At 50.6% G+C, this 70,546-nt stretch overlaps 1 protein-coding gene across 2 annotated transcripts; it reads left to right on the top strand.

The window, feature by feature from the left end:
• The first annotated feature begins 34,233 nt into the window (after window positions 1-34,233).
• Window positions 34,234-64,576, top strand: LOC104678546 (transmembrane protein 189). Of its 2 annotated transcripts, XM_010383871.2 has the most exons (6): window positions 34,234-34,461; window positions 44,548-44,667; window positions 57,551-57,642; window positions 58,807-58,951; window positions 60,270-60,482; window positions 63,163-64,576. In XM_010383871.2, exons 1-6 carry the CDS (start codon window positions 34,341-34,343, stop codon window positions 63,282-63,284), a joined length of 813 nt encoding a protein of 270 aa, XP_010382173.2. In that variant the 5' UTR covers window positions 34,234-34,340; the 3' UTR covers window positions 63,285-64,576. The 2 variants fall into 2 exon arrangements, with proteins under 2 accessions (XP_010382173.2, XP_030771730.1); XM_030915870.1 differs by lacking the exon at window positions 44,548-44,667.
• Window positions 64,577-70,546: the final 5,970 nt, after the last annotated feature.

Raw genomic sequence — 70,546 nt, 5'->3', positions numbered from 1 at the left:
GCCCTTCGGGACCCATTCCTAGGCCATTGGGGCAGCTCCCTGGGCCCACCTCTCTGCCACTCCTAGCCCAGACTGCCCCGGCAGGAGCTCCCAGCCTGCCCAGGGCTGACCCCTGGCCCACTGACCCCAGCCCTGGCCTCAGTGGGCAGGCGGACATTGCTCAACCTTTGGTGTTATCTGCTGAGCTGGGGTGACCTCCGCCCCCAAGGGCTGGAGAAATGACATCTCTGGGCACCCTTGGTGGGTAGGAGGCAGGGAGGGAGGGGATAAAACACTGGCCCAGCCTGCTGGCTTTCTGGGCCTTCCCAGCAGCCTCTGGGCTAGGGAGGGATCAAGGCCCAGAGGGGTGCGGCAGCCAGGCCTTCCTCACTGCAAAATGGGACACTCAGGGCTGAGCTAGAGGCCACAGCTTCTGAGAGGCCTTCCCTGTCCTACCTGCTAGTGAATTTCCTTCCCTATTGCCAGCCACCATTATCCTAGCTGTCTACCTCAGTCTCCCTCTAGGCTGCCACTTAGGGAGGGCTGGCCCACGAGGGACTCCTGAGCACAGCACGCTCAACATTTACCAGTGAATGAATGCATTTGCTGTTCCCTCTGCAACAAGAACACTGTCCCCCCACCTCTGCCCAAGGCAGCTCCTCAGGTCTCAGCCCAAAAGCTGTCTCCTCCGGGAAACCCTCCCTGACCTCCGCATGGGAAGTCTAGGCCCTCAGTCACCCCTCTCACACCCCTGCTTCATTTCCGTCACCGTTCTCATTGTAATCAGAATTACCTTGCCTGCCTGTCTTGCTGTCTGTCCCCACGGCCTTCACTACTGTGTCCCTGGTGCCTAGAACAGAGCCTGGTACACAGAAGGCGCTCAATGAATGGTGAGTGAATAAATGGAGGAGGCTGAGAAGAAGAAGAGGTTCCTCATTAGCTGGACTGGTGACCTTAGGCAAAATGGCTCCCCTCTCTGAGCCATGGCACTCGCGCATGGCCCCCTTCTGGATTCTGAAGAGATGCAGGGAGATTTGGGGGACTGAAGCTAATTGGCGGGTTTGCTGTTTGTCCTCAGGCCAACTTTCCACCTCCCTGAACCACATTCCAAGCTCTTTGCAGGTAATAACTCATTTAATCCTACTGATAATTTGTAGGAGGCAGGTCTTTTTTTCTTCTTTTTTCATATTTTTCAATGTTTTGTGGAGATGGATATCTCACTGTGTTGCTCAGGCTTTTCTCGAATGCCTGGCCTCAAGTGGCCCTCTTGCCTCAGCCTCCCAAAGTGCTGAGGTGACAGGCGTGAGCCACTGCACCTGGCCAAAGTCTTATAATTATCTCCACTTTACAGATGAGGAAACTGAGGCCCAAAAGAGCTAAATGCGTCTGCTCCAGGTCACATGAAAGGATGAGAAGGAATAACATCTTTCCAGCCAGACTTACCCCCTTGGGTTTGTCATAACAGGCCTGGCAATGTGAATCCCATCTTCTGGATAGAAGAACTGAGGCCGAGAGGAGGGTAGACCTGGGGTCACACAGTGCGCTAAGGTGTTACTCAGACCTTGCAGGCCAGCCCCCAAAGACTCAGCCCCAGCAGGGGTCTAGGCCCTCTGGCCTCTGGGGTGGAACATGCTTGCCACCCTTCCCTGCCCTCCACCCCCTGCCGGGGATGACCCATCCCTTCTCAGAGCAGGTCCCACCCCAGTGCCAAGCCAGGTGTCCTGCAGGGAAGCTGCAAGCTAGGGTGACGTAAGCCCTTGTTTTTACAAGGCTCTTGCTCAACAGGCCCCGCCTGCTGCTCCCCCACCCCCACCCCAGTACTGTTCAGCCTTTCCCCAAGGAGCGAGGATGGTGGGGGCTTGAACCACCATGGCCCAGAGGCCCAGAGCACGTGAGTGACTGTGTGGGCCCAGGAAACCAGGATCCCCCTGGCGCCACCTCTCCCAGTCACCTGCCCTCAGAACCTAGAGCCGGAAAGGGTCTCAAACTGGCAGCCAGTGGCCAAATCGAGACCACAGATGTGTTCAGTTTGACCCCATAGCGTTTTGCTTGATGTATGTATGTTTAAGTGAATTTATTGCCAACATTTAAAAATCAGGAGATTTCACATCAGAATTCAAATTTCCAGCTCCTCTTTTAAAACCTGAAGCTGTGGGCTGGGCCCACGTGGCCACATGGTGGTGGGCAGAAGGCAGGCGGGGGCGGGGAGGGAACAGGCACTTTCCTACCTGGGACACACGTCCTCCTCTGCCCCCAAACTGCTTTCACGATTCCTCCTCCCCATCTCTGCAGCTTTTCCCTATCCCATTTTCAAGAGGAGAAAACTGAGGCGACTCGCCAAGGGGAGACCCACGTGGCTGCTTTGACAGAGAGTGTTCTGCAAAGGGGCTTCGAAATCAGCTAGCAGGTGGGAAGATATGGCAAAAAGGTGAACCAACAGAACATGAATGGGGGATGTCTCTAGTGGGTATGGGGCAGGGGGATGGCAGGGGTTGGCCTTTCGTCCTGCCCTGTGCTTTCCATGCTGTGGCTCTCCGGCCATGTCCGATGTCCCCTCTGGGCCTCATTCCCTGATATATAAAATGGGGTGACAATCTTCTATCTGGGGTTCTGGGCCTGCTGTTCCCCCTCACTGCTGGCCTTCCCTGACACATCAGGGTGAATCAGATGTCCCTTTCACCCCACAAAGCAGGCAAATGGGGCAACTGAAGCCCAAAGAGAGTTAGTACTTCCTACTTCCCCTTCCAAATCCCCCTTGTACCCTCGTGAATGGGTACAAGAGCCAGACTTAAAAGTCAGATTCCCTGATTCCAATGTTTGAGATTTTCCCCATCATGCCTCCTCTCTGAGGCCTCGATTCCCCCATCTGCCAGATGGGGCTGGCAAAGATAGATCCCCGAGGGCTGCCAGGCTCCGAGGTTCTGGGATCCAGGATTTTGGAGACGGGAGGTGCTCAGGCCTGGTAATGAAACTTGCCTGAGTATATACTGCCCCCAGGTGGTAGGTTCTGGGACTGCAGGAGCCATTCACATGCGTGAAGACCCGCTGGGCGCCCTTGCTCTGGGATCAGGGGAGGTCAGTGCCATGGATGTGACAGATGCACACAGGGCATCAGCAGGCTGCCGAGAGGAACCAGAGTGTCCCACGAACAGAAAATAGTGCTCAACCTTCATGTAGTCTTTCATCAGATGTTCCTTGGCACATCATGTAATTCTGGCCCTAAAGACACATTCATGGACAAGACAAGCAATTTCTGTTCTCATGGAGCTGAAATTGTCCTGGGGGAAGACAAGCACTAAACAAGATCAATGATTAAAGTATAGATTGTGTTCAATTCTGGTCAGCACTACGGAGGAAAATACAGCAGGGGAGCAGAGCAGGAGTTCTCGAAGATTTGATTGATTGTTTTCCGGGTTTTTTTGTTTGTTTGTTTGTTGAGACAGGGCCTCACTGCTGGAGTGTGGTGGCACAATCTCTGCCCACTGTAACCTCTGCTTCCTGGGCTCAAGTGATCCTCCCCCCTCAACCTCCCAAGTAGCTGGGACCACAGGGACATGCCACCATGGCCAGCAGATTTTTTTTAATGTTTTGTAGAGATCAGGTCTCATTATATTGCCCAAGCTAGGGGAGTTCATTTTAACTTTATGTTAGAGTAGTCAGGGAAGGCCTCACTGAGGTGACATTTAAGCAAAAACCTGAATGTGGTGAAGCAGGTATCTGCGGGGACCTCAGACCACACAGAGGGAACAGCAAGTGCAAAGGCCCTGAAGTAGGAGCACATAGTTGCGGTGATGACAGAGAGTAGCAGGAATTTGTGTCATAGAAATAGTGGGGGTCAGCCAGGCATGGCGGCTCATGCCTATAATCCTAGCACTTTGGGAGGCCGAGGTGGGTGGATTACTTGAGGTCAGGAGTTTGAGACCAGTCTGGCCAACATGGTGAAACCCCATCTCTACTAAAAATTTAAAAAAAAAAATAAATGGCAAGGCATGGTGGCGCACATCTGTAATCCCAGCTACTCAGGAGACTGAGGCATGAGAATCACTTGAACCCGGGAGGCGGGGGTTGCAGTGAGCCGAAATTGTGCCTCTGCACTCCAACCTGGGTGACAGAGCAAGAGCAAGACTCTGCCTTCAAAAAAAAAAAATGTAACATGGAATGGGAGAAAATATTTGCCAATCATATATCTGATAAGGGGTTCATATCCATAATACATAAAGAACTTTTACAACTCAACAGCAATAAAAACAACTCAATTAAAAATGAGCAAAGGACTTGAATAAACATTTCTCCAAAGAAAACTGTGAATGGCTAATAATCACATGATAAGATACTCAACATCACTAACCATTAAAGAAATACAAACCAAAATTGCAATGAGGCCAGGTGCGGTAGCTCACGCCAACACTTTGGTGGATCACCTGAGGTCAGGAGTTCGAGACCAGCCTGGCCAACATGGTGAAAATACAAAATTTACTACTACTAAAAATACAAAAATTAGCTGGGCATGGTGGTATGTGCCAGTAGTCCCAGCTACTTGGGAGGCTGAGGCAGAAGAATCGCTTGAACCTGGTAGGCGGAGGTTGCAGCGAGCCAAGATTGCGCTGCTGCACTCCAGCCTGGGCGACAGAGTGAGACTCCGTCTCAAAAAAAAAACAAAACCAACCAACCAAACAAAAAAAACCCGCAATGAGAAGAGAGGATTTTGAATGTTCCCGACACAAAGAAATGATAAATGCTTGAGGTCATGGATATCCTAATTACCCAGATTTGATCATTACATGTTGTATACATGTATTGAGATATCGTTCTGTATCCCATAAACATGTACAATTATTATGTGTCAACTAAAAAGGAATAAAACACAGTGAGCTACCACCTTACGCCCCTTAGGATGGCTGCTGCGTTGGGGAGGATGTGTAGAAATTGGAACGCTTGTGTAGCTACTGTGGTAAATAGTATGGTTGTTCCTCAAAAAATTAAAAACAGAATTACCAAATGACCCAGCAATGTTATTTCTGGGTATGTACCCAAACAAATTGAAAGCAAGATCTTGAAGAGACATTTGTACACCACGTTGATAGCAGCCTTCTTCGCAATAGCCAAAAGGTGGAAGCAATTAGCCGGGTGTGGTGGTGGGCACCTGTAATCCCAGCTACTCAGGAGGCTGAGACAGGAGAATCGCTTGAACCCTGGAGGCGGAGGTTGCAGTGAGCCAAGATCACACCACTGCACTCCAGCCTGGGTGAGTCCGGAGCAAGACTCCATCTAAAAAAAAAAAGAAGTGGAAGCAACTCGTGTCCATCGATGGATGAATGGACAAAATGCAGTGTGTCTATACAATAGAATGTTATTTAGCCTTAAGAAGGAAGATTCTGACACGGGCTACAACACGGATGAACCTTAAGGATATTGTGCTAAGTGAAATAAGCCAGTCACAAAAGGACAAATACTGCATGATACCACTTGCATGAAGTACCTTGAGTAGTCAGATTCATAAAGACAGAAAATAGAACAGTGGTTGCCAGAAGCTGAGGTGGGAGGAAGTTCTTGTTTAATGGATATAGAATTACTGTTTTGGAAGATGGAAAGGGCTCTGGAGATGGGTGGTGGTGATGATTACCCAACAGCGTGAATGTCCTTAATGGCACTGAACTGTGCACTTAAAATGGTTAATACGGTAAGTTTTATGTTCTGCATATTTTACCGCAATTTGAAAAAAAAAAGGCCAACGTGGGCCAGGCACAGTGGTTCACACCTGTAATCCCAGCACTTTGGGAGGCCGAGGCAGGACGTTCCCTTGAGCCCAGGAGTTCGAGACCAGCCTGGGCAATACAGTAAGATCTCATTTCTAACAAACAAACAAAAGACGGATCTTCACCTGTGGAAAGGTGCCCACTGGCATTGTGACTTGAGAGGCAACAGGCAGGGCAGGGGCCTGGTAAAGCCATGTTTGTCTGGAAAACGTTTGCCATTCGCTAAAATATTTTTAAAATGTGAATGACACAGTGCTGATGAAGGTGTGGACAAACAGGCACTCTTAGAGTTTCAGTAGCTGTGCAAAGTGCTATAACCTTCAGTTCCAATCTGGCCATGCCCATCAAAATGGGAAATGTCACTGGCCCCAGAAATGCAAGGCATTTATGCCACCAAGACACTCACACTTGCTTAAAGACAAATGGACAATGGCAAATGCTTTACAATAGCAAAGCTTGTGAGATAACGTCAGTGGCTGTCATTACCAAAGAACACTAAGAAGAATGAGGCAGCTCCATGGGAGAGGATTTAGACCAGCACTGTCTAACAGAACCTTCTAGAATGATGGACATGTTCTCTATCTGGGTTGATATGGCAGCTATCAGCCATGTGTGTTTGTTGAATTCCTGAAATGTGGCTAGTGTACTTGAGGAACTGAATTTTTAATTTTATTGAATTGTATTTAAGTTAAGGCTAGGTGCAGTGGCTCACACCCTTAATCCCAGCACTTTGGGAGGCCGAGGCGGGTGGATCATGAGGTCAGGAGTTCAAGACCAGCCTGGCCAAGATGGTCAAACCCCGTCTCTACTAAAAACCCACAAAAAATTAGCCAGGCACAGTGGCAGGTGCCCGTAATCCCAGCTACTCAGGAGGCTGAGGCAGGAGAATCACTTGAACCCAGGTGGCAGAGGTTGCAGTGAGCCGAGATCGTGCCACTGCACTGCAGCCTGGGCAACAAGAGTGAGACTCCGTCTCAAAAAAAAATAAGCCAGGCATGGTGGTGTGTGCCTGTAGTCCCAGATACTTGGGAGGCTGAGGCAGGAGGATTGCTCTATTTTAAAAAATACATAAAAATTTTTTAAAATAAATTTAAATCACCTCCTGGACTAGTGACTACTATATTGAACAGTACACACCTAGAACAATCTCCAAGATCTATCATTAATTGGGAAAAAAAGCCAAGAGCAGGCCAGATGTGTGGTGTGTGAACCCCACATAAATGAGGGAGGAGTGGGAATGTACGTATTCTTTTTGGTTTGTTTGTCTGTTTAGAAACGGTCTCACTGTATCACCCAGACGGGAGTGCAGTGGCTGTTCACAGTGAGATCATAGCACACCCCATCCTCAAACTCCTGAGCTCTGGCGATCCTCCCACCTCAGCCTCCTGAGTAGCTGGGACTGCAGGCGTGTGCCACCGTGCCCAGCTTCATGTATTTGAAGATGCAGAGGTTCGTGCTGGAAGGGTCATAAGAAACCAGCAACAGTAGTAGCCAAGGGACGGGGGTTCTGGCTGCCACCATGTAATGACACACCTCAAAACTTAGTGAATAATGCTGCAATAAACGTGTGAACGCAGATATTTCTTCACCATACTAGATTCATTTCCATGGGATATATACCCAGTGGTGGCTACTGGATTATACAGTAATTTTTTTTTTTTTTTTTTTTTTTTTTTGAGACAGAGTCTCACTTTGTTGCCCAGGCTGAAGTGCAATGGCTTGATCTCAGATTTCAGCTCACTGCAAATTCCACTTCCCAGGTCCAAGCAGCTCTTGTGCCTCAGTCTCCCAAATAGCTGGATTACAGATGTTTGCCACCACGCCCTAAAAATACAAAATAAAAAAAATTTTTGTATTTTTAGTAGAGACAGGGTTTTGCCATGTAGGCCAGGCTAGTCTCAATCTCCTGACCTCAAGTGATCCACCCACCTCGGCCTCCCAAAGTGTTGGGATTACAGGCGTGAGCTGCCGCGCCCCGCCAGTAATTCTGTTTTTTTAAGGGCTTGAAATAACCACCAATGTATTTGCTCACAATCCTGTGGGTGAGGAATTAGGACAGAGCATGAGGGGACAGCTTGTCTCTGCTCCAAGGGTCCACGGTGGCTTCTGTGCTGCATGTGTGGCACCTCAGCTCGGCTGGCCCGAGTGGCGGATGGCTGGCTGGATCATGTGCCTGCTGCCTTAGTTCCTCAGTGCTCCCTCTGGCAGTTTCTTACTTCCCATGTGGCCTCTGCACATGCTGCAAGTTGTCCTTTCAAGCAGCCTCTCCTCCTGGCCTCTCTTGCCGGTGGCCTTTCCATGTGGTCTCCTCAGCACAGTCCTTTTTTTTTTTTTTTTTTTTTAAACCTTGCACTTTTTTGGCCGGGCGCGGTGGCTCAAGTCTGTAATCCCAGCACTTTGGGAGGCCGAGACGGGCGGATCACGAGGTCAGGAGATCGAGACCATCCTGGCTAACACGGTGAAACCCCGTCTCTACTAAAAAAAAACTACAAAAAACTAGCCGGGCGAGGTGGCGGGCGCCTGTAGTCCCAGCTACTCAGGAGGCTGAGGCAGGAGAAAGGCGTGAACCCGGGAGGCGGATCTTGCAGTGAGCTGAGATCCGGCCACTGCACTCTAGCCTGGGTGACAGAGCGAGACTCTGTCTCAAAAAAAAAAAAAAAAAAAAAAACCTTGCACTTTTTGCAACCAGCACAGACTTCTTATATAGCTGCTGGCCTCCCCAAGAACACAAAAGTGGAAGCTGCTGCTTAAGACTTAAGCCAGCCGGGCGTGGTGGCTCACGCCTGTAATCCCAGCACTTTGGGAGGCCGAGGCGGGTGGATCATTTGAGGTCAGGAGTTCATGACCATACTGGCCAACATGGTGAAACCCCATCTCTACTAAAAATACAAAAATTAGCCAGGCATGGTGGTGCGACCCTGTAATCCCAACTACTCGGAGGTCTGAGGCAGGAGAATCACTTGAGCCCGGGAAGCGGAGGCTGCAGTGAGTCGAGATCACGCCACTGAACTGCAGCCTGGGCAACAGAACAAGACCCTGTCTCAAAAAAGAAAAAAAAAAACAGTTCACCATGGGGCCGAGCGTGGTGGCTCACGCCTATAATCCCAGCACTTTGAGAGGCCAAAGCAGGAGGATCAGTTGAGGCCAGGAGTTTAAGACAAGCCAGTCAATATAGCGAGAGCCCCATCTGTTAAAAAAAGTCCAAAACTAGCCAGGCATGGTGGTATGCATCTGCAGTCCCAGATATTCAGGAGATTGAGGCAAGAGGATCTCTTGGGCCCAAGAGGTCAAGGCTGCGGTGAGCCATGATTGTGTCACTGCACTCCAGCCTGGGTGACAGAGCAAGACCCTGTCTCTAAAAAGAAAAAAAAAATTGTTCACCATGGACACGTATTACCTTATGATTGGTTGGGTGCAGAATGTTGCCGGGTCCTGTTTCCACACCTTGGCTGTGCTGTTCCCTTGCCTTTAACACCCTTCCTTTCCATCCCCAGCTGTAGAGATGCCCAAGGAAATGTTCCCTGAATGCCCACGTCCATTACTGTCCCCTCCTCCAGGCTTTAGCTGGACTTCAGGCCTCTGGGCCTCACTCCATCCACCCTACTGGAGTTAGTGTTGTGCAATCTCCCTCTCCTGGGAACCCCTCCTGGAAGACCCTCTAGGGTCTGCCCAGTCTAGGTCATCTCTGCCCCCACACACATACAGTGGAATCATGCAAGCACTGAGTAGGTGCTCAGTGACTTGAGGGCCCACCCCAGGAAAATACACATTTGCCCACCCCAGCCCCACCCCCACGCCCACGCCCCACCACAGGCATCACGGGTTGCGCTGCCTAGAATGGCCACAAGGTGGCGCGGAAGGCCTGCCTCCGATCTCTGCAACCTCTGTCTGAACTGGGAAACAGCTTCAGGTCGGGGCGCCTGAGGGCCAGAGACCCCCGGGAAGAGGGGGCCTCAAGCCCAGCTTTAAAGAGAAAGCTTACAGGCCGGGAGCGGTGGCTCACGCCTGTAATCCCAGCAGTTTGGGAGGCCGAGGCGGGCGGATCACCTGAGGTCGGGAGTTCAAGACCAGCCTGACCAATATGGCGAAACCCCGTCTCTACTAAAAATACAAAACTTAGCCGGGCGTGGTGGCACTTGCCTGTAATCCGAGCTACTCGGGAGGCTGAGGCAGGAGAATCGCTTGAATCCGGGAGGTGGAGGTTGTGGTGAGCCAAGATCACGCCATTGCACTCCAGCCTGGGCAACAAGAGCGAAACTCCGTCTCAAAAAAGGAGAAAGCTTACTGCCTACTCCCTCCTCCTCAACTTCAAAATTTACTTCCTCTTCAAGTAAATGGACTTTAATTATAGGCGTGCCAGCACTGATAGCTGCAACAGTAAATCTCCGATCTTGGGTGAGTGAAAGATGCCAGACACCAAGAACCTCCTGCGTGATCCCATCTGTATAGAGCTCTAGAACAGGCAGAACGCACCCATGAGGAAAATACCAGAACGGTGGTTGCCAGTTGCGAGAGAGCACAACTGGGGAGGGGACAAGGGTGCTCGTTGGGGTGATGGTACGTGTTTCGTGTGAGTTTCCCAGGGCCACCGTGATAAGATACCACAAACTCAAAACAACAGAAATGTATTCTCCCTTGAAACCAGGGCCCTGCTCCCTCTGGAGGTTCTGGGGAACAATCCCTCCTTGCTTCGTCCATGATGCTTGCCTGCCATTCACCATGCTCCTTGGCTCTAGCTGCATTACCCCAATCGCTGCCTTCATCTTCCAACAGCCTTCTTCCAGTGCCTTCTTCCCTCTGTGTGTGTTCACCTCCAAATCTCCCTCTCCTTTCTCTTATGTAAACACCAGTCATTGGATTTAGAGCCCACCCTACTCCAGAATGAGCTCATCTTAAGTAGGGTTACATCTGCAAGCCCCTATTTCCAAATAAGGTCACATTCACAGGTCCCAGGGGTTGGGACTTGAACATATCTTCTTGGGGGATACAATTCAAACCACTGCATGTTTAATATCTTGGAGGGAGTCTGGGCAGTGCAGCTAGATGCATTTGTCAAAAGTAATCAAAAGTGGCTGGGCACGGTGGCTCACACTTGTAATCCCAGTACTTTGGGAGGCTGAGGCCGGTGGATCACTTGAGGTCAGGAGTTCAAGACCAGCCTGACCAACATGGTGAAACCCCATCTCTACTAAAAATACAAAAATTAGCCAGGCGCGGTGGTGGGCACCTGTAATCCCAACTGCTCAGGAGGCTGAGGCAGAAGAATCACTTGAACCCGGGAGGCAGAGGTTTCAGTGAGCAGAGATCACACCACTGTACTCTAGTCTTGGTGGCAGAGCAAAACTCCATCTCAAAAAAAAAGTAATCAAAAGTACACCTAAGAGTTGTGCAATTCACCAAATGTAAGCTTCACAGACAGAGAAACAAGTATTGGACTCTAGTTAATGACATGTACACTGACATCTTGAGGGGTATCTGCAGCTTACCCAGTTAAATGTTAAAAATAGGCCGGGCGCGGTGGCTCAAGCCTGTAATCCCAGCACTTTGGGAGGCCGAGACGGGCGGATCACGAGGTCAGGAGATCGAGACCATCCTGGCTAACACGGTGAAACCCCGTCTCTACTAAAAAATACAAAAAACTAGCCGGGCGAGGTGGCGGGCGCCTGTAGTCCCAGCTACTTGGGAGGCTGAGGCAGGAGAATGGCGTAAACCCGGGAGGCGGAGCTTGCAGTGAGCTGAGATCCGGCCACTGCACTCCAACCTGGGTGACAGAGCAAGACTCTGTCTCAAAAAAAAATAAAAAATAAAAAATAAAAATAAAAATAAAAATAAAATAAAATGGGCGGGTCATGGTGATTCTCACCTGTAATCCCAGCACTTTGGGAGGCCAAAGCGGGTGGATCACTTGAGGTCAGGAGTTCAAGACCAGCCTGGCCAACATGGTGAAACTCTGTCTCTACTAAAAATTAGCTGAACGTGGTAGCGCATGCCTGTAATCCCAGTTACTTGGAGGCCGAGGTGGGAGAATCGCTTGAACCCAGGAGATGGATGTTGCAGTGAGCCAAGATCGTGCCACTGCACTCCAGCCTGGGTGACAGAGTTGAAACTCCATCTCAAAAAAAGTAGATAAAAAAATAATAAATATAAAAAATAAAACAGATTAGTGAATAAACAGAGGGAGAGCCCCACCAGTGCCACTTTTTTTGAGAATCTATCCTGAAGAGCTCAGCATGAATATAACTCAAGCCTGCTCGTCGCCACACTTTCATTTAGGCTTTTCTTAGATAAGATCTCTGTAGCCTAGGCTCAAGTACATTGGCACCATCACAGCTCACTGCAGCCTCAACCCCCCAAACTCAGATGCCCTTCCCCCCTCTGCCTCCCAAGTAGCTGGGACCACAGGCACGTGCCACCATGCCAAGCTAATTTTATTTATTTATTTATTTGGAGACAGGGTCTGTCACTGTCACCCAGGCTAGAGTGCAGTGGCACAATCACAGCCCACTGCAACCTCAACCTCCCCAGGCTCAAGCAATCCTCACATCTCAGCCTCCCAAGTAGCTGGGACCACAGGCACGTGCCACCATGCCAGGCTAATTTTATTTATTTATTTACTTACTTATTTGGAGACAAGGTGTGTCACTGTCACCCAGGCTAGAGTGCAGTGGCACAATCACAGCTCACTGCAACCTCAACCTCCCTAGGCTCAAGCAATCCTCACATCTCAGCCTCCCAAGTAGCTGGGACTACAGGCACCTGTAGTGCCACCACACCCAGCTAATTTTTTTGCATTTTGTAGAGACAGGATTTTGCCATGTTGCCCAGGCTGGTCTCAAACTCCTGGGCTCGAGTGATCCACCTACCTCGGCTTCCCAAAGTGCTGGGATTACACGCCTGAGCAATCGTGCCCAGCCTAGTCATTTAAACATTTTAATGATGAAAACTATGGAAACCAACTCAGTGCTCAGCATTACCACCCCCGCTGGAGCACCTGGGGACTCAGCCTGAGGCTGTGGGAGGCATCGGGTGCGGGAAGCCTCTGAAATGAAGGGAAAGGTTGAACATGGTCGCGTTTGCTTTATTACAGGAAGAATTATTCCAGCTTTCATCCAGTTCTCAGGGCCAGGCTGGTGACAGCCACAGAGGTAAAGGCCCCTGGTCAGCTGGGTGCTGCGTGCCCACCAGGTGCTGACATGCATACTCAGACCCCTCAAGAGGAAAGGGTGGCCTCCTTAACCAGGAAGCCGGCGCTGGTCCCAGCCCTGCTGCCCAGAACGTGAGCAGCTGGGCCTCTGTTTCCTGGGCACTTATGCTGTGCCAGGCACTGCCCGAGGGGGTCGTTTTTCTTCATATATTTATTCCCTTCTCTTCTGGTACCTGCCATCCACCTCTTCTCACCCCCACTCAAAGGCAGCCATTCTGTCACTTTGTGTCTTTTTGCTGGAATATGTCCCTGCAAAACACACGTGGCTACTTTGTGCATGAACACTTGTGTTAAGGGTTTTGTGGCTGTGGCTCATCCACGGTCCTTTCTGTGAGCAGTCCCCAGTCTCAGCCGCCCAGTCCCTGGGGTAGACACCCAAGTGACCCCCAACTTGCCCCACCACAGATAAGGTGAGCTGCTGCCTCCTTGCACCCTCCAGGGCTGGCGTGAGGATGTCTCTGGGACTTTGGCTTGGGAATGGGTTGTAGGGGATGGGGGGACTAATCTGACAAAGTACCAGGTGCTCTACAGAAAGGCTGTCCCCTCTCCACTCACACCAGCTGTGCCCAGGTGTTTTATATCCCGTATCTTCCAGCACCACTTGATACTATTCACCTTTTTCTTTTTTTTTTTTTTTTTTTTTTTTTTTTGGAGACAGAGTCTTGCTCTGTCACCCAGGCTGGAGGGCAGTGGTGCAATCTCAGCTCACTGCAACCTCCACATCCTAGATTCAAGCGATTCTCCTGCCTCAGCCTCCCAAGTAGCTGGGACTACAAGTGCCCACCACTATGCCTGGCTAATTAGTAGAGATGAGGTTTCACCATGTTGACCAGGCTGGTCTCAAACTCCTGACCTCAGGTGATCTACCTGCCTTGGCCTCCCAAAGTGCTGGGATTTCAGGTGTGCACCACCACACCTGGCACTATTTACCTTTTACGTTATTATTTCTTTTTAATTTTGAAATACTTTTAGACTTAAAGTCACAAATACTTCAAATATTTCCCAAATGTTTTCATTTTACTACATTTGATGTATCATATCCTCCTCTCTCTCTCTCTCCCCCCCGCCCCACACACACACACGTGCACACATGTGGTTTTTTGTTTGCTTTTTGAGACAGGGTCTCTCTGTCACCTTTTTAATTAGCCAGGCGTGGTGTTGCACACCTGTAGCCCCAGCTACTCAGGAGGCTGAGGTGGGAGGATCGCTTGAATCCAGGAGGTTGAGGCTGCAGTGAGCAGGTATCATGCCACTGTACTCCCTCCTGGGTGACAGAGCGAGACTGCCATCTCCAAAGAAAAAAACAAAACAAAAAGATGTCTGCAGTTGGGCATGGTGGCTCATGCCTGTAATCCCAGCACTTTGGGAGGCCAAGGCGGGTGGATCATGAGGCCAGGAGTTCGAGACCAGCCTGGCCAACATAGTGAAACCCTGACTCTACTAAAAATAAAAAAATTAACTGGGTGTGGTGGTGGGCGCCTGTAATCCCAGCTACTCGGGAGGCTGAGACAGGGGAATCACTTGAACCCAGGAGGCAGAGGTTGCAGTGAGCCGAGATCATGCCACTGCACTCCAGCCTGGGCAACACAGCAAGACTCTGTGTCAATAAATACATAAATAAATAAATAATGTGAACTGTAAATGTGAGTTATTTAATTTAAAATTTTCTAGACCAGCCTGTGCAACATAGTGAGACCCCACCTCTATGAAAAAATTTAAAAATTAACTGGACATAGTGGTGCCTGCCTGTAGTCTCAGATAGTTGGGAGGCTGAGGCAGGAGGATTGTTTGAGCCCAGGAGTTCAAGGCTCCAGTGAGCCATGACTGCACTCCAGCCTAGGCAACAGAGCAAGACCTTGTCTCTAAAAATAAATATATATATATTTTTTTTTGAGACAAAGTTTTGCACTTGATGTCCAGGCTGTACTGCAATGGCACTATCTCGGCTCACCGCAACCTCGGTCTCCTGGACTCAAGCGATTCTCCTGTCTCAGCCTCCCAAGTAGCTGGGATTACAGGCATGCGCCACCACACCTGGCTAATTATGTATTTTTAGTAGAGATGGGGTTTCTCCATGTTGGCCAGGCTGGTCTCAAACTCCCGACCTCAGGTGATCCATCCGCCTCAGCCTCCCAAAGTGCTGGGATTACAGGTGTGAGCCACTGTGCCTGGCTTCTTTTTTTTTTTTTTTTTTTTTTTAATTAAATTTTTGAGACAGAGTCTCACTCTGTCACCCAGGCTGGAGTGCAGTGGTGCTATCTCAGCTCACTGCAACCTCCACCTCCTAGGTTCAAGCTATTCTCCTGACTCAGTCTCCTGAGTAGCTGGAATTACAGGCGCCCACTATCACGCCTGGCTAATTTTTTTTTGTATTTTTAATAGAGACAGTGTTTCACCATGTTGGCCAGGCTGGTCTCAAACTCATGACCCCAGGTGTTCCACCTGCCTTGGCCTCCCAGAGTGCTCGGATTACAAACGTGAGCCACTGCGCCCAGCCAAGGGTTGTAGTTCTTACAGTCTTTCTTTATCAGGCATATAAGCATGAGACTCCCCTCTTCATGGTTTTCATTCTGACAACTGTCACAGATTTTTTTATTGTGGTAAAATATTTAACAGAATATTTATCATTTTTACCATTAAGTGTAAAATTCAGTGGCATTAAATACATTCATACCAGGCACAGTGGCTCACACCCTCACACCTGTAATCCCAGGACTTTGGGAGGCCAAGGCGGGAGAATTACTTGAGCCCAAGTGTTCAAGACCAGCCTGGGCAACATAGCGATACCCCCATCTCTACCAAAAAAAAAAAAGAAAAAAAAAAGAAAAAAAAAGAAAAATCAGCCACTCAGGAGACTGAGGTGGGAGAATCACTTGGGCACGGGAGGTCGAAGCTGCAGCGAGCTAGGATTGCACCACTGCAGTCCAGCCTGGGCAACAGAGTAAGACCTTGTCACAAAAAAAAAAAGAAAAGAAAAGAAAAGAAAAATCACAATGCTGTATACTTGTCATCACTCTCTGTATCCAAAACTTTTCTATCATCCTCGACACAAACTCTGTCCTCATTCAACAATTCCCCCCTCTCTCCAGGTAACCTCTATTTTCCATCTCTCAGAATCTACCCATCCCAGGTATCTCATACAACATTGTCCTTGTGTGTCTGACTTCTTTCACTGAGCACAGTGTTTTCCAGGCCCATCGGTGTTGTGGTCTGTGTTGGAATTTTCTTCCTGGGACAAAACAAGGCCTGTCTTGACTCCAGGGCTGCCCCCGATCCCCCACACCCACTTGCCTCTCCCCTCCGCAGGCCTCGGCGCTTCTGTCTGTAGGAAGGGGAGGGCTGGGCAGCCTGCTGGGCTGGTCACCTGCCACCTTGCCGTCAGCGCCTTCCCTCGCGTTAAGTTCACCCAGAAAACCGAAACCCCTGAACGCTGCAACAGGGACTCTCCCACAGGGAACGGGTTACAGAGACGACGGTGGAGGCAGAGGCCGAACGGGATGTGGAGGACGCTCCGAGAAAGAAAGCGCAGCTGCAAAGAGCCATTGCCACCTCTAAGCTGGAAGGGCTGGTAGGGTTGCTGTAGCCCAGGGCCTGCGTCATTCCGCAAAGCCGGAGGCACAGGGGCCTGTCCCGGGGCGCTCTCCGACTGGGGCCTCCCGTTGGCCAATAGGAACTCATCTGACCGGAGCCTGGGAAAGGCGCCGCAGGGTCAGCTCTGGGGCAGACAGAACAGAGCTGCAGAGGGCGGGGCTTGGATCGGAAAGCAAAGAGCGCCAGCCCCCGCCCGACAGACCCTCCCTCCCTGGTCAGCTCCTACCAGGCAGCCCCCACTGTGGCTCCAGCCCTGGCTTCTCGGACCCAGCTTCCTTCTGTCCCGCTGGCCTAGGGCGGAGCGCCTCCAGCTGTGGCCAATGCCTCACCTGGCCTTTCTGCGTCTCGGCTCATCCGTCATCTCTGTAAGCAATGCCTATATCCCATCCCTTCTGTCTGAAATGCCTAGGTGGTCTCCCCCTTCCAGACTGGCCCCCAGTGAGACACCAGTGGTGCTGTCGTTTACAGAGTGGCCACAGTGCTACCATGAGACGTTAGTGGATGGCTGAGTCATGAACCAGAAAGGAGGGCAGAAATGAGGTGAGATGGGTCCCCAAGGCAGGGCCACTCCGTGGTAAGTGCAGAATCTCAAGGCAGACCCCGAGCTTTACAGAGAGGTTGAGTGGTCACAATCAGGCCTGCAGCTCAGCCAGTGGTTGGGCTCCATGTGGCACTGGGCCAAAGAAATCAGCCTCCACTGAGGGTCTCCTGTGTGCCCAGCCGTATTTCCACATCAACCCCATCTCAGTTTGCAGGGCTCGCCGTAACAGAGGACTACAGACTGTGTGGTTTGAACAACAGAGATTGTTGTCAAGGTGTGAGTGGGGCTGGTTTCTCCCACAGCCTCTCTCCGAGGCTTGCAGATGGCCGCCGCCTTGCTCTGGGCTCACATGGCTCTCCCTGTGTTTGTGTCTGTGTCCAAATTTCCTCTTCCTATGAAGACAACCATTATATTGGATTAGGGTCCACCCTAATGATCTCATTTTTACTTAATTACCTCTTTTTTTTTTTTTCGAAGAGGGAGCTTCACTTTGTGGGCCAGGCTGGAGTGCAGTGGCGCGATCTCGGCTCACTGCAACCCCTGCCTCCTGGTTTCCAGCAATTCTCCTGCCCCAGCCTCCCGGGTAGCTAGGATTACAGATGTGCACCACCATGCCCGCCTACTTTTTGTATTTTTCGTAGAGATAGGGTTTCACCATGTTGGCCAGGCTGGTCTCAAACTCCTGACCTCAAGTAATCTGCCCTCCTCGACCTCCCAAAGTGCTGGGATTACAGGTGTGAACCATTGTGCCTAGCCACTTAATTACCCCTTTAAAGGCCTTATTTCCAAATACAGTAATAGTCGGAGGTACTGGGGGTTAGAATCTCAACATAATGATTTGGAGGGGTCATCATTCAGCCTATGGCACCCCCCAGTTTCACAAAGTGGGCATTATCGGCCCTGTTTTCCAAATGAGGAAACTGAGGCCCAGACAGTGGCTCGCTCAAGGCCACCCAGAGCTGGGTCTCCTCAGGTCCAGGGCTCCCCACTCCCCACACCATGAGCAGGGCTGCCGCTCCACCTGCCAGCCCAGGGAATCTTCTGTCACTCTCTGTGACTGCCACAGACCCTGGGAAATGGATTCCAATCCCTCCCTTCCTTTCGCTCTGCTGTGTGTAATAAGATGATGACCCACCATTTATTGGCCCTTTCCTACATGCAAGGCTCTTCTGCTAGCATTTCATATGCACACAGGACACGGCTCCTCTAGCTCTGCTCAAGCCTCCTCAGAGACACCCTCCCCACACACCCCACTTGCAACAATGCCTCAATCCACACCAACACACCTCCTGCTTTATTTTCCTTTGTAGTGTCATCAATACCTGAAATTAGGCTGGGTACGGTGGCTCATGCCTGTAATCCCAGCACTTAGCACTTTGGGAGGCCGAGGTGGGTGAATTACTTGAGGACAGGAGTTCGAGACCAGTCTGGGCAACATGGCAAAATCTCACCTCTACTAAAATACAAAAATTAGCCAACGTGGTGGTGTGTACCTGGAGTCCCAGTTACTTGGCAGGCTGAGGCATGAGAATCGCTGGAACCCAGTAGGCGGAGGCTGCAGTGACCAAGATGGCACCACTGCACTCCAACCTGGGTGACAGAGTGAGACTCTGTCTCAAAAATAAATAAATAAATAAAAATAATACCTGAAATTATGTCATATGCATACTTATTAGTTTGTTGTGTTCTCTGCACTAGACTGTAAGCTCCAGGAGGGAAGGACCTAGGCCTCATCCCCTGCTGTATCCCTGGCACCTATTTGAGACTGTCAATCACTGACATCTTAGGTGCTCAATGTTGTTTCAATAAATTATTAAATAAATTAATCCTTTCACCGAGACCTCACCAATAATCTGTAACACAGGCCTTAGGATCTTTATTTTATTTTATCTTTTTGAGATGGAGTCTTGCTCTGTCACCCAGGCTGGAGTACAGTGGCATGATCTCAGCTCACTGCAACCTCTGCCTCCCAGGTTCAAGCGATTCTCCTGCCTCAGCCTCCCGAGTAGCTAGGATTACAGGCACACGCCACCATGCCCAGCTAATTTTTGTATTCTTAGTAGAGACAGGGTTTCACCATATTGGCCAGGCTGGTCTTGAACTCTTGACCTCGTGATCTGCCCACCTCAGCCTCCCAAAGTTCTGGAATTACAGGCATGAGCCACTGCACCTGGTCTAGGATCCTTGTTTTACAGAAGAAGAAAGCGAGGCTCAGAGAAAGTTCCAAATCCACCCAGGCTCACCCAGCTAGTAAATAGTGAAGCCAGAATTGGAACTCAAGTCTATGCTTGCAACCTCCACACTCAGGCCACCTCCTTGCCTTGACCTTCCTTCCAAATCTCTCCCTGCTCTGTGCCTTCCCAAACCACCCTCACACAATTGCCCCGAACCTCTCTTATTCTAGAAATTCCCAATACGTAGCCAAGTTGGACTGCAGTATCCCTTTGTGCCAGCAGGTGTCACCAGAGAATCCTGAAAGCCATAGTCCGCGGTCTTGCACTCCAGAGCACAGATAAAACTCTCATTTACTTAATCACTTTTAAGGATATTTCCAAGATTTTGCTCCACAAAGGAAGGTGCAACTGCATCCTGGCACCTGTGTTCATGTGAGAATTTCCCTGGGAATGGATTCCTCAAAATGCAATTGCAAAAGAGGAAAAAAAGCTTTAAATTGCATAGATTTAAAGATTTGCTAAGCCTGGTTTACAACTGAGAAATATGAGACCCAGAGAGGGGACATGGGTGACTCACGGGCACACAGCTAGTTAGTGGAAAGGCCAGATTTAGAACTAGTAGCACTAGCTCCTCTGGGCCAGACGCAGTGGCTCACACCTGTAATCCCAGCACTTTGGAAGGCCAAGATGGGCAAATCACTTGAGCCTAAGAGTTTGAGACCAGCGTGGTAGAGTGAGACCTTGTCTCTAAAAAGGTACAGAAAAAAAGTCAGCCAGGCATGGTGGTACACACCTGTAATCCTAGCACTTTTGGAGACCAAGGTGGGCAGATCACTTGAGTCCTGGAGTTTGAGATCAGCCTGGGCAACATAGTGAGACCATGTCTCTATAAAAAATACATACATATATATGTAATATATGTATGTATTTATATATTTTATTTTATTTTAATAAAATACATATTTATATATTTTATTTATATATGTATTTATATATTATACATATATACCATATATATGATATATGATATTTTATATATCATATATTATATTATATGTAATTATATATTATTATATATATAACTGGAACTGCAGATGTGTGCCACCACACCTGGAGATATATATATTTTTTATATATATCTCTATATATGGTGGAGATATATATATAAATATATAGAGATATATATGAATATATATATATCTCCAGGTGTGGTGGCACACATCTGCAGTTCCAGTTACTCAGGAGACTGAGGTGGGAGGACTGCTAGAGCCCAAGAGGTCAAGGCTGCAGTGAGCCGTGATCACACCACTGCACTCCAGCCTGGGTGACAGAGTGAGACCCTGTCTCAGAAAAAAAAACCTATGTTGACTTCTAGTCAACATAGTACTGGTAGTTCTAGCTAGTCAACGTAATACTGATAGTTCTAGCTAGAGCAATTAGGAGTGAAAAAGAAATCAAAGCCATTCAAACTGAAAAGAAGTAGTAAAATAATCTCTGCTCTCCGATGATACAATCTTATATGTAGAAACCCTAAAAATTTCACAAACTAAGAAAAGACTGTTAGAATTAATAAATAAATTGAGCAAAGTAGCAAGATACAAAGTCAGCACAAAAATCAGTTACTTTTCTCTACACTGACAGCGTTCTGAAACAAAAATTATAAAAACAATTTCATTTACAATAGCATCAAAAAGAAGAAAATCCTTAGGAATTAATCCAAAAAGTGAAAAACTTTTACAATGAAAACTACAAAACAGGCCAGGCTTGGTGGCTCCTGCCCGTAATCCCAGCACTTTGGGAGGCCAAGGTGGGCAGATCACCTGAGATCAGGAGTTCAAGACCAGCCTGGCCAACAAGATGAAACCCCGCCTCTGCTAAAAATACAAAAAATTAGCCAGGCGTGGTGGCACTCACCTGTAGTCCCAGCTACTTGGGAGGCTGAGGCAGGGGATTCACTTGAACCTGGGAGGCGGAGGTTGCAATGAACCGAGATCATGCCACTGCACTCCAGCCTGGGTGACAGAGCAAAATTCCATCTCCAAAATAATAATAATAATAATTAGTGTTGGTGTAGAGAAATTGGAACCCTTGTGCACTGTTGGAATATAAAATGGAACAGCCAGGCCGGACATGGTAGCTCATGCCTATAATCCCAAGACTTTGGGAGGCCAAGGCAGTTGGATCACTTGAGGTCAGGAGTTCAAGACCAGCCTGGCCAACATGGTGAAACCTGTCTCTACTAAAATGCGAAAATTAGCTGGGCATGGTGGCACATACCTGTAATCCCAGCTACTCAGGTAGCTGAGTCAGGAGAATGGCTTGAACCTGGGAGGCAGAGGTTGCAGTGAGCCGAGATCACACCACTGCACTCCAGCCTGGGCAGCAAAAGGGAAACTCTGTCTCAAAAAAACAAACAAATAAATAAAATTTAAAAATGGAACATCCAGAGTGGAAAACAATATGGCTGTTCTTCAACAAATTAAACACAGAAATTACCGTATGATCCAGCAGTTCCACTTCTGAGTATATACCCAAAAGAGCTGAAAGCAAGATCTTGAAGAAATATTTGTACACCCATAATCATTAGCAACAGTATTTACGATAGCTAAAAAGTGGACACAACCTGAGTGTCCATCATCATTGATCACAAATGAACAAACAAGCAAAATGTGGTCCTTCAACCTTAAAACGGAAGTTCTGACTCAAGCTATAACGTGAATGAGAGAGAGAGAGAGAGACAGAAGAGAGAGAGAGAGAGAGAGAAGAAAAGAGAGAAGAGGAGAGAAGGGAAGAGAAGAAGAAAGGTCGGCTGCTTTTAAAATGAGCTGACCCTGAGCCAGGCTTCTAGGAAACAGAAGTGACTCAGCAGAGGCCCCACCCTCAATTCGCATAGGGAGACATTCCGGGGCAGCCTCCTGCTGACGTGTCTCAGCACATAATCACAAAGAGCCAATCACGCATGAGTCAGAAGCAGTTGTATCCCTAAGTCATAAAGCAGCAGCTGGGCCCAAGATTCCTGGCATCCTTCCAATCCCACCTCCCCCGCCCTAGTTACCCAGGAGCAAAAGAAGCAGAGGGAAGCAACACAGCACAGCGTGACTACGTGCTTGATCTGTCTCTTCCTAATGGGCATACAGGTTGGTTCCAGTTTCCAGCGATCCTAAACACACTTGGCTGGACCTCCCGGTGCCTACAGAGGTGGGATTTTGCAACATAGGTGGGGGGAAATGGAACTGCTAGGACGAATTGTACATCCACGGGAGCTCCATTGCAACAGAAAAAGGCATGCCTCTTCAGTTTACTTACAGGTCAAGATTTCTTTTTTTTTTTTTTTGAGACGGAGTCTCGCTCTGCCACCCAGGCTGGAGTGCTGTGGCCGGATCTCAGCTCACTGCAAGCTCCGCCTCCCAGGTTCACGCCATTCTTCTGCCTCAGCCTCCTGAGTAGCTGGGACTACAGGCGCCCGCCACCTCACCCGGCTAATTTTTTGTATTTTTTTTAGTAGAGACGGGGTTTCACCGTGTTAGCCAGGATGGTCTCGATCTCCTGACCTCGTGATCCGCCCATCTCGGCCTCCCAAAGTCCTGGGATTACAGGCTTGAGCCACCATGCCCAGCCCAGGTCAAGATTTCTAACCTTGGCCCCACTGACATCCTGGACTGGGTCATTCTTTATTGTTTGGCTGTGGGGGGGACTGTCCTCTGTAGGATGTTTAGCAGCATCTGTGGCTTCTACCCACTAGATGCCAGTAAATCACCACCCCCAGTTGTGACAACCAAAAATTTCTCCAGACATTGCCAAATGTCCCCTGGGAGTCAAAATCACCCCAGACTGAGAACCACTGCGGTAACTGTACAGAGCCTATAAGGAGGATTTCTAAGCACAGATTCTTTAAACAGATTTTATGTGTTATTGACTTTCTTCTCTTTGGGCAGAAGAGAAGGGGTGCAATGACATTGATAGTCACTAGTTTAAGAATACGAGATGTCCCTTGCAAGCAGACTCAGAGAAAAAAAAAAGGGGTCTCAGGTCCTAATTGGGATAAATAATAAGATTTGAATCTGAACAATAGAAATTAAATTATAGGCCAGGTACAGTGGCTCACGCCTCTAATCCCACCACTTTGGGAGGCCGAGGCAGGCAGATCACGAGGTCAGGAGATCAAGACCATCCTGGCCAACATGGTGAAACCCCATCTCTACTAAAAAAAAATTACAAAAATTAGCTGGGTGTGGTGGCGTGCACCTGTAGTCCCAGCTACTCGGGAGGCTGAGGCAGGAGAATCGCTTGAACCTGGGAGGCGGAAGTATCGGTGAGCCAAGATCACGCCATTGCACTCCAGCATGGGCAATAAGAGCCAAACTCCATAGGAAAGGAAAGGAAAGGAGAAAGGAGAAAGGAAAGGAATTAAATTATAACATTGCACCAATGTGACATTTTCTGATCTTAAAAACTATACAGAGTTCCTGTAAGAGAATGTCTTTGTTCTTAAGAAATACACACTGGGCCGGGCGCTGTGGCTCAAGCCTGTAATCCCAGCACTTTGGGAGGCCGAGACGGGCGGATCACGAGGTCAGGAGATCGAGACCATCCTGGCTAACACGGTGAAACCCCATCTCTACTAAAAAATACAAAAAACGAGCCGGGCGAGGTGGCGGGCGCCTGTAGTCCCAGCTACTCGGGAGGCTGAGGCAGGAGAATGGCATAAACCCAGGAGGCAGAGCTTGCAGTGAGCTGAGAACCGGCCACTGCACTCCAGCCTGGGCGACAGAGCGATACTCTGTCTCAAAAAAAAAAAAAAAAAAAGAAATACACACTGAAGAATTTAGGCTAAAAAGGCATTATGATGTAACTGACTCTCCAATGGTTCCGAAAAATAGTACACACAGAGAAACAGAAGGATAAATCACGTGTAGCAAAATGTTGATAATTAGGGTATTGAGAGTTTATTGTACTGTTCTTGCAACTTTTCTGTAAATTTGAAAAAAAATTTGAATTATTTTTTAAAGGCATTTTTTAGAAACTCACCTATGTTTTGTTCTAGTTTTTACAGCATAGTTTTAATGTGTCATTCCCACCTGCTCCCAGGAAAAGGAAACACATCATTGTATGATTGTGCTCAGGATCTAGGCACAATCAGGGCACAGTCCCAAGAGGCTTCCAGAAACAGATTCTCAATATAAGCGTGGCAGGCAGGAATATCTCTTGAGTATTTGTAAAATGCCTGGAAAGAAATTCCACCAAACATTAACAGTGGGTGGTCATGGTCCTGTTGTCTATTGTCTCCGCTCTGTAACCACCCTCTCCCTGCACCTGCCCCTCCCCAGTTTTGTTCAAAGGTCTACCCCTTCCCCAGGCAGCCCAGGTGCCTCAGGGAAGTGACCCCATTCCCTGCCCCACCTTGGAGGGCCGGATAAGTCAAAGGGTAATCTTATCCCTCTGCTAGTGAGTACAAATGAGGTCTGTGGGCCAACAAGGAGCAAGGAGCAATTTCCTGGAAGCCCTGGGCTGATGTTTGACTTGCTCTGAGATAGAATAAATGGGAGAAAGAGACTTTATGGGACATCTGGGCCTAGGGCTCCTAGATGCTGTGCTGAAAACACCGCGGACAGAAGCTAGTCTAACCTTCTGGATGATAAGAGCCCAGATGCAGCACTGAGATGCCGCAGCCAACAACCAGCTATCTGAATCCCATCTGAATCCCATGTCACCATGAATGAGGCCACCTTGGCCTGGGCAGCACAGCTGAAAGCCAGAAGCAGCCACATGCACAAGCCCAGGTGAAACCCACAGAGGAACCACCAGCCAACACATAGAATTGCAAGCAGTAACAACTCAGTGTTCTTAAGCAACTAAGATTAAGACAACAATTTAAAAATGAACCAGGCCCGGCTAGGTGCGGTGACTCACGCCTGTAATCCCAGCACTTTGGGAGGCCGAGGCTGGCAGATCACCTGAGGTTGGGAGTTCGAGACCAGCCTGACCAACATGGAGAAACCCCGTCTCTACTGAAAATACAAAATTAACCAGGCATGGTGGTGCATGCCTGTAATCCCAGCTACTCGGGAGGCTGAGGTAAGGTTATAACATGGCCTGGCATGCAGTAAGTGCTCAATAAATGTTCACCATTATTGTTGATCATGCATTTCCGATCTCGTCCCCTATGCCATTCACTATGAGGGCTCGTGATGACAGGCAAGAAACAAGTAATTTACTAGGGAAATAATTGGGGAACTCTCAGGAACACCAGGATGGCTAGAGAGCCTAGGAAAGCAGTTTGGACACTGGAGGCCAAAAAGAAGGACTCGTGCCTGCCATGTGTGCGGCAGAAGCTTCCGAGTATCAACTATTAATAATATTTTCCTTTCTTATTATTAATAGAACCCCAGCTTTTTAGTTGGTCTCCACAGAGGACAACTACATTCTCTAGCCTCCTGTACAGCAGAGAGTGCCATGTGACTAAGACCAAGTTCTAACCAGTGGGATCAAAGCAGGGAAATGTTGCCTTCTTTGCCCCTTCCTGCTGGCTGGAATATGACACAATGGCTGGAGCATGAGCGACCTTCTTGGGCCCTGAGGTGGAAGCCACCTGTTGGTTGACTGACCAGATGGTGGAGTGACCAGATAGAAGGGGCCTGGTGATTGTGGATTCTGCCACACTACCTCTGGTCCCCTATATCTACGTGAAAGGAAAAGAAATGTCTGCCATGTTTGTGCGTGTGCGTCTGTGTAGTGTGTGTGTGTCTGCCAAGTTTGTGTGTGTGTCTGTGTAGTGTGTGTGTGTCTGCCAAGTTTATGTGTGCGTCTGTGTAGTGTGTGTGTGTCTGCCAAGTTTGTGTGTGTGTCTGTGTAGCGTGTGTGTCTGCCATGTTTGTGTGTGTGTTTCTGTGTAATGTGTGCGTGTGTGTGTGTCTGCCATGTTTAAGCCACTATAACTTTGGGATATCTGTGGCTTATAGTCAAATCTAATCCAAACAAATGCACCTCTATGTCGCCCTCACAGATAAGAACATCGATGCAAGGGAACCGCAGTTGTGGCCATAACACAAAGATAGCTTCAACCACCACCACCATGGATTGAGCTCGGCCCCACCCTTCGTGGCCTCCTGGCCTTTTATTGCCCGCTAATTCCTCTGGATTCCTAATGACTCCCATTCCCTGCATGCACATCAGGTACAGTCACACCTCCTGACCTTTACTCTTGCCATACCCACTGTCCAACTTCCCTACCTTATCTTTTGTTTTGTTTTGTTTTTTGAGACGGAGTCTTGCTCTGTCACCCAGGCTGGAGATTAGTAGCGCAATCTCGGTTCACTGTAACCTCTGCCTTCTGGGTTCAAGCCATTCTCCTGCCACAGCCTCCCCAGTAGTTGAGATTACGGGCCCAGGCACGTGCCACCACGCCCAGCTAATTTTTGTGTTTTTAGTAGAGATGGGGTTTCCCCATGTTAGCCAGGCTGGTCTCGAACTCCTGGCCTCAAGTAATCCACCCGCCTCGGTCTCCCAAAGTGCTGGGATCACAGGTGTGAGCCACCACACCTGGCCCCTTACCTTACCTTTTCTCTTTGGTAAAAACATTGGACAAGTTGGCCGGGTGCAGTGGCTCATGCCTGTAATCCCAGCACTTTGGGAGGCCGAGACAGGCGGATCACAAGGTCAGGAGACTGAGACCATCCTGGCTAACACAGTGAAACCCCGTCTCTACTAAAAATACAAAAAAAGTAGCTGGGCGAGGTGGCGGGCGCCTATAGTCCCAGCTACTCGGGAGGCTGAGGCAGGAGAATGGCATGAACCCCAGAGGCGGAGGTTACAGTGAGCCAAGATCGTGCCACTGCATTCCAGCCTGGGCGACAGAGCGAGATTCCGTCTCAAAAAAACAAAAAAAAAACATTGGACAAGTTAACTTCTCTGAGCCTCAGTTTCCTCTTCTGGAAAATGGGGCCAAATAGCAAGTTGTATGCAAAGTGCCTGACACAGAGTAACAGCCACCTTCAAACACAGTTCCCCACACCTTTCTCCCTGGTCCTTCCCTGATCTCAGGCCCCACACTCTGCAAGCAAGAAAAAATATAGCAAAATAAAAACAGAGAATCCAGGCCGGGTATGGTGGCTCATGCCTGTAATCCCAGCACTTTGGGAGGCTGAGGCGGGCGGATCACCTGAGGTCGGGAGTTCAAGACCAGCCTGAACAACATGGAGAAACCCCGTCTCTACTAAAAAATACAAAATCAGCTGGGCGTGGTGGTGCATGCCTATAATCCCAGGTAGTCGGGAGGCTGAGGCAGGAGAAGTGCTTGAACCCAGGAGGCAGAGGTTGTTGTGAGCCAAGATTGTGCCATTACACTCCAGCCTGAGCAAAAAGAGTGAAACTCTGTCTCAAAAAAAAAAAAAAACCAGAATCCATTGGATTCCTATAACAGTGAAGTTCAAAGGAGAGTTTCAGTTCAGGTAAGGTTTGTTCTAGTGGCTCAGTGCTAACCATAATAGCTAAAATTTATTGAAGGTGGGTGTAGTGGCTCACACCTGTAATACCAGCACTTTGGGAGGCCAAGGCAGGTGGATCACTTGGGGTCAGGAGTTTGAGACCAACCTGGCCAACATGACAAAACCCCATCTCTACTAAAAATACAAAAATTAGCCGGGTGTGGTGACGGGCAGTTCTAATCCCAGCTACTTGGGAGGCTGAGGTAGGAGAATCACTTGTACCCCGGAGGTGGAGGTTGCAGTGAGCCAAGATCGAGCCATTGCACTCCAGCCCAGGTGACAGAGCGAGACTCTGTCTCAAAAAAATAAAATAAAATTTATTGAGGGTTTACAATATGCCAGGCACTTCTAACAACTATGTATGTATTAACTTGTTTATCTTCATAACAACCTTATAAAGCAGGCATTCTGCTAGGATCCCCATTTTTACAGGAGGAAACTGACATCCTAACAGAGTAAATAATTTGCCCATAGTCACACAGCACACAAGTGATAGAGCTGAGACTTAACCTAAGTCTGTCTGACTGGAAAGGTAGGGCTGCTTTCAGGTGAAGCTTGATCCAGCTACTTAACAGTCTCAGCAAGGACCTGGTTTCTCTTGGTCTCTCATTTTTGCTTCCTCTAATGTTGGACTTATTCTGAGGATGATGCCCTCATGTCTGCCAGCAGATTCTGATAAGACTTGCTTCCTTATTCACATCCCAATTCCATACCAGGATCCTGAAGTCCACTGTGATAGACTTCACATGCTCATCTCTGAACCAATCACTGCATCCCAGGGGACTGGACAATGTTGCTTGGCTTGTGCTAAATTCAGGGGCTGAGAACAGGGTCAGCAAGAGAGATTCCTCCAAAAATTCAGGGCATTTTTTAATAAATTTTTTGAGATGGAGTCTTGCTGTCACCCCGGTTGGAGTGCGATCTTGGCTCACTGCAACCTCTACCTCCCGGGTTCAAGCGATTCTCCTGCCTCAGCCTCCCGAGTAGCTGGGACTACAGGCAAATGCCACCACACCTGGCTATTTTTTTTTGTATTTTTAGTAGAGACAGGGTTTCACCGTGTTAGCCAGTATGGTCTTGATCTCCTGACCTCGTGATCCACCTTCCTTGGCCTCCCAAAGTGCTGGGATTACAGGCATGAGCCACCATGCCTGGCCAATTCAGGGTATTATTTCTTTTTTTTTTTTTTTTTTTTTTTTTTTGAGCTGGAGTCTCGCTCTGTCGCCCAGGCTGGATTGCAGTGGCCGGATCTCAGCTCACTGCAAGCTCCGCCTCCCGGGTTTACGCCATTCTCCTGCCTCAGCCTCCCGAGTAGCTGGGACTACAGGCGCCCGCCACCTCGCCCGGCTCGTTTTTTGTATTTTTTTAGTAGAGACGGGGTTTCACCGTGTTAGCCAGGATGGTCTCAATCTCCTGACCTCGTGATCCGCCCGTCTCGGCCTCCCAAAGTGCTGGGATTACAGGCTTGAGCCACCGCGCCCGGCCCAGGGTATTATTTCTAAGAAGGAGCGGGAATGGATGTGGGCAGCCAGAAGCAGATATCCACTTGCCTGTGTCTCACATGGATAACAACGATGTTTCCAAACAAAACGTGGGGAAAAGAGGAAGTCTGGGGACAGCTGTGCCATAGCCCGGACAGGCAACATCTGGTTCTGGTCAGCCCCTCCAGGACACCCCCCACCCCCAGAGAAGGAAGCCTTCCTGTCCACACTCCTGTCCCTTGTCAGGAGGTGGACACACTGAGGGTGTTGGCCTAGAGCCTGCAACACGGCCAGAGCACTGCCTGGGGCGCTTCCTGCTGGGTAGGAAGCCCTGCTGGGGGTGAGGAGATGTGCTCAGTGACCAGGTTGGGGGGCAGATGATTCTGCTGGGCACACACAGCCTCTCAGGAGCCCCCGACATCCTTACTACATGGCCATCCCTGCTTGCCTCTGAGGCTCTTCTCGCAGCCTGGTACACTCTCTGAGGCCCCCTGGTCCCTCTACCAGGCTATGGCCTGGGTTTCTTTTAAATTCCTGTGGGCTCAAAGCCCACTTCTTAGCAGCCCACATATTCAGTCAAATCATTAAAATACATCTGTGGTAGAGGATTTTTAGGGCAGTGAAACTTCTCTGTCTGGTAACTACAATGGTGGATCCACGTCATTACACATTTGCCCAGGCCCACAGAATGTACACCAAGAGTGAACCCTAACGCAAACTATTGACTTTGGGTGATAATGGAGTGTCAATGTAGGTTTATCAATTAACACATGTACCACTCGGAGGCCAGGCGCAGTGGCTCACGCCTGTAATCCCAGCACTTTGGGAGGCTGAAGTGGGAGGTTTGCTTGAGCCCAGGAGTTCAAGACCAGCCTGGGCAATATAGTGAGACCCCATCTGTACAAAAAATAAATTAGCCAGGCATGGTGGTGTGTGCCTGTAATCAGAGCTACTTGGGAGGCTGAGGTAGGAGGATTGTTTGAGCCTAAGAGGTTGAGGCTACAGTGAGCCATGATGGTGCCACTGCATTCCAGCCAGGGAGACAAATAGAGAGACCCTGTCACAAAAAAAAAAAAAAAAAAAAAAGTTTTTTTAAAAAAAGCAAGTCTGGGCTGGGCGCAGTGGCTCACGCCTGTAATCCCAGCACTTTGGGAGGCCAAGACGGTTGGATCACCTGAGGTCAGGAGTTCGAGACTAGCCTGACCAATATGGTGAAAACTCATCTCTACTAAAAATACAAAAAATTAACTGGTGTTGTGGTGCACATTTGTAATCCCAGCTACTTGAGAGGCTGAGGCAGGAGAATTGCTTGAATCCAAGAGGAAGAGGTTGTAGTGAGCCAAGATCACACCACTGCACTCCAACCAGGGCAAGAGAGTAAGACTCCACTCAAAAAAAGAAAAAAAAATACAAAAAATTAACTGAGTGTAGTGTCCCATGCCTGTAATCTGCCTGTAATCCCAGCTACTTGGGTGGCTGAGGTGGGAGAATCACCCGAGCCTGAGAGTTCAAGGCTGCGGTGAGCCATGATCACACCACTGCACTCCAGCCTAGACGAAAGAATGAGACCCTATTAAAAAAAAAAAAAAAAAAAAAAAAAAAAAGGTGTATGTCAAAGAACATGATCTAGAAAGTTAAAAGACAACCAACAGAATGGCAGAAAATATGTCATAAATCCTATATCTGATAAGGGATTAATAGCCATAATATATCAATAACTCTTACAGTTCAAGAAAAATACCAATAACTGAATTTGAAAAAAGGTAGAAGATTTGATTTTTTTGTTTGTTTTTGATATGGAGTTTCGCTCTTGCTGCCCAGGCTGGAGTGCAATGGCGTGGTCTCGGCTCACTTTGATCACTTGCCTCCCACGATCAAATGATTCTCCTGCCTCAGCCTCCCAAGTAGCTGGGATTACAGGCATGAGCCACCGCATCTGGCCAAGGCAAAGGATTTTAATAGATATTTCTCCAAAAAAGATATACGTGGCTGGGCAAGGTGGTGCATGCCTGTAATCCCAGCACTTTGGGAGGCCGAGGCAGGTGTATCACCTGAGGTCAGGAGTTCACAACCAGCCTGACTAACATGGTGAAACTCTTGTCTCTACAAAAAAATTAGCCAGGCCTGATGGTGCATGCCTGTAATTCTAGCTACCGAAAAAAAAAGGGCAGTTCTGACATGTGCTACAACATGGATGAACCTTGAAAACATTATGCTAAGTGAAAGAAGCCTGACACAAAAGGTTTCATATAATTATATGATCCTATTATATTGAAATGTCCAGTAGAAGCAAGTCCTTAGAAGTAGAAAGTAGATTAATGGTTACTAGGAGCTGGGGAAAGAGGGAAGTGAGGGAGTAGCTGCTAATGGATATGAGGTTTCTTTTGGGTGTACTGAAAATGTTCTGGAACTAGATAGTCATGATGATTACACAACTGTGTGAATATACTAAAAACCACGGAATTTAATAGGGTTCACTTTATACTTTAAAAGGTATGAAATTTATATCTCTTGGCTGGGCATGGTGGCTCATGCCTGTAATCCCAGCACTTTGGGAGGCCAAGGCGGGCAGATCACAAGGTCAGGAGTTCGACACCAGCCTGGCCAACATGGTGAAACCCCATCACTACTAAAAATACCAAAATTAGCCAGGCATCGCGGGCACCTGTAATTTCACCTACTCGGGAAGCTGAGGCAGGAGAATTGCTTGAAACCAGAAGGCAAAGGTTGCAGTGAGCCGAGATCACACCACTGCACTCCAACCTGGGTGATAGAGCTTGACACTCCATCTCAAAAAAAAAAAAAAAGAAAAGAAAAAGAAAAAGTAAGTCAGATCATATCATCATGTCATTCTTCTACTCAAAACCCCACAGGGAAGGGACCTGCCAGTTCATTTTAAGTAACCGGCTCCCCCGTGCCCTTTAGGTCTTGGATCCAATGTCATCTTCTTAAACAGGACTTCCCTAACCTTCACCCCCACCCCCCAAGAAAGCAGGGATTCTGCCATGTTCCCTGCTGTTTCCCTGGGTCAGGTTGATCCTTAATAAATGTGTTCAGTGAAAGAATGAAGGAATGAGTTATCTCAGGCAGTCTGTCCATCAACCATCCGGTGCTGGCCACTGTGAGGGTCTCTGGACACCAGCAGTAACCAGCCACCCTACCCTGTTTGGAGGCTGTGGGATGCGAGTAGAGAGCTTTAGAAGGTGTTTACCTGAAATCTGACAACCAGCCCCCACCAAAGCCACCAACCCCCACCCCCCTGCCCCAGCCTTAGGCTCCTGGGTTAAACAATCCAACTGTTGGATTAACTGTGCTGTTAATACATGGTGCAAAACCAGCCAGCTTCACCAGAATTCACCAGGACTTGGGTTGCAACCCGTCCCTGCCACCGAAAGGTGGCTTTTCCTTCCTGGGAGGAGGTGTGGGAAAGAAACAGAGGGAGCATAGGCCTGGTGGGGGACACTGGCTCTCTATGGCAGGAATACTCAGGAAACAGCCCTGGGGTGACTGGTAGTGCAGGAATCCAGGACTTAAACCCTCGGAGAAACTGGATTCTGGAAGGGGATCTTACCTCCCCTCTCTGCTCCCCCAGCACCTCTCAGGACTTTCCACAGCCTCTAGGGAGGCTCCTATGTGATCTCACTGTACGGAATTTTTTTCTTTTCTTTTTTTTTTTGAGACCGTGTCTCACTCTTGTCACCCAGGTTGGAATGCAATGGCACCATCTTGGCTCACTGCAACCTCCACCTCCCAGGTTCAAGTGATTCTCCTGCCTCAGCCTCCCAAGTAGCTGGGATAAGTAACCTGGCTAATTTTTGTATTTTTAGTAGAGACAAGGTTTCACCATGTTGACCAGGCTGGTCTCAAACTCCTGGCCTCAGGTGATCCACCGGTCTCGGCCTCCCAAAGTGCTGGGATTACAGGCGTGAGCCACCGCATCCAGCCTTTATGGAATTTCTACGAGCAATTATTGCATACTTTGTTGTCGGTTAGACCTGGGGTAAATCCCTGCTGCTGTCATTTATCTGCTGAAGTATTAAACGCATCTGGCTGAGCCTTAATTCATTCATCAGGCATTTATTGAGCTTCTACCATGTGCCAGCCCCAATCTTGGCACGGGGGCTCTGCTGTGAACAAAGCTGTTCTCTGCCCTCAGGAGCTTGCTCTCTGATAGGAGAGACAGGGACTGCAAGCTCAATCCCCACCACAAGCGCTGTGAAGACAAAACAGGGTGATGTCACAGTGACTGGAGGAGGGGGCACCTTTGAGCAGGGTGGTGGTGGTGGGGCTCTCTGAGGAGGCAATACCGTTGGTGTTTAAGAGTCAAATAAATGTTGCTCGTCTAGCTCTTGGTCCAGCGCCTGACAGTTATTAAGCGCTCAGCAAATCTCATAGTGACCCTAGCTGTCATTTTCATTAGTTGACTGTCCTCTCCACGGGAGAACATGAGCTGGGGAAGATGCGGGACAGGCTCGAGGTTTCTCCTCTTTGGGCGCACAGCACAGAGCTAGCACAGAGCTGGCACACAGCTGATGAACACACGGCCCCCGAAACCTCTGCACACAGTAGGGCTTGATAAACCAGCCTACTGTCCATCGGCCTCGCTAGGGAGCATTGTACAAAGCACCCGCCAAATGCTCCCTGGCTTCCGCCCCGGCCCGGCGCCCTCCCTTCGCGTTCCTTGCACACCGTGGGCGCTTAACGCTGCGGGCTCAAGAAGTGCCCATTTCTGGTCCCAGCCTCGGCCCACTGCAAGGGCCTGTGAACCGAAGCCTAGGTGGGCGGCGACGCGCCGCCAGCTCCGGGTGGGCTGGAGCCGGGAACCCGGCCGCGGCTGAGCGGGTCAGGCGGGCACGCGCCTCCGCCCCACGCTTCCGCGCCCAGCTGCATCCAGCTGCGGCCCATCCTCCGGCTCGCGGCGGTTGGCTGCGGCTCAGAGGCATCCGATTGGCCTGCGCGGCTCCAGCGCGAGCCCCGATTGGCTGTGACGCGCGGCCCGGCGAGGACCCCGCCCGCGGCGCCGCCGCGCCCGGCGCTGGGCGGTCATTGGGCGGCGTGATCTCGCCGCGGTTCCGCGGCCCTGCCGCCGCCGCCGCTAGCAGAGCGCAGCGGGCCGGTCGGGTGAGTGGCCATGGCGGGCGCCGAGGATGGGCCGGGCCAGCAGCTGGAGCTGGACGAGGACGAGGCGTCCTGTTGCCGCTGGGGCGCGCAGCACGCTGGGGCCCGCGAGCTGGCTGCGCTCTACTCGCCAGGTAAGACCTCCGGGCCCCCCTCCAGGCCTGCGGTCACCAGCCCCCGCTGTGGACAGCGACCCCAGATTGGAGCCCCAACCTCGGGCCCAAATGCGGAACTCCAGCCTGGGTGTCTAACTTGCAAATAGCGCCCCTAAGTTCGGGGACCCCACCCCAGCGTCCTTTCCAAACCCAAGCCAGAACCTTGGCCCCGGGGTTTCCTGGCTGCAAAGACACTCCCTGGTTCAAGAAACTACCATGAGCTTCCTGGGCGACAAATGGAGCTCCCATCGGACCCGCAGATACGGAATCCTAGCCCCGGGGCATTCTTGGTTGCGAAGAGTGCTCCTAGACTTAGAACCCCACCCCCTCATCCCTGCAGGACCCAGTCCAAGCCCAAAGCTGTCCTTCAGCTATAAGCACTGCCTTCAGGCCCCTAAAAGTCACACCTCATCCCAGGTTCCCCAGATCTGGAATCTACACCCTAGTGCCTCCTCTGTGCCCTAGCCCAGGCCCTGGGCTGCAGACAATGACCTCACTTCCCTAACCTGGGAATGTCAGCCCTTCTGCCCAGGGAACCCTAACTCAGGGGCTTCCAGCTGCACGGTACCCCCCACACCCTTCCCCCAAAACCCCATCCTAGTGATAGCTTTAGTGGCTACAGACCGATATCCTCTCCTCAACCCTCCAGTGGAGAGCATCAGTCCTTAACCCATATTCCTGGATCCCAGGCAGTGAAGGGACTGAACGTACCCCAGTGTAAGCTCCCCTGTACATAAGCCCCAACTCCAGCTCTTGCCCTTTCCTCACGTCCTTGTATTCGCCCCTTCCTTAGGACTTGGGACTGGAACCCCCATATTCTCCAGACCAGATCACAAGTTGGAGTTCACCTCTCCCTCTGCCCCTTTCCCTCCGGCCACGGTTTCTCCCTAGCTTCTTCCTGCTTTGCTCACTGTATATGCTCTAGCAAGCATGCTGGGGCACCCCCACCTTCTCTGACTCCTATGTTGAGCCTTAGGAGTTTTATTGTTTGGCTTCAGAAGGGCCCTGTGTCCACAGGAGTTAAGGAAGCGCCTTTGAGAACTCCAGATTCAGGTTACTGGGAGGCACCTCTGCCTAGGTGTCACCATCGCATCGAGCTTTGTTTGTCAAACATTCTTCCTTTTGCTGTGGGGCAGCCACCAAGCACCACACGCAGCCCTTGCCTGGAGTGGGCTTGGGTCACTAGCACCTTAGCTTTCCACCCTCACTGGCCTGGGTTCCATGCTGTCTCTTCCTTAAAAGGCGGCATGGCCATGGGCCATTTGCGATTCCTCATTGGGTCCTAGACCACTCCATTCTCTGTATGTGATTTTTTTACTCCTGACTTGGGCACCTGGTCCATGCCGCTATGGTTTCTTCAGGCCTGTACCCAAGGCACCCAGCCTACGGACTTACAACCTCCTGCTCTTCTGGAGGTAGGCCAGGGTTAACATCCTGACTCTACTACTCAGCTGTATGACCTGGTCCAAGCCATTTTCCGTCTGTTTCCCCTTGGTTTCCTTGCAAGTTAAAGTTTATCTGCCCCTTTGTGTTAGGAAGTGGAAATGAGATCGTCCACTGTGGTGCAGTGCCTGACATTCAGTAGGCACTCCCTGTTGTTAACAGTAGTCTGACCTTTGCTGTGGGGGATCCACCTCACCTCTCTGGTCCTCAAACTCCCCACCTGGGAATTGGGGATAAGGATTCAAGGGCCTCTCTCTTTATTGTCCAGCTCTGCCTGCTCCTGTGAACCCTACCTACTTTCAGACAGCCCAAATCATTCCCAGGCATTCTGAGCCTCCCCAGGCATTGCTGTCTCCCCACCCCACCGTGATCAATTGCATATTTGTCCATTTCTGGTTTCCCCAAGTGGGCTTCACTCTCTGAAGAACAGCCATGCCTGAATCACAGTCTGCAGACAGCCTGGTGCCCCAGATCTGCAGTCAAGGCCTCTTATCTCCTCCAGACCTGGAGGTAGGGGAGGAGACTTGCCAAACTGGTTTCTCCAACTTCCTTTCCACTGGCCTCTCTGCTTCTATCCGCTCACTGTGATCTTGGGGAAGTACTTGACCCCTCTGGGCCTGATAAAATGAGAGACCAGGCTCAATGCATATTGAACACCTATCTTCTAGCCCGTGTTCTAGGCTCTGGGGGCAGAGTGGTGAACAAGACAGAAAAAAATGGAGCTGGCCGGGCACGGTGGCTCACACCTATAATCCTAGCACTTTGGGAGGCCGAGTTGGGTGGATCACTTGAGGTCAGGAGTTCGAGACCAGCCTGGCCAACATGGAGAAACCCCAACTCTACTAAAAATACAGAAATTAGCTGGGCATGGTGGCAGGCCCCTGTAATCCCAGCTACTCGGGAGGCTGAAGCAGGATAATCTCTTGAACCCAGGAGGCGGAGGTTGCAGTGAGCCAAGACCGCGCCACTGCATTCCAGCCTGGATGACAGAGCGAGACTCTGTCTCAAAAAAAAGAAAAAGAAAAAAACAGAGCTGGCATTTTAGTAGATAGCCAGGCAATAAACTTGACAAATAACTGTCTCACATGCCCAGTGGTGGCAAGCGCTGTGGAGCAAATATATAGCAGGAGAGGGGGACCTGAAATGTTGGGGACGGGATGACATTTTAGGGAGGGGGCCTGAAGGCCTCCCTGAGCAGGTGACATTCGAGGGAGGCCTGAAGGGAGGAAGGGCCGAGGGAGGGAGCCCTGAGGATATTTGAAGAAGGGTTGGTCCAGACCAGGGAAACAACAAATGCAAAGACCTTGAGGTGGGAGCTTGCCAGTCATATTTAGGGAACATGGAGGACACACGTAGGCTGGAGGGAAGAGTGGGAGAAGTTCCTGGGTTCTAGGAGCGGAATGTTTGAGATTACTGGGGCCGGAGGTGGTTTGGCACTGTGACAGTTGACAGTCATAATCATAGCAATCAACATAGCCAAGTGATTGAGCCCTCACTGTGCTGGCATGTTCCTCAGCTGCTCTCAGTGCATCCCTACTGCAACTGTGTGAGCTGTACCCTGATATTAACCCCATTCACAGAGGAGGAGGCTGCAACCCCTCCCAACCCCCACCCCATGCACACTCTTCCTAAAGCTCACCCTGATTGGGGTTAGGCCCACATCTGCCCTCGCTTGATGGGAAGGCCAGCAGGACAGGGACTGAACCTATTTGGTTTGCTTGAAGTGCTTGGCCCCTCACGAGCACCCAGTCCACTTTTGTCGGAACGTTTCCTGAGAGTTAGAAAATGGGAGAGACTGCCTGAGGTCATAGGGCGGGGCACCGGGCAGCAGCAGGCCTAGGCCTGGAACCCGGGACTGGGCAGGGAGTGGATGCTCTAGGTCCTATGTTCTTACTCTTCACTATGGAAGTCAGCCAGCCAGGGGTGAATGTGTGGGAGGCGGGGGCGAGTATTCCAGATCATCAGAACAGCATGTGTGCAGGGCAGGTGGCAGAGAATGGGCCTCTGTGTGTAGGGAACTGTGAGTAGTTGTACCAGAGCAGCATGGGGCTGAGGGAATGGTGACAGGTGCAGCAGGGAGGCAACCGCAGCCTGATTTTGCAGGCCCCAACTGGCCTAGAGGTTGAGCCCTGGTCCTGTGGGACCTGGGAGCCATGAAGGGTCCTGTTCTAAGCTTGAGTTTCGCAGCAGCAGCCCACCTCATGCCAGATGTCAGGATTTGTGAAGGGCCTGGCCAGCTTGGCAGGCCGGAGGGTAAAGCGGGTGTCCAACTTCCCAAAAGGTCCCAGCTGAAATCTGGCCGTGTGTGTGCTGCTTCTCAGGTGCCCCAGGTTTCAAGGGTGCCGCCTGAAGGGTCCTTGATCCACCTGTCCCCAACCCAGGCTAACTGTTGGTGCCCCCTGCCCTGGGGATTACAGAGGCTCTTGGCACCGGGGGAGGGGAAGGGTGGAGGGTGTCAGGAGTACTGGGTGAGAGTCCTGGCCTGTACTCCCGAAGCTGAGCCCAGGGGTTCACAGTCCCCCAGATGGGCCTTCTGTTTTTGGCTCATTTTGTCTGTTTCTCATCTTTGTTTCTTTCATTTTTTTGGTTTGTTTTTGAGACAAGGTTTTGCTCTGTTACCCAGGCTGGAGTGCGGTGGAGCGATTGTAGCTCACTGCAGCCCGAAACTTCTGAGCTTAAATTATCCTCCCACTTCGGTCTCCAGAGTGCCGAGATTGCAGGTGTAAGCCACCACGCCCAGCTAATTTTTATTTTTATTTTTGTAGAGACAGGATCTGGTTGTGTTGCCCAGGCTGGTCTCCAACTCCTGGCCTCAAGTGATCCTCCTACCTTGGCCTCCTAAAGCACTGGGATTACAGGCATGAGCCGCACACTCAGCCTGTTTCTCATCTTCCCGTGGCTCTGATTCCTTATTTGTCTCTCATCTCATATTTATCCCTCTGTCCATCTCTCATTCCCGCCTTCTCTTTACCTCTTGTACCCCATCTCCCTGAGGCTGAGGGTCTGCTGGAGGCCAGGGGCCCTCCGAAGTTCAGCTTATTTGGGGCTTGTCTCTACCTGGAACCAGAAGAGTTGGTCCCGCCCAGCCTTTTACTGCAGCCTGTCACTTGGAAAGCAGGATGACAAAGGCATGATCCCAGCCCTCCCCTGCTCTTCCTAGCTCTCCATACCTACCACACGAGGCCAGCCCTTCCTCTGGCCAACAAGTGGCCACTACTATTGGCTCAGATCTTCAACCCCTGCCAAGCCAGGGGCTGGCTCTAGAAGCAGGACCTCAGCACTACAGCCCCAGGACAGCCCAGGCCTCCTGTGTCCTGAGCAGCCACACTCCCCGACCCCGCTTCAGTCTGCCCATCTGTTAAGTGACACAGTTTAGGCCAGTTGATCCCACAGGCCCTACCAGGCTGATGGTCCATGCTGTGACTTTGGCAACCCTCAAGTGACTTTGGACAAGTGCCTTCACCTCTCCAGGCCCAGCTTCTCTCTCTGAAGGATGGGACAGAGGGTCCCTAGCCCCAGGAGGTGATGAGGGGTGCTGAGGTCACCTTAGCCCTGTACCTGGCATGTTCTAGTTCCTCAGTGAAAGCTACTTAGGTTGTGTATGTTTTTACCTCCCCTCCCAGAGATGGAATCTCGCTCTGTCACCCAGGCTGGAGTGCAGTGGTGCAATCTTGGCTCACTGCAACCTCTGCCTCTGGGGTTCATGCGATTCTCCTGCCTCAGCCTCCAGAGTAGCTAGGATTACAGGTGCACACCACCACGCCTGGGTAATTTTTGTATTCTTAGTCAAGACGGGGTTTCACCATGTTCATGTTAGCTGATCTCTAACTCTTGACCTCATGATCTGCCCGCCTCAGCCTCCCAAAGTGCTGGGATTACAGGCATGAGCCACCACACCTGGCCATTGTGTATGCATTTTTTATGGATCAGAATTAAGGTATTTGGTCTGCAGAAGGATCCAGCTTCCAGAGGCCAAAGAGAGATGGAGTTTAGATGGAAAAATATTCAGATTTCAAGGACGTTCTCCATGGCGTGGGGAGACAGCTGGATCATCTTTGGTTTCAGGACAGCCCTTAACATCCAGGCTAACATGTCTCCTTGATGAGTCTGGGATCCAAACCCAGCTCTGAACCTCAGTTTCCTTGTCTAGGAAATGAGATCACTCAGTTCCTTCCTTGAGGGCCTGATACTTGAATGAGAGACTGTGCCTCGGGCTCAAAAACTCAGTTGACTACAGGGGCCCAGCCAGGGCCACCACCAAATCTGGCCACCCAGTGTGAGACCCCAGGGAAGGGAGAGGACCAGGGTGAACCTGGAGCTCATATCCCATCGGATGGGGGCAGCTATTACTGTTCAGGCCTAGAGTGGCCAGAACCCTGTGTTATTGAGGGAAGCAGGAAACTAGGAATTTTACATGATTTTCAAATTTAGTTCACTTTTTAAAACTGAGGGCAAAATGTCAGAGGGAGCCAGTTTGCAACGTCTCCGATATGGGCCACACCCCAGCACATGACAGGCTTCAGTGGGTGTCAGCCATTGTTAGGGTAACTTATTTGATTGTGTTGCAGTTGGCTCTGCCCACTTCCTGTCCCAGTGTGCTGTGGGGCAGGCGGGTAGGTCCATCGGGAGGGTTCACTTGTTCTTTCCTTCTCACCGCCTCTCCATGTCCTCCCACCTCAGCCGCTCGGGGCTTTCTGCTTCTGAGCCCTGGGCCTTGGCTACAAACAAGAACCAGAAAGGGGAAGGCCTTGCTGGGCCTGATCATAGTGATCCCCAGGCTGGGGCAGCTGCCAGGCAGTGGGGGTGCTGTGTGGCTTAAGGGAAACAGCCCTTGCCTGAGAATTGGGAAACCAGGAGATCTAGGCCCCTGTGACCTCTGATATGTGACCTCTGTTGAGGTCCTTTGCCTTCTTGGGCTTCAGTGTCCTCTTCTGTACAAAAGGGACCAAAGGGATGTAACCCTGGTGTCTCCCCTTCCCCTTCTGAGCCTTGGTCTTTTCATGGGCCAGGGGAGGGCAGCTGTCCTGATTCTGGTTCGGGGTAGGTCAGGAGCAGCTTGCTGTTGTGTGACCTGGACAAGGCCCTCTCCCTCCCTGAGCCTCAGTTTACCTATCATGACAAATGGGGAACCCAGTACTTCCTTCCCAAGGTATGTCGGTGAGTGGCACCCAGACACAAAGCTGTGGAGTTGTTCGTTAGGATTGTGGTTGGGAATTTCATTCCCAAATGCTCATTCTGCAAGCATTTACTGAGTGTCAGGGCCCTGGTGAGTGAGCCAGACGTGGTTCTGGGCCTCCCGACTTCACATTTAGGTAGGGGAAGACAAACGTAGACAAGGACACAGGCATGAGCGATGGGCCTCGTGTTGGGGGAGTGTGGGGTCAGAGGACGCATCATGGATGGCTTCCTGGAGATGGAGGTTTCCAGGGTGAGATCGGCAGGAGCAGTGTCAAGTGCACAGGGAGTGAAGGGAACAGCATGCACAGAGCCCTAAAAAGAAGAGAGGATGGACGCGGGAGGAGCCCTTCTCACCTGCTCTGGCCCTGACCCCTTCACAGGGACCTGCCTGGCCTCGCTGCTTAAGGGGGCCTGGACTCCTGACCCAGAATGTCATCAAGGTGATAAGGTGATGGGGAATAGAGGGAGGGACCAGGGGCAGCAGGAACAGGATGGAGCGGGGCGAGAGCAGGATCTTAGGAGCCAGACCTCTGGCCATGGAATTCTGGTCTCTGCTGACTAGTTGGGTGGCTTTGGGCTACTTCCTTGACCACTCTAGTGGTCAGTTTTCTCATCTGCAAAAGGACATCACTTCAGCAGGCGCCTGACATGTAGTAACTTGTCAGTATATTTTAAACACCCATGATCAAATTATTGTCATTAAAGGTCTTCTCTGCCTTATGGAGCAGCTGCCTGGGGTATACCCTAGTCACATGTTCTGTGTCACCCACATGGTGTTTTTATTACCTTTAATTTTTTTTTTTTTTTTTCAAGATGGAGTCTCACAGTGTCGCCCAGGCTGGAATGCAGTGGCACAATCTCGGCTCACTGCAAGCTCCACCTCCCAGGTTCATGCCATTCTCCTGCGTCAGCCTCCCCAGTAGCTGGGACTACAGGCGCCCGCCACCATGCCCAGCTAATTTTTTTGTATTTTTGGTAGAGATAGTGTTTCACTGTGTTAACCAGGATGGTTTCCATCTCCTGACCTCGTGATCTGCCCACCTCGGCCTCCCAAAGTGTTGGGATTACAGGCGCGAGCCACCGTGCCTGGCCTTTTTTTTTTTTTTTTTTGAGATAGAGTTTCGCTCTTGTCACCCAGGCTGGAGTGCAGTGGCGTGATCTCAGCTCACTGTAACCTCCGCCTCCTGGGTTCAAGCAATTCTCCTGCCTCAGCCTCCCGAGTAGCTGGGACTCCAGGTGCCTGCCACCACATCTGGCTAGTTTTTGTATTTTTAGTAGAGACAGGGTTTTGCCACATTGGCCAGGCTGGTCTCAAACTCCTGACCTCAGGCGATCTGCCCGCCTCGGCCTCCCAAAGTGCTGGGATTACAGGCATGAAACACTGCGTCCAGCCATATTTCCTTTAATTTTTAAAATTTTTTGTTTTGTTTTGTTTTGTTTATTAATAGAGACAGGGTCTTGCTCTGTTGCCCAAGCTGGTCTTGAACTCCTGGGCTCAAGCAGTCCTCTGGCCTCAGCTTCCCAGAGTGGATTACAGGAGTACGCCACTGGGCCTAACCCCTTTTATTTATTTTATTTTTATTTTAGTTTTTATTTTTTGAGATGGAGTCTCACTCTGCTGCCCAGGCTGGAGTGCAGTGGTGCCATCTTAGCTCACTGCAGTCTCCGCCTCCCAGATTCAAGTGATTCTCCTGCTTTGGCCTCCCGAATAGTTGGGATTACAGGCACCCGCCACCATGCCCGGCTAATTTTTGTATTTTTTTTTTTTTTTTTTTGAGATGGAGTCTCGCTCTGCCGCCCAGGCTGGAGTGCAATGGCCGGATCTCAGCTCACTGCAAGCCCCGCCTCCTGGGTTTACGCCATTCTCCTGCCTCAGCCTCCCAAGTAGCTGGGACTACAGGCGCCCGCCACTTCGCCCGGCTAGTTTTTTTGTATTTTTTTTTAGTAGAGACGGGGTTTCACTGTGTTAGCCAGGATGGTCTCGATTTCCTGACCTCGTGATCCGCCCGTCTCGGCCTAATTTTTGTATTTTTAGTAGAGATGGGGTTTCACCATGTTGGCCAGGCTCATCTCGAACTCCTAGTCGCAAATGATCCTCCTGCCGCGGCCTCCCAAAGTGCTGGGATTACAGGTGTGAGCCACTGCACGTGGCCCCTTTTTTTTTTTTAAATTTACAATTAAAAGCAAACAATGTATTATGCTAGTACTTTAAAAGGGAATAAGGGAAAAGCCAGTCCTAACTATATAGATTTTTTTTTTTTTTTTAACATAAATGGTTGCTATTTGGTGCTTTGCTTTTTGCGCTTACCTAGATGTCCTGGGCATCTCTCCACGTCCACTTACAGACAACTGCCCAGGCGTTTTCCTGGCTGCAGAGATGATGTGGACTGAATTCATTTGGCCAATCCCCAGGCAACGGCCACTTAGGTTATTTCCCAAGTTTTGACACCACAAACAAAGCTGCAGTGAGTGAATCAGCTTGTCTGAACTCGTGTGTCTATGAAAACTATGTGGCAACACTTAAACAGATTGCACACGCAAAGCCTGACTTCTAACTCCTCTTGGGAATCAGAAGCTCTGCCTCCCTGGCCCACCTGCCGTACTTTGAGAAGCCCCACTGTCCCCATAGCCCTATTTGTCCATGAATTCCTGACTCGTTGTCTGGAGCCTGCTAGAGGGAGGCTGGGCAGGGTGTGAGCCACCAGGATTAAAGGTTGTTTGTAGCCTCTGCCTCCAAATAATTACCTGCAAAAGGGGACAAGTGAAGCCACAAAGATTCTAGTTTAAAAAAAGAAAAAGAAGCTCATTAAAGTTCCCTTAGGCGTCTCCAGAGAGAGCCCAGAGGGGCCCCGGAGACCAGAGTTCTGGTCCTGTCTGTCAAAGAATTGGGCCACTCTCTGAAGGTCCCCTTCCTTGGTTTAATTCATCCAGCCCTGACTGTTTGACCTTGGCCAGGGCCTCAGTGACATCATCTGTGAAATGGGTACAGAATCCTTTGTGGGAGTCTGTAAGTTCAGCTTGTGTTTGGCAATATAGACGCATTGAACACAGTTGAAAAGCTCCTGGCCAGGTGCGGTGGCTCACACCTGTAATCCCAGCACTTTGGGAGTCCGAGGCGGGCAGATCACATGTTTAGGAGTTCAAGACCAGCCTGGCCAATATGGTGAAACCCCCTCTCTACTAAAAATACAAAAATTAGCCGGGTGTGGTGGCAGGCGCCTATAACCCCAGCTACTCGGGAGGCTGAGGCAGGAGAATCGCTTGAACCCAGGAGGTGGAGGTTGCAGTGAGCCGAGATGGCACCACTGCACTCCAGCCTGGGTGATAGAGTGAGAATCTGTCTCAGAAAAAAAAAAAAAAGAAAGAAAAGAAAAGTTCCCATGGGGCCACACTCTGCCTGGCCTTGACCCTCCCGCCTTTACCTCTCACCTCTGCTCCCTGCAGGCAAGCGCCTCCAGGAGTGGTGCTCTGTGATCCTGTGCTTCAGCCTCATCGCCCACAACCTGGTCCACCTCCTGCTGCTGGCCCGCTGGGAGCACACGCCCCTCGTCATAGTCGGTGTTGGTGAGTGCCCGAAGCACTGCTGCCTGCCTCAGCTTCCCTAGGGGCCAGGGACCCACTGGGTAACTGGCGCGTGCGCATGTCCGCAGGCGCAGATGTGTGTGCTCGAGTCCAGTATGTGCCTTGGGTACCCTGCCTCCCTATCGCAGTCAGCAGCACCTCCCTGCAGCCTGACACTTAGGCCCAAAACCTAAACATGATCCTCAGTTCCTCCCCCTTCCTCTTGCATTGCACATCCAAACCATCAGCAAACGCTGTTAACTCTACTTCCAAACTGCATGAGGAGTATAGCCATGGCTCTGTACCTTCATGGTCCCCACGCTGGTCCAGCTACCATCCTCCCGCCTGGACTGTTTCAGGAGCCTCCTTCCTGGTCTCCCTGCCTTCACCTTTGCCCTGCACCGTCCAGTCTCCACATGGCTAGCTGGATCTGCTAGAGCCCCAGGCAGATCATGCCACTCCCCCACTCTTATCTGCATACACCTGCAGCCGTATAGCACACACGCTCCTCAGTGTACCTGCCTCAGCTTCCTCTCTCCACCTTCATGCTAGGTCACCCTGCACCTGCCATGCTGGCCCCCTGACTATGCCTCTGTCGCCTACTCTCAGATACATTCCTACTCAGGGCTTTTACATGTGCCATTCGCTGACTAGAACTCTTGACAGTAGACACCTACATGGCTCACTCCAGGTCTCTGCTGAGAGGTCACCTCCTCTCAGCAGAGGAGGTGTGATTGCACCACAAAAAATAGCAGCCCCGGCCAGGTGTGGTGGCTCATGCCTGTAATCCCAGCACTGTGGGAGGCCGAGGGGGGTGGATCACTTGAGGTCAGGAGTTCGAGACCAGCCTGTCCAACATGGTGAAACCCTGCCTCTACTAAAAATACAAAAATTAGCTGGCCGTGGTGGCAGGCGCCTGTTGTCCCAGCTACTTGAGAGGCTCGGGCAGGAGAATCACTTAAACCCAGGAGGCGGAGGCTGCAGTGAGCCAAGATCACACCACAGCACTTCAGCCTGGGCAGCAGAACGAGACTCTGTCTCAAAATAGCAGCCCTGTCACACACCGTCCCCCTCTTCTGTTGTTACACTGTGTCCACAGTGTCTTTGTTTATCGTCTTATCTCTCCCAACTCAAATGCCAGCTCCCTGAGAGCAGAGATTTTTGTCTGTTTCATTCACTGCTGTGTCCCTAGCTCAAGCCTCAGACCTGGCACACAGCCGGTGCTCAGTATTTTTTGAATCAATGAATGAATGAATGAGAGAGCTGTTGTTTATCAGTACCTCCTGGGTGTTTTCCATCGGTCACTTCTTACGCTAAGGTTGTCATCATTTTCCAGATGAGGAAACAGGCTCAGAGAAGGGACCAGTCCAAAGTCACACTTCAAGGCAGAGCACAACATAGTTGTTAATACACTATCTGCACTCCCAGGCCCTGAGTGACTCAGTTTCCTTCCTCTCCATGCACCACCTGTCCCCTCCCAGTCCCCGACTTCCAGACTGAATGGGGCAGCTGTGCCCTTGGTCCTGCCTGGCCATCCCTAAGGGTTCAACTCCCACAATCTCATTAAAAGCATTCTAGCCACCTAAGCCAATAGTGCTCAGGCCAGCTAATTGAACCATCTGGGTCTGGGATGGGGTTGGTATACGCTGAGGATAGGAGCTGGACCAGCTGGAGGGGAGAGAGATGAACCCGTGCATTGCTGGGAAGCCCAGGCAGGAGCCAGGCATGTCCCCTGCCCCCAGGGATGGGAGAGACCTGCACCCCAAGCCTCTCTGCTTCAAGACCCATATTCAAGGGCAGGAATATAGACAGTCTGAGCTTTGCAGCCTCGTCTGGGGATGGTTACGAGCAGGCCTCTACAGACCTGGGTTCAAGTCCCAGTTCCACCACCTTCTGGCTCTGTGGTCTTGGGCAAGTGTTATTGCATCTCTGAGCCTCATTTTCCACAGTGTAAATGAGGCTGCTGGCAGTACCTGCCTCCTAGGGCTGTTGTGAAGGCAAAATGCAGGTGTGCCTAGGTGCTGAGAAAACCAGTGACTAAGCAGGAGCGGGGAGGGGACAGCACCTGCCAGACTACTGATCAAGGCTTGCACCTCAGCTCACTGGTCAGTTTAATGGCGGATGATTTGTGAGCACTTACTATGTGCCAAGCCCCATGCTGGGCACTTTTCACTCTTTGTGCCACCCTGGTGAGGAGGTTCCCATCACCATCTGAGAGGCTGCGTAAGTCGCATGTTGGTCCTCACTCAGGCAGCAGCAGAGTCTGAGATCGCAAATCCAGACCTGCCTGGCTTTCAAATGAGGACTTCCCCACCAGGGCCTGTGTAGCCTCCAGTTAACATTGGGAGGCCAGGCCTTTCCAGGCCTCTACAGGGGTAAAAGATGGGCTGGATCAGAGCCCAGGTGTGTGCTATGCAGGCTGGGAGGGTGGATGTCCCAGGCAGGTCACTGTCTCCCTTCCCTGGTTGGGACCTGAGCTTCCAGCCACAGCCCAGGAAATCTCTGGCTTTCCAGGCTGCACAGCACCAGCTTCCCTATCCCACACCTTTGCCTCTGGGCTGATAAGAGCAGACAATCGCCTGATAATGGTGTTTGCACAGTCCCTAATCGATTTAAATATCCACCCTGATTTCTGTGTTAACATGCAGGTAGTAAGGGCACCATGCCAGCCTGCAAAGCCTGCCCCCTACCCCTCAGTATCTCCCCCAGAGCCTCCATTGTCCCAGGCAGGCCCCAGAAATCAAGGAAGGCAGAAGCACGGAAAGGTGTCAAGTCAATAAACACAGACACACATGACGTAGCACTGGGAAGCAAAACCAAGCTAAGAGGGTAGGCGGGAAAGGCCTCTCTGAAAAGGTGACGTTCGCACAGACACCTGAAGGAGGTGAGGGAGGGACCGTGCAGAGATCTTGGGGAGGGGCATCCAAGGCACAGGGAAGAGCAAATGCAAAGGCCCCGAGATTGGTACATGCTTGGTGTGTTTGGGGAACAGAGCAAGGCCATTGTGGCTGGAGGAAATTGATCAAAGGAAAATTGTGGCAGCCCAGCGAGGCACTGGAAGCAGATGTTGTGGGGCCTTGAGGGCCGTGGTCTGGATGTGGGGTCATGAGAAGCCATTGGTGAGTTTCCTACAGGGAGCTGACATCATCTGATGCTGCAGGGAAGATGGCTGGGGGTGGGGACACCCAGGGAGGAGGCACCTGCCATGGTCCATCCACGTGAAGATGGCAGCCTAGACCCAAGGGCGGCCCAGACCTGGGTGGAGCAGTGGAGGTGGTGATGAGTTGTCAAATTCTGGAGGAGCTGTGAAAGGTGAGCTGCCAGAATGTGCTTCCAGGTTGGCTGTGGAGGTGAGAGGGGGAAGAATTAGCCTGACTCTAAGGTTGCTCTCTTGAGAGATGGAAGGGATGAAGCTGTCATTCACAGACATGGAGAGAGGTCGGCAGAGCAGGCCTGAGGGAGATGCTTGAGATGGCCACTGGTGAGCTAAGGAGAGGTGTCAAGCAGGAAACTGGAAATCCAGGTCTGGAGGCAGGGAGAGGCAGCTGAAAATAGCAATCTGGGGGTCTGGCCGGGCATGGTGGTTCGCACCTTTAATCCCAGCACTTTGGGACGGCGAAACCCTGTCTCCACTAAAAATACAAAAATTTGCTGGGTGTGGTGGCACGTGCTTATAATCCCAGCTACTAGGGAGGCTGAGACAGGAGAAGCGCTTGAACCAGGGAGGCGGAGGTTGCAGTGAGCCAAGATCGCACCATTGCACTCCAGCCTGGGCAACAGAGTGATACTCCCTCTGGAAAAAAAAAAAAAAGAAAGAGAAAGAAATCCGGGGTCATCTGTATCGAGATGGAGCTCCTTATCTCCTAGGCTGGCTGAGCACCCCCAGGGGCTGAGTCTCCCCTGTTTCCAGGTTGGCGAGGAGGAAGAGCCAGCAAGGGAGGCTGGGATGACGCTGCCAAGGAGGTCGGGGGAGAACCAGGGAGGTCGGGGGAGTACCAGGAAGGGCTTGCAGGGGCCAAGAGGAGAATGTGTTTCCAGGAGTCTTGGGGGTCAACTGGGAACAACCACCGAGTGGACCAGCAAGGTGGGCAGTAAAGGGACCTTCGGATTTAGCCACGTGGAGGTCAGCCACTTTGACAAGGACATCATTGTCATGAGTCAGTGGGTGAACAAGTGAAGGCCGCGGGAGCCCTGAGCTTTTGTTCCACGTGGAGAAGGAGCAGGAAGTGTTTGGGTTATGAGTTGGCCCTTAAAGGAGCAGTCAGAGTCCTCCATGGACCTTGGGAGAGGGCCCTCCGGGCAGAGGGCACAGTGAGTCCAGAGGTCAGGGATGAGGTCGGAGAAGTCCCAGGCTCAGGTCGTGGCCCGCCCTGTATGTGGAAGTGGAGTCTGGATTTAACTGAGCTGGAAGGCAGGGAAGACAGGACTGGGACCCAGGGCCAAAGCCCATGGATTTGCCCTTAGTGTGTTCACTTGGCCCCTCAGCCACGCCTTCCGTCTCCATGCCAGGCCTTTGAGGTGGGCAGAGAGGGGTGAGGAAGTCCCAGCTGGGTGGCCTCTGGGAAAATGGAAGCCCCCGCAGGCCCAGAGACTACCTCAAGGTCCCCCGTGAATCAGGGGAGCCTGGGGAGAGCCGTCTCCCATCCCTCTCCTTGTCCCAGTGTTCTGCAGGGAGGGGTGGTAACCAAGCCGAAGCTGCCCCCAGGGGAGCCGGCTCCCAATCGCCACCACCCCAGAGCTGGGACAAAGAGGCTTCTGTGTGCCTGTCTGCCACCCCTGCCCCCATTAAAGCAGCCTCAGACAGCAGCCTGGAGTCACTGCCACCGGCAGAGGCCGCAAGATCACAGAGCCAGGGGAAGGGCTCCTCGTCTTCTAAAATAATTACTGACTTCTGTCCAAAGCACACATCCCTCCCTGCTGGGCAGCCTGTGGGTGCCAGCGCTTGGCCATTGGACCGATGGCAAGACTGAGGCCCAGCAGAGAGCTCACAGGAGCTGCGTTGTGGGGAATGCGTGCTGTGTCGTGGGATGCACTGGGCTCTTTACCCAGCGGCCCAGTTTAGTAACTCCTCATAGTTAAGGGAGGTAAATGTCTCCATTCTCCATACCTGGGTGCGAAGGCTCCCTAACCCTAACCCTAAGGTTGCATCATCCTGAATGACTCTAGTGAGGCTCTGGCTACTCACCAGCAGCCCTGCCTTGCTCCTGCCACCCTGTGACCTCGGGGAGTCCTTACCCTCCTCTGGAAGGTCAATATGGGGTGGGCTTGTTACCATGGACATGAAGTGAGATTGTGCACCTTTTGAAAAGTAGACTTTATTTTTTAGAACAAGTTTTCAATTTACAGAAAGATGGGGCAGATAGTACGGAGTCCCCATATGCCTGGGGCACACAGTTTGCTCTGTTATTCACATCTTACATTTTACATTAGTGGCGCACATTTGTTACAGTGTGTGCCAGTGTTGATACATTATCATGAGCTGGAGTCCACGGCTTATTCACATTGCCTTAGTTCTTCCCTAATGTCCTTCTTCTGTACCTGGATCCCATCCAGGGTATCACATGGCCTTTAGTTGTCATGTCCCCTCTAGGATCCTCTTGTCCGGTTTTTTTTTTTTTTTTTTTTTTTTTTTTTTTTTTTTTGAGCTGGAGTCTCGCTCTGTTGCCAGGCTGGAGTGCAATTGCGCAATCTTGGCTCACCACAACCTCTGCCTCCCGGGTTCAAGCGATTCTCCTGCCTCAGCCTTCCGAGTAGCTGGGACTACAGGCACGCGCCAGCACGCCCGGCTAATTTTTGCATTTTTAGTAGAGATGGAATTTCACCATGTTGGCCAGGATGGTCTCAATCTCCAGACCTCGTGATCCACCCGCCTCAGCCTCCCAAAGTGCTGGGATTACAGGCGTGAGCTCCCGCACCCGGCTGGCCTTAGCGGTTTTGAGGAGTGCTAGTCAGGTGTGTTGTAGGCTGCCCCTCTGTTGGTATCTGTCTGATGCTTTTCTCATGATTGGACTGGGGTTACGGGTTATGAGGAGGAAGAGTTCAGAGGTGAAGTGCCATTTTCATCACATCATAGCAAAAGTACAGTCAACATGATTTATCACTGTGATGACTTTGATCCCCTGGCTAAGGTAGCAGATGCCAGAGTTCCCCACAGTCAAGTCTCGGCTGAGCGCGGTGGCTCACGCCTGTAATCCCAGCACTTTGGGAGGCACTTTAGGATTTGTGGGTGGGTTGCTTGAGCTCAGGAGTTCACTGGTCAGCCTGGGCAACATAGTGAGACCCTTGTCTCTATAAAAAAAATTTTAAAATCAGCAGGGTGTGGTGGCGCATGCCTGTAGTCCCAGCTCCTCGAGAGTCTGAGGTGGGAGAATCGCTTGAGCATGGGAGCTCAAGGCTGTAGTGAGCTGTGAATGGCACCACCGCCCTCCAGTCTGGGCCACAGTGGGAGAGTCTATCTCAAAAAAACAACAAACAAAAGTTACTCTGCTCCCCCTGCCCCGCCTTTTTTTTTGAGATGAAATCTTCCTCTGTCACCCAGGCTGGAGTGCAGTGACTCGATCACAACTCACTGCAACCTCAACCTCCCAGGCTCAAGCCGTCTCCCCACTTCAGCCTCCAGCTAGGACCACAGGCACGTGCCACCACACCTGTCTAATTTTGTTATTTTATATACAGACAGGGTTTCCCTATGTTGCTCAGGCTGGTACTGAACTCCGGGACTCAAGCAATCCTCCCACCTTGGCCTCCCAAAGTGCTGGTATTATAGGCGTGAGCCAATGCACCCAGCCTTCCTCCCATTTCTTTTTTTTTTTTTTTTTTTTTTTTTTTTGAGACAGAGTCTCACTCTGTCACCCAGGCTGGAGTGTAGTGGCATGATCTTGGCTCACTGCTACCTCCTCCTCCCAGGTTCAAGTGATTCTCCTGCCTCAGCCTCCCAAATAGCTGAGATTACAGGCCTACACCATCATGGCTGGCTAATTTTTGTATTTTTAGTAGAGATGGGGTTTCACCATGTTGGCCACACTGGTCTCGAACTCCTGACCTGAAGTGATCCACCCGCCTCGGCCTCCCAAAGTGCTGGAATTCCAGGTGTGAGCCCCATGCCCGGCCTCCCTCCTTTTTCATACTGTGCTCTCTTTGGAAGGAGGTCGCTGTACACAGCCCACACTTAAGGAATGGCAAGTTATGCTCTCAGTGATGCACTTTTTAACACTTCACAAAGCCCCAGTACACAGTGTTAACCCAAGTACTGTTTTCTCATCTGCATCATTTTTATTATTCTCATCTTTCTCATTATCTGTGAGGATTAAGTGTTTAGAATCAGTAAAGAGATAAGATGTGGCCTAAGCAAGGCCTTGGTGCCATTCAGGGATTAAAGGAGATAAAACATTTAAGGCGTTGGCACAGAGCCTGGTAGTTATAAGGACTCAATAAATATCTGGTTTGTTTTTTTTTTTTTAAAAAAGTAGTTGACATCTTAACCCAAAGTAAATGAGGGTGGATGTCTACCCATAGACTTGTACGCCAATATTCACTGCAGCAGATTCAAAACAACCCCAAACTGGAAACAGCCCACATGGCCAACCATGGCCAGGTGGATCAATGCATCATTGTACATCCAGATAATGGGATACTCAGCCCTAAAAATGATGAACCACTGCTGATCCGCACGACTGCATGGCTCACGCTAGAAGCATTACACTAGTAAAAGAAGCCAGGCTCCAAAGAGCACCTACCATATGAATTCGTTTACGTAAAGTTCTAGAATAGGCAAAATCAGCCCCTGCTGGAAGGAGGCAGCTCTATGGTTGCATGGAACAGGGTCGGAAGGGAGCTTAGGGGGACAGGAGAGCCAGCTGTGGAGCTGGAAATGCTTTCTTTTTTTTTTTTTTTTTTTTTTGAGATGGAGTTTTGCTTTTGATGTCCAGGCTGGAGTGCAATGGCATGATCTCAGCTCACCACAGCCTCCGCTTCCTGGGTTCGAGCGATTCTCCTGCCTCAGCCTCCTGAGTAGCTGGGATTACAGCTGTGCGCCACCATGCCTGGCTAATTTTGCATTTTTAGTAGAGATGGGGTTTCTCCACGTTGGTCAGGCTGGTCTCGAACTCCCGACCTCAGGTGATCCGCTCGCCTCGGCCTCCCAAAGTGCTGGGATTACAGGCGTGAGCCACCGCACGTGGCCTGGAAATGCTTTCTATCAGGGGTCAGCACACTATGGCCTGAGGACCAAAAATACTTGTAAACAAGTATTCTGGGAATGCTGTTGATGTCTGCCTTCACACTACAGCTGCAGAGTCGAGGAGCTGCAGTGGAGACTGCCTGGCCTGCAAAGCCCAAAATATTTACAGTCCATTTATTTATTTATTCATGAGATGGAGTCTCCATCTGTTGCCCAGGCTGGAGTGCAGTGGCACGAGGTCTGCTCACTGTGCCTGTGCCTCCCAGGTTCAAGCGATTCTCCTGCCTCGGCCTCCTGAGTAGCTGGGACTATAGGTCCGCGACACCACACCTAGCTGATTTTTTTGTGTTTTTAGTAGAGACGGGGTTTCACCATGTTGGCCAGACTGGTCTCAAACTCCTGACCTCAAGTGATCCTCCTGCCTCAGCCTCCCAAAGTGCTGGGATTACAGGTGTGAGCCACTGCGCCCGGCCTGCCTGACCCTTTAAAGAAAGTTTGCCAACCCCTTATATTCTATGTAGGTATAGAATCTCTATCTTAACCTGGGGGGTGGTCAGACAGGTGTGTCTATGCGTAAAAAGGCTGTGAGCTGTGTAAGGCCTATGGCCTTTACTGTTTATAGGTTATATTCAATTATAACGTAAAATGAGCCAAGGTTTAGGGAGGGGAAGGGGCTTGTCCCCATCTCATCAGGAGCCCAGAACTCGGGGAACAAGGAACCTGAACTCTGAATCCCTTGTAAGGCCCTACCCTTATGATATCTAGTCACTTCTCCTCTGTAGCTATTTCTTTCATGAAGACAGAATTCATTCATTCATTCATTCATTTTTGAGACAGAGTTTTGCTCTTATTACCCAGGCTGGAGTGCAGTGGTGCAATCTCAGCTCACCGCAACCTCCGCCTCCCAGGTTCAAGCCATTCTCCTGCCTCAGCCTTCCGAGTAGCTGGGATTACAGGTGCCCACCACCATCCCTGGCTAATTTTTTAGTATTTTTAGTAGAGACAAGATTTCACCATGTTGGCCAGGCTAGTCTTGAACTCCCTACCTCAGGTGATCCGTCCACCTTGGAATCCCAAAGTGCTGGGAGGTGCGAGCTCTGCAACTCTGCACTGCACTCCAGCCCGACCTGAAGGCAGCATTTAGAGATGTCATTAGGCTGAGCTATGGGGACAGGACCTCAAGATACCTCAGTTGACCTCATTAAGCAAGTAAAGATGCTGAGGCCCCCAACACTTGATCTAGCTCTGTCATACCTCTTGGCCACATGGCCTTTTGTCCCTGCTGGTAGACAGAGGCAGTGCATACACAGAGGCAGTGCATACACATCCCAAAGTATGCAGTAGGGGCTGTAATAATGCCGTGGACCTGCTGCAGTGCAGTTTAAGGACACAAAAGGGTGCTGGTTTTGGAGGCAGGTTGACAGGCCCCTTCGCATCCCATAACTGCCACTTCCAGGCCACTTGACTGGGAGGCAGTGGTTCAACTTCTCCAGGCCTCTTTCTTCATCCAAGAAGGGATGACAAATGAGGCCATCTCAGGGTATGACAAGTGCCATGAAATAAATGAAGCAGGGAGATGTGAGCGAGAGCAGCTGCCCGGAAGGATGGCTTTAGCCAGAAGGGTTGGCTGACCTTCGCTCTGCGCAAGATGACTGAGGAGGAGCCAGCACAGGGGATCTGGAGTGGGGGTGGGGTGCTGGGTAGAGGAACAGAAAATCCAGAAGCCCTTCTCGGGCTTCCACCTTCCTCGCCTTCGACACCCCCTCCCCTGCCCCTGGCCTGGGTCCACCCTCCCCATCACCAAGGAGCAGAGACTGCCCAGTCCAGAGCAGGGGCACTGGGTGCACAGGCTCTGGGGCCTTGCTGAGTCCCAGCCCCTTTACCTCAGCCCAGCCACTATGCAGTGACACCCTTCAGCCTGTCCTGAGGCGTCTGTGTGCCAGGAGGTATAGCTGCCACCTGTCCCCACCTGCCCTCCCACCCTTATCACCAGGAACTTGCAGGTGCCTGCATGAAGCTGTGCTGCCCCCACCCCCACCACCCCTCCTGTGCTTGGCACCTGTGGTGGATACCACAGGGCCTCTAGAAAGTCTGCGCCCAGCGGCTGCCCCTCACCCCGGGCCCGGACGTCAGGATTGCACATTCACAGTGACTTGCGTGCTTACTTTTGTCCCTTCAACCACAAGTCTCACCCAGGAGGCATCCAGGGCTTTTCTGCAAGTCTCTACAGTACCCCAAGACCCTGGTCCCCTGTCACCAGGGGGCTGAGGGCACCAGCAGAACTCAGAACCTCGGACAACCAGTTGACACAGACAAACTGAGTCTGGGGAGGGGTTTATCTGAAGCCCCATGAGCCAGGGGGCTGCACGTGTCATCACTCACAGCCGCCTTCATCCTCTGCTGGATTTTACAGTGTTCCCATAGACATGAGTTTAGTGTCTGACATGTTTCTGTCCCTAGAGCTTATCACACAGTAGGCCTTTGTGGAGTGTTAGTTGATTGACTAAATGACAGCAACAATCATATGGCCTGAGGGCTTACTGTGTGCCAAACACTGCACTTAGTAGTGCTCTACTGAGTTCTGAATAGATGCCAGGAGCTGGGATGCAGCCGCAAACAAGAGACTAAAGCCCTGGCCATGGTGGAGCCGACCTCCTTGTTGGGGGAGAAAATACACCAGCAAGGGCCGGGCGCGGTGGCTCAAGCCTGTAATCCCAGCACTTTGGGAGGCCGAGACGGGCGGATCACGAGGTCAGGAGATCGAGACCATCCTGGCTAACACAGTGAAACCCCGTCTCTACCAAAAAAAAAAAAAAAAAAACAAAAATCTAGCCGGGCGAGGTGGCGGGCGCCTGTAGTCCCAGCTACTCGGGAGGCTGAGGCAGGAGAATGGCGTAAACCCGGGAGGCGGAGCTTGCAGTGAGCTGAGATCCGGCCACTGCACTCCAGCCTGGGTGACAGAGCGAGACTCCGTCTCAAAAAAAAAAAAAAAAAAAAAAAGAAAATACACCAGCAAAAGAGCAGTCAGAGGTGCTGAGTGCTTGGAGAACAATATACATAGGAGATTGGAAATGCTGGAAGATGAGGTGGTTACAATTTTCCATCAGGTGTCCAGGGAGGACATTTGAGTAAACATCTGAAGGAGGTGAGGAAGTAAGCAGTGTTGCATCTTAGGAAAGAATGTTCCAGGCAGAGGGAACAGCAAATGCAAAGACACAGAGGCATACAAGGGAAAGGTGATAAAGTAGGCCTGGGCTGCAGTGAAAGAGGAGAGTGATGGGAGGTGGCATGGGGTGGAAGCCTCAGTTTCCACCTCTATAAAGTGGGAATAAAAATGCTTCCAATTTCCAACAAATGGTGAGGATTCATTTAGCCTGTAAAGCACTTGTGCTTGGCATTGAGAAAGTGCTCATAAATGTTAGCATCATTCCCTTTTATTTTATTTTTTTTTCAAGACAGAGTCTCACTCTGTTGGCCAGGAAGGAGTGCAGTGGCACAATCTCGACTCACTGCAACCTCCATCTCCTGCTCAAGCAATTCTCCTGCTTCATCCTCCTGAGTAGCTGGGATTATAGGCGTGTGCCACCACACCTGGCTAATTTTTGTATTTTTGGTAGAGACGGGGTTTCCCCATGTTGGCCAGGCTAGTCTCGAACTCCTGACCTCAGGTGATCCGCCCGCCTCGGCCTCCCAAAGTGCTGGGATTACAGGAGTGAGCCACCGCACCCAGTCATGTCATTCCCATTTTACAAGAGGAAGCTGGGCACAGAGAGGCTAAATAACATATGCAACGTCACAGCTAGTGAGTGCGAGAACTGGAATTTGAGTCCATATCTACTGAACCCTGAAGTGAATGAATGGTGTTGGAGTCTCTGAGGGCACCTACTCAAGTTCCGAACAGATTGAGAACAGAAACAAGGAAAAGGCTGCTGGAGACCAAATAATCATGTTTATTGCTGATAAAAGCTGGAGGGGTGGGGGTGGAGCAGCGAGGCTTCTATCTGCAGGTAAGGTACTTTCTTTCTTTTTTTTTGAGACGGGATCTCACTCTGTTGCCCAGGCTGGAGTACAGTGGTGCGATCTCAGCTCACTGCAACTTCCGCCTCCCAGGTTCAAGTGATTCAACTGCCTCAGCCTCCCGAGTAGCTGGGACTACCGGCGCATGCCAGCACGCCTGGCTAATTTTTGTAATTTTAGTAGAGACGGGTTTTCACTGTATTGGTCAGGCTAGTCTCAAACTCCTGACCTCAAGTGATCTGCCTGCCTCAGCCTCTCAAAGCGCTGGGATTACAAGTGTAAGGCACCGCACCTGGCCAAGGTACTTTCTTTCTAACACCAAACCCAGAAGGACATTGCTCCAGTTCCAGGCAGCACTGGTGCAGAGCAGACTTCCCTATGTGGGGCAGAGAGAAGGGCACAGCCAGCTCCTAATAGGGAAAGGTTGGACTGATCTTGGCATGCCCAGTTTATGCTCTCCAGACTCTCCAGGCACATGAGTCTTGGCATCTCCCCTGGGGCACAGCAAGTGACAGGCAGGAGTGTTACGCCTGAGGTTCCATGTTCAGGGAAGAAAACATCCCAACTAGAGAAGAAGGGACACCTTCCCCTCCTAACAAATGAATGAGCAGGCAAGTGAGTAAATGAATGAGTGATTCTGATTGGGGGGGTGCAGGGATGTCCCTTCACTCACCCTCTTCTTGTCCACAGTTGCAGGGGCTCTCATTGCTGACTTCTTGTCTGGCCTGGTACACTGGGGTGCTGACACATGGGGCTCCGTGGAGCTGCCCATTGTGGGGAAGGTGAGTATGTTGACCTAACCATGTCCTCAAGAAGGAGGTTGGGCTGTATGGCCTTGGGTGAGTCATCTTTCTTCTCTGAGACTATTTCCCTATCTGAAAGATGGGAACCATCATTCCAGCCTGTCCCTTACCCCTGTCCTGCAAGACTAGAACAGGAGTCCTTGGGATTTTGGAAGCAAAAGCGTCAGGCTTGCAATGGTCCAAGAGTTTAGATATGTGCCTGCCTCACCAGAACCCCTGAATTTGGGGGTGTCTTGCTTTTCCGTTGTCTCCCCTGCTGCTCCTTGCTGTTTTAACTTCATTTTATCCTGTATTAGTCACACTTTTTTGGTTTTGACAGAAAATCTAAACTGGCTTAGGCAAACAAGAGTACTGATTCATGTAACTGAAGATTTCAGGGTTAGAGCCAAATTAAGGTATGGCTGCATCCAGTAGGACAAAGAGAGCACATTCTTCAGGCTCTGTCTTCCTCCATCTCTGTCTCTACTTTCCCCTCATGAGGTGGCCAGTGTGTGTGGTTTCTCACCGCCCAGAGACCCATCCTTCCAGCTTCCAGGAAAAGAGAACTGTCCTCCCGGAAGAACAGCATTTCTCCTTCCCGTAGTTTCTGACAACTGAAGTCCCATGGCTCACTCCCATTGGCCCAGATTGGGTCACCTGCTGGGCCATCAGGCAGTCACTGGCCAGAGGGAAGAGATGCTGTGATTGGCCGGGCCTGGTCACATGTTCTTTCTCAGCCAGGGGGCGGGGTCAGCCCTGTCTGAAGAGATTGGACTAAGGAGGAGAGGCTGTTACCCCAGGAGGTGCAAGGTGTCCGGAGGGTCCCACCTGTTACTTGGAGGGACCTCCTCAACTGCCTTGGGTTGGGGAGTAAAGGCAGAGGTTGCCTCCAAGCCCCCTCACAGCACAGGTAGGGAGACTGAGGCCCAGAGACAAACAATGCCAACCCAGAGTCCCTCCAGGGTCATTTCGGCTCATCTCCCCAAAGGCTGGGTGGGGTCTGTGTCCAGCAGTGGGCGGGGCGGGAATGTTCAGGCATCCTGGGTGGAGGGAACTTAGGAGCAAAGGTGGGAGGTGAGCCCAAGGTGAGTGTGTTTAGGGGGCCGTGGAGAGCAGCTAACCACCTTAGGCTGACTGCTGGAGCTGTGTCCCCCTCAACTCCAGGCTTTCATCCGACCCTTCCGGGAGCACCACATTGACCCGACAGCTATCACACGGCACGACTTCATCGAAACCAATGGGGACAACTGCCTGGTGACACTGCTGCCGCTGCTAAACATGGCCTACAAATTCCGCACCCACAGCCCTGGTGAGACGCCCAACTAGTGGTGGGCTAGGAGGGGGTCTTGGGGGCAGAGGCCCACCCCCAGGAGCCTTCTGGGGCTTATGTGTTTGGCTCCTTATGGTGTTTTAAACGAGTTTTCATTCGTTGTCTTCATGTAAAATCAGGAAAGCTGACATAAAGATCGGGGTTTCCAGCTTCTCTTGCACAATCTGCTCTGGCCCCTCTGGGTCCATGTTCCCACCTGGCCTCACTGGGTGGGAGCTGAGCTGCAGCCACTGCCTTTAACAGGACGCGTCTTTCTGGTTTACCAACGTCCCCATATTCATTTGTGTTACCTGCCTGGCAGGGCTTCTGGGGTTTTACTACTGTGGCCTAGTGGAAAACGTCTAGGCTATGAAAACAGGGCCTGCCTATTTTTAGAGAGACTTATCCCAAAGTAAGTGATTTCACCACTCTGAGCCTCAGTTGCCTTATCTGTCAGATGGAGGTAGAGTGGGGCCTGGTCCTTTTCCGGCACCTTAACACCCATTGGTTCTTCAGGCAGCCTCCCATGGGTAGAGGTGCTGAGGATGTGTAGTGCCATGTAGTGGGTGCTGTGGCACCCTGCCCATCCCCTTCCCCCTGGGGGTGCACCCATCCCCTGCTTCTGTGAGAGGTGGCTGCTGACAGCTCCCAGCTTCTCCAGGGATGGAGGGGAGGTGCCACCTCTCCCCTTGGGATAAGGCTGGAGCCAGTGACTAAAATGCCTCCGAAGCAGTCCTTTTGCCTCTGAGTGGGTCTAATTCTAAAGAGCCTCAGAGTTCCTTGCAGGAACAGGCTGAGATAGGACGCCCACCCCATCTTCGCTCTGCTCTTCCCATGCCATATATTGCTTCCCTCCTTCCCTTTGAGGTTTTTTCCTGGAGGCTCCCTTGATAAATCACATATACAAGAACCTGTTTCAGGCTCCGCTTCTAGGGAACCTGAGTGAAGTCATCATTCCCATTTTCCTGATGGGGAAACTAAGCCTCTAAGAGGTGGAGTCACCGACCCTAGCTCATACCACCAAGAAATGTCGGCAGGGGTCGGAACCCAGCTCCAGCTGACTGCAGTCCACATTCCTAGCCATTGCCGTGCTTACGCCATTATCCTATTATGCCATTATGCCTGCTTCCTGAGCAGGAGGAAAGTCTGAAGCCCAGGGCTGCACCTGAGCTCTCCTGTGACCCTGCAGGGGGTGGGAGAGAATCCTGGGTGCTTGCCCAGCGCAGGAGCCGCCCAGGGGCAGGTGGTAAGGGCCTGTTGGGGTGGGTTCCCCATCCCGAGTGACAGCTGTGCCAGCCCCCCTCTCCCCAACCTGCAGAAGCCCTGGAGCAGCTATACCCCTGGGAGTGCTTCGTCTTCTGCCTGATCATCTTCGGCACTTTCACCAACCAGATCCACAAGTGGTCACACACATACTTTGGGCTGCCACGCTGGGTCACTCTTCTGCAGGACTGGCATGTCATCCTGCCACGTAAACACCATCGCATCCACCATGTCTCACCCCACGAGACCTACTTCTGCATCACCACAGGTGCGGCCACCGGTGGCGTGGAATGGGCTTTCCCCACCCCAACCACTGCACCATCTTCGGGGTCAGAGGGGCAGAGATCACAGCGGGAGGTCACACAGTCCTTGCCCTCTGGAACAGTTTCTCAGATCGTGCATTTATTGAGCACCTGCTGTGTGCCAGGCACTATTCTAGGTGCTGAGGACACAGTAAATAAGACAGACAAAGCCCTCTCCCCCGACTTCATGGCGTTGTGATTCCAGCCACTCATCATCCCGTATTTATTAAGTACCTACCACATGCCGCAGTGCTCTGGGCTTAGGCTCCTGCAGCAAACAAAATAGCATGAATCAGCCGGGTGCAGTGGCTCACACCTGTAATCCCAGCACTTTGGTAGGCCAAGGCGGGTGGATCACTTGAGGTCAGGAGTTGGAGACCAGCCTGGCCAACATGGTGAAACCCTGTCTCTACTAAAAATACAAAACAAAAATTAGTTGGGCGTGGTGGCAGGCACCTGTACTCCCAGCTAGTCAGGAGGCTGAGGCAAGAGAATTGCTTGAACCTGGGTGGCGGAGGTTGCAGTAAGCTGAAATCACACCACTGCACTTCAGTCTGGGTGACAGAGCGAGACTGTCTCGAAAAAAAAAAAAAAGCACAGATCCTTGCCCTTGTGGCACTCACCATCTAGTGAGGGAGCTGGAACGAATTAATAAAATATGTAATGCAGCTAATGGTGCTAACTGCTATGGAGGAAAATAAAGCAGGGGCTGGGAGAAGGAATTGGGGGACTTTACCTCTTAAATGGGGTGGTCAGGGAAGGTGACACTTGAACAAAGACCCTGAGGAGCTGAGGGACAAAGCTGTGCAGACCTCTGTGGGGGCACTCTAGGCAGCAGGAACAGTAGGTGCAAAGGCCCTGAGGCTGGCCTGTGCTTGCTTGGTGTGTTTCCGGAATGGCAGAGGCTCCTGACTGGAGTGGAGTTGGGGGCAGAGCAATGGAAGAGGGAGGAGAGAAGTGTGGGAGGGCCCTGCAGATAGATGGGCACAGATTACAGCAAAGGAAACAGGAAGCACGCAGGCCAGAAGCAGGAACATGCCCGGTGCAGTGGAAGAAGGGAAAGGAGGCCCACATGCCCTGCTCAGTTAGCGGCCAGTGCGAAAGCAGTGAGGTGAACGGGGGGTTTCTCTGGGGCCAGCTGGGCTGCTTTCAGGGTATCAGGTCGGGCCACCTCAGGCCTAACTCCCAGCTTCTCCATATGCGCCTTTAGGAAACTCATAAACCTCCCTGGGGACTGCTTTTCTCCTCACAAAGGAGGACTGCAGCCCCCTCCTTCATATATCACCTTCTTAGGGCCATAGTGGGAATGGCAAATGCAGTGTTTGGTGTGTAGTAGGTACTTGATAAATTACAGCTACTATTTTTCTTGAAGTCTTTCTGGAAACAGAATTGAGAACCACAAAAAAAAAATTCTTTTTCATGTTCTCAACTTGTGCTCCTCGGAGGGCAGGTGGAGGGATTAGAATTTAGGCTATTTAAGAGATGGGTTAACTACTTAGGCAGGCCTGGGTTCCAATCCTGGTTTGGCCACCTGCTAACTGGGAAACTCTTCTCTAAGCCTCAGTGTGCTCATTTGGAAAATGGGACTGATATTAGTATCTACCTCGTGGTGAGCTGGAAGGCTGTAAGATTGTGAGCAGTATTTATAGAGCACTTACTCTGCGCCTGGCTGTATTCTAAGCACTGAGGATCAGCAGTGAAAGGAATGGTGTTTTGCATTTTGGGGATGATGTTCCATTTGGGGATTGGGGGGTAAACAAACACAGAACAGGAAAATAGAGAATTAACGAAGATGGTTACAGGTTATCATAAAGGCTATAAAGAAATGAAAGAGGGTGGCCTGTCATGGTGGTTCACGCCTGTAATCCCAGCACTTTCGGAAGCCAAGGCGAGATGATTGCTTGAGCCCGGGAGTTCAAGACCAGCCTGTATAAAACAAGACCCATCTGTATTAAAAAAAAAAAAAGAAAAGAAAAGAAAAGAAATAGAGCCGGGTGCAGTGGCTCACGCCTGTAATGCCAGCACTTTGGGAGGCTGAGGCGGGCGGATCACCAGGTCAAAAGATCGAGACCATCCTGGCCAACATGGTGAAGCCTCCATCTCTACTAAAAATACAAAAATTAGCTGGGCGTGGTGGTGCATGCCTGTAGTCCCAGCTACTCGGGAAGCTGAGGCAGGAGAGTTGCTTGAACCTGGGAGGTGGATGTTGCAGTGAGCTGAGATCACGCCACTGCATTCCAGCCTGGGGACAGAGTGAGACTCTGTCTCAAAATAAAAAAAGAAAGGGTAATGTGAGAAACCTGGGGTGCTGCTTGAGTGGGTGCTCAGGGAAGGATTCCTGGCAGAGGTAGCATTTGAGCTGAGTGATAAGGCCACCACAGTGCCTGGTATGTAGTAAGTACTCAAATATAAGTAAGTGCCTGGTATATAGTAAGAAAGTAGATGAATATGGGGGTTGGAGGCCTGAGTAGCCCCAGGCCCATTGTTGGGAGGCCCCTACTTCCACTTCCTTGGCTGGTCCCTGTGTCCTATCCTGTACTGACTCACTCCTCATTGGGCCCCTCCAGCCCAGTGAAGGTCAGCTCTCTCCCAATGTCCCCTTGACTCTCTCTCCCATTCAATCTCCCGCTGCCATTTCTACTGCAGGCTGGCTCAACTACCCTCTGGAGAAGATAGGCTTCTGGCGACGCCTGGAGGACCTCATCCAGGGCCTGACGGGCGAGAAGCCTCGGGCAGATGACATGAAATGGGCCCAGAAGATCAAATAACTTCTCTGAGCCTGCTACCTGGTTGCCAACCTTCCCTAGCCCCCAAACCGAAGCCATCTGCCAAATTCCAGCCTCTTCGAGCTGGCCCCTCCAGATGGAGAGGACATCTCCTGGGCTGGGCCCGGGTACCCCCAGCCCACCCCTCATGACACAGAATACTTGAGCCACTGATTTTTAATTTCCTTTTTTTGTTTTTTTTCCTCGGCCCCTCCTCAGCCACCTGAGCTGCTCTGTCTACAAGCCTGACTCTGCCAGCCTCCCTTGGTAGAGAGGAGGCTTATCCACTCCCTGCACGCCTGCCACCCCTGCCCTGCTGGGCAGCCCTTCAGTGTGGCTGGCGTTGGGGCCACTGAGTTGCCTCTATCTTTCCCTCCTTGTCTGGCCCCAGTGGTCTGGGGAGCCCCCAGGCACACCTAAGCGTCGCGGAGCATTATTCTGCCACGGCCCTGCATACTGACCCCGGAAGGCTGGACAGCCCCAGCCACCACCTTCAGCCTAGCCTGTCCCCCAAGGATGGCGAAGCTCAGCAGGGGTCTGAGGGTAGCCGGCCAGAAGAGGCTGGAACCTCCTGCCCACGTCTAGACCCCTACTTCTCTGCTGCCCCCACCCTGCCAGAGCTGATGTTTCCAATACCAGGATATCTTCACAGGGCACAGCCCCTGCAGAGGGTCTTGGTTATTTGGAAGAGGACACAGTATCCCCTCTGGCCAGAGTATGTCAGAGAAGGAAGAGTAGGGCTTTTTTGTTTCTGTTTTTGTTTTTTTTTAAAGGTGCTTGCTTGTTTAATGTAAATAATAGAAAGCCTTAATATCTTTTCTGTAACACGGAGTAATATTTTAATGTCATGTTTTGGATGTACATAATATATTTATAACAAAGCAGCAAGAGTCTACTTAACCTTGGCTGCCTCGTGGTGTTTCCTGGCTGGGTGGGGTGGGGGGTTATCAAGGAGCCTGAGACGTGAGGCCCGACACTCCATTCCCAGCTCCCCCTAACCCGGGCCTCAGGATGAGACCTGTCACCTAAGACAGTGAATTAATGTTGACATCTGCTCCAAAGCCTTTTGGAGGGGATTGGGTGAGGACAGTGGTCTTTCTTATTGATCATGATGATAAAGTAACGATGGCTGATCCCTGTTTGTGACTTCCGTCTGCAAATATTCACTGGCACCTGGTGTGTGCCAGGCTCTCTCCTGTACACAGGTACAGCGGTGAAAGAACCAACAAAGACCTGTCCTGGTGGGGCTGACCTCCTGGGGAAAGAGTCAATAAACAAATAAATGCACATGGAAATTCAGGTGGTGGTTTGTGAAGAAAATCAAACAGGACAGAACCACATTGGAAAAGCAGGGTCAATGCTGCTTTGGCAGAGTGGTCATGAAGAGCCTCTGAGCTGAGACCTGGAGGAGGAGAGGAGGCCAGACAGGAAAGAAGTGAGGGAAGAGGCCTCTTTATGGGACAGCAAGTACACAGGCCCTGAGGCAAGAACAAGCTTGGGGCCGGGCGCAATGGCTCACACCTGTGATCCCAGCAGGGAGGCTGAGGTGGGCGGAATACCTGAGGTTAGGGGTTCAAGACCAGCCTGGCCAACGTGGTGAAACCCCATCTCTACTAAAATATACAAAAATTAGCCAGGCATGGTGGCAGACGACTTAATCCCAGCCACTTGGGAGGCAGAGGCAGGAGAATCGCTTGAACCCGGGAGGCGAAGGTTGCAGTGAGCCAAGATCGAGCCATTGCACTCAAACCTGGGGGATAAGAGCGAGACTTCGCTCAGAAAAAAAAAAAAACAAAAAACAAGCTTGAGATTTTAAGAGACAGTGAGGTAGCCACTGTGGCTGGACTAGAATGAGCTAAGAAAAAATGGAAGACAAGGTTGGGAAAACATGGACTTTGTTATACAGAGACTTATAGGCTAAGGTGAGTGGGGAGCTGCTGGTCATTTTATTTATTTGTATTTATTACTATTTTTTTAGAGACAGGGTCATGCTCTGTCACCCAGGCTACAGTGCAGAGGTGTAATTGCTTACTGCAACCTTGAACTCCTGGACACAAATGATCCTCCTGAGTGGCTGGGACTAGCACGTGCCACCACACCTGGCTTAGGTATATATATATATATATATTTTTTTTTTAAGCAATGGGATCTCACTATGTTGTCCAGGTTGGTCTTGAACTCCTGGCCTCAAGTGGTCCTCCCACCTTGGCCTTCCAAAGTACTGGGATATGAGCCACTGCACCTGGTCAGGACATTGTAGACAAATTAGTAACTTGTTATTCGTTGAATAAGTAATTATAAGGCATCTCCTATGAACTAGGTACTGTGATTCTGTAGTGAACACTACAGACATAGTCAATAGCTAGTCTAGGCTAGCTAGTTTCTGCAATATTAGCCAGAAAAAAGAAAGCCTGTTGGGGACAGGGAAATGCCTAAAGGACTCCAGAGCAGTCACAGACAATGACATTTCTGAGTAGCTGGGATTACAGGCGCCCGCCACCACGCCCGGCTAATTTTTGTATTTTTAGTAGAGATGCGGTTTCGGCATGTTGGCCAGGCTGGTCTCGAACTCCTGACCTCAGGTGATCCACCCACCTTGGCCTCCCAAAGTGTTGGGATTACAGGCATGAGCCACCGTGCCCAGCCATGACATTTATTTTTTAAAATGTGATCCATAATGCCATTTTCCTTTGCCCACCACTAGACTTTTGTGACTGCCTGAGGGGACCACACAAGGAAGGGTATTAGAATTCGACAACTCATAAATGACAGAAAATTAAAGCAAACAGCTAAAATAATTGTATCAGCTCATGAAACGGAAAAGTCCACAGGTGTTCTGACTTAAGGTTTGGCAGGACCCAGGGGCTCACATGATTCATCAAAACGTGGTCTCCCTAAGCTCTGTTTTTCTGAGTTGAGACTTGCTAGACCAGCTCAGCAATCTCAGTTGAAAGTGCTTTCCCAATAGTTGCAGTGGAAGTCCCAAGGCAGGCTCTCATTGGTCTGGACTGGGTCATGTGCCCACCCCTGAACCAATCACATTGGCCAGTGGGGTGAAATGCTTTGGTTGCCCAGGGCTGAAAAATGTCCATCTGGATTTGCAGGGTTGTGCTCACCACTTCCTAAGGCACTGCTACAAAAAGAAGTCAATGGTGGATGGGACAGGCAGCTAAATTCTTTTAGAGGCCAGAGGAGTAGCCTCGTGACTGTGGTGTTGGTTTCCAGGCCCCACCAATCTATGTCAGTTCCCCTGGAGCCGACAAAACCCCTAAGCCTGAGTCCAGAGAGGTAAAGTGACTCCCCCAAGGTCCCACAGGTAGTAAGGGTAGAGCAGGCCTCAGACTCAGACCATTTCACTTCTGCATCCTGGGGGCTGGAAAAAAAGTCCTTCTCAAAACCAGAAGGTGTGCTGCATTGGGTCTGAGAGTGTTGGGGCCACTTGTGAGATCAGGGACTTGCAAACAAGTGCCTATGAGGGCCAGACAGGGAAAAATGCTACTTAATATTACTGAGCACTTAACTTTGCGTCAGACTGTACAGAGAGCTCTGGCACCGGTCCTGTCAAGCAGTCCCTGCCACTCTGAGAAGTGAGTACTCTTTGCACCATTTGCAGATGGGGAAACTGAGGCACAGAGGTCATGTAATATGCCCAAGGTCACAGAGCTGGTAGATGGCAGAATCAGGATTTGAGCCAGCGTCTGACCCAAAGCCCCTGTGCTTTAAAGCTCCCATTGTGGAGAGGGAGGTAAGGCAAGTGGCAGGTGAGAAATGTGTCCACTATGAGGCAATGCAGCATGCCTGAGAAAAGGGCCGCTGACGCTGGGGACTGGGATGACCTGGAGACATCAGGCCCAAAGGGCAGCTGCTACTCACAGCAGTTGGTTAAACAGGAGCCAGAAATCTAAACTTTAAAAATGCTGGCTCCGTGTTTAAAACGTACTGTGGGCAAAACAAAATGGGTGCATGGGCCAAATGCCTGCAGCCTTCCTCCCAGCTGCTGCAGGATGGCTTGGTTTTAGGTGGGCATGTGCTGCTATCTAGTGGTGGCACAGGGTAGTGGCATGCAGGGCTAACAGATGGGTTTCCGGCTCCACCAGGGGAGCTGTAGTGAACTTGAATACCCCTCTGTGCTTACTGTTCTTTAGAGGCGGCTTGGGCACACACCTTAGGGCACCTGCCCCCAACTTCAACTCCGTCACCGTCCCCTTTTTTTTTTCCCTGAGACGGGGTCTCGCTCTGTCACCCAGGCTGGAGCACAGTGGCATGATCTGCGCTCACTGCAGCCTCAACCTCCCAGGCTCAAGCAATCCTCCCACTTCAGCCTCTCGAATAGTGGGGATGACAGACATGTGCCACCACCCCCAGCTAGTTTCTTTTTGTATTTTTTGTAGAGACAGGGTTTCACCATGTTGCCCAGACTGGTCTCGAACTCCTGAGCTCAAGCGATCTGCCCACCTCGGCCTTCCTAAGTGCTGGGATTACAGGCATGAACCACCGCGACCAGCCAACCCCCCTTTTGATCAACCAAAAATATTTTCAAGCTACCCATATATACACATATATGTATGTATATACACTTTTTTTTTTTGCAATAGGTAATGCTTGCATAGGTAAAGAATAAGAATCGTGCCAGGCGCAGTGACTCATATCAAATAATATAAAAGGGGCTAGAGTATGGATCAGCTGACCCTGGACAGTGGGCCAAATCCAGCCCACTTGCTTTTCTATAGCTCAGAAGCTTTTGTGGGTTGTTTGTATTTTAGAGACAGGGTCTTGCTCTGTTGTCCAGGCTGGAATGCAGTGGCACATTCACAGTTCACTGTAACCTTAAACTCCTGGGCTCAAGAGATCCTCCCACCTCAGCCTCCTGAGTAGCTAGGACTACAGATGGACACCACCACATCCAGCTAATTTTTTTTTTTTTTCTAAGAGATGGGGTCTCGCTGTGTTGCCCAGGGTGGTCTCAAACTCCTGCCCTCGAGTGATCCTCCCACCTCAACCTCCCGAAGCACTGGGATTATAGGTGTGAGCCACTATGTCAGCCATGAGCATTTTTTAAATGGCTGAGGGAGGGGGAACAATATTTCCTAACACAGAAAATTCAAATTCCAGTTTGTAAACCTGAATTGGCACACAGCCATGCCCCTCATTTACACATTGTCCAAGGCTGCTTTTGCACTGCAGCAGCAGAGTTGAATAGTTGCATCGGAGACCACATGGTCCACACAGCCTAAAATATTTACAATCTGGCCCTTTACAGAGAAAAGTTACCAACCTCTCTCTGGTCTAGAATGAAGAGTAAATTGCTCCCCATTCATGTTCCCTCAGGTACTCAGTTCCCCTCCTTAGAGGCCATCACTTTGACGAGACACTTGCAATGCCTTATGTAGGCAGAGGGGTGTGTCTGCCCCACTCCTTTTCACACAATATGTAGGATATTATGCACACAGTTTTGCACCTTGCCTTTTTTCACTTAATATATTTTGGAGATAGTGCTCACAAAATGTTATTATTTTTTACAGCTATATAGTGTTCCAACTTCAGGATGGAATGGATCTGACTTTTTTTTTTTTTTCCTGAGATGGAGTCTTGCTCTGTCACCCAGGCTGGAGTGCAGTGGCACGATCTCGACTCACTGCAAGCTCCACCTCCCGGGTTCGCGCCATTCTCCTGCCTCAGCCTCCCAAGTAGCTGGGACTACAGGCGCCCACCACCACGCCCGGCTAATTTTTTGTATTTTTTAGTAGAGACGGGGTTTCGCCCTGTAGCCAGGATGGTCCCGATCTCCTGACCTCATGATCTGCCCGCCTCGGCCTCCCAAAGTGCTGGGATTACAGGCATGAACCACTGCAACTGGCCTTTTTTTTTTTTTTTTTTTTTTTTTTTTTTGAGACAAGGTCTTGCTCTATTACCTGGGCTAGAGTGCAGTGGTGCAATCCCAGCTCACTGCAGCCTCTGCCTCCTGGGCTCAAGCTATCTTCCCTCAGCCTCCCATCCCAAGTAGTTGGGATTACAGGTGGATGCCACCATGCTGGGCTAATCTTTTTTATTATTTTTAGTGACGAGGGTCTTGCTTTGTTGCCTAGGCTGGTCTCAAACTCCTGTGCTCTAGCAATCCTCGTGCGTCAACCTCCCAAAGTGCTGGGATTACAGGCTTGACCCATGAGTGTGTTTTAAATTTTGATAGTGCATACCAAATTGTCTTCCAGAGGCCATGCCGGTTTAAGTTCACAAGTTTTCAGAGTCCCTGTTTCCTCACACCCTTGCCAACACAGCATGTTATCAAATGTTTTGTTCTTTGCCAATCTGATAGGTGGTTTTAATTTGCATTTCTCTTACTGTATTTCATTGATTCTAAGATGTCACTGATTCTAAGATGCATCCTGATTTCAGAGATGTTCACATGTAAAAATGTGGCTGGGTGCGGTGGCTCACGCCTATAATCTCAGCACTTTGGGAGGCCAAGGCGGGCAGATCACGAGATCAGGAATTCAAGACCAGCCTGGCCAACATAATGAAACACCATCTCTACTAAAAATACAATAATAATAATAATAATAATTAGCTGGGCGTGGTGGCAGGCACCTGTAGTCCCAGCTACTTGGGAGGCTGAGGCAGGAGAATTGCTTGAACCCGAGAGGTGGAGGTTGCAGTGAGCTGAGATCGTGCCACTGCACTCCAGCCTGGGCGACACAGTGAGACTCTGTCTCAAAAAAAAAAAAAAAAAGTAAAAACGTGTATCTTCAAATCACTGAAATACCATATGTTGTGTGAGATTGGGCATCTTACTGTGAGTTTAAAATGCATTTGCATTTCCTCATCTGTTCATGCCCTTTTCTTATTTTTCTTGGAAGGCAGGGTAGTAGTGGTTAAGAGTGTAGGATTCCAATCCCAGTTCTGCCACTTACAAGCTTGTGACTTTGGGCAAGTTACTTAACCGTTCTGTGTCTCAGTTTCCTCATCTGCAAAATGGGGATAATAATGGTACCTACCTTATAGGATAGGTGTGAAGATTAAATACATTATTATATACAAAATACCATGTTCCTGGAATATGGCAAATGCTCAATAAATATTTGCTATAACTGTCATCTTTGAGTTATTTTTTCTTAATGAGTTGCAAGGGCTCTTTATAAATTAAGGAAACATCCTTTTTATTCCCCTGTCTCCCCGCCTCAGACCCCTGGTTTTCATTCCTTTTTCCCTGACCACAAAAGTAACATATAATACAAAATTCAGACATTATAAAAATTGTATCAGAAGAA

This window comes from Rhinopithecus roxellana, chromosome 13 (assembly GCF_007565055.1).
Source record: "Rhinopithecus roxellana isolate Shanxi Qingling chromosome 13, ASM756505v1, whole genome shotgun sequence".
Taxonomy (NCBI): Eukaryota; Metazoa; Chordata; class Mammalia; order Primates; family Cercopithecidae; genus Rhinopithecus; species Rhinopithecus roxellana.
The sequence above is the reverse complement of the archived record's forward strand: the minus strand, read 5'-3'. Positions and strand labels throughout refer to the sequence as shown.

Excerpts from the sequence above, each read along its gene's own strand:
- LOC104678546 (XM_010383871.2), top strand. The coding sequence starts at position 34,341 with ATGGCGGGCGCCGAGGATGGGCCGGGCCAGCAGCTGGAGCTGGACGAG. Across the intron at positions 44,668-57,550 it reads CCTCGTCATAGTCGGTGTTG|TTGCAGGGGCTCTCATTGCT; the intron begins GTGAGTGCCCGA and ends TCTTGTCCACAG. Across the intron at positions 58,952-60,269 it reads ATTCCGCACCCACAGCCCTG|AAGCCCTGGAGCAGCTATAC; the intron begins GTGAGACGCCCA and ends CCCAACCTGCAG.